This window comes from Ostrea edulis, chromosome 2 (assembly GCF_947568905.1).
Source record: "Ostrea edulis chromosome 2, xbOstEdul1.1, whole genome shotgun sequence".
Lineage (NCBI taxonomy): Eukaryota > Metazoa > Mollusca > Bivalvia > Ostreida > Ostreidae > Ostrea > Ostrea edulis.
Window position 1 is genome coordinate 29435777 of NC_079165.1, and position 69205 is coordinate 29504981.

The 69205-nt window shown below is 35.5% G+C and overlaps 5 protein-coding genes across 12 annotated transcripts in view; 1 reads left to right on the top strand and 4 right to left on the bottom strand.

Annotated features, from left to right (window-relative positions):
* Positions 1 to 10985: 10985 nt before the first annotated feature.
* Positions 10986 to 16713, bottom strand: LOC125682400 (barH-like 1 homeobox protein). The gene is made up of 3 exons (XM_048922939.2): positions 15418 to 16713; positions 13154 to 13376; positions 10986 to 11523 (listed from the first exon to the last, which is right to left on the bottom strand). The coding sequence occupies exons 1-3, from the start codon at positions 15866 to 15868 to the stop codon at positions 11244 to 11246; spliced, it is 954 nt and encodes a 317-aa protein (XP_048778896.1). The 5' UTR covers positions 15869 to 16713; the 3' UTR covers positions 10986 to 11243.
* A 10992-nt stretch (positions 16714 to 27705) lies between these two features.
* Positions 27706 to 33059, bottom strand: LOC125681123 (uncharacterized). 2 transcript variants are annotated; one of them, XR_008799870.1, is made up of 3 exons: positions 32616 to 33059; positions 28912 to 29263; positions 27706 to 28715 (listed from the first exon to the last, which is right to left on the bottom strand). XR_008799870.1 is itself a non-coding variant. In XM_048921056.2 (2 exons), the coding sequence occupies exons 1-2, from the start codon at positions 33057 to 33059 to the stop codon at positions 29054 to 29056; spliced, it is 654 nt and encodes a 217-aa protein (XP_048777013.1). In that variant the 3' UTR covers positions 28791 to 29053. The 2 variants fall into 2 exon arrangements, 1 of the variants encoding a protein (XP_048777013.1); XM_048921056.2 differs by lacking the exon at positions 27706 to 28715 and having other exon boundaries at positions 28791 to 29263.
* Positions 32618 to 36918, top strand: LOC125681124 (von Hippel-Lindau disease tumor suppressor-like). 4 transcript variants are annotated; one of them, XM_048921058.2, is made up of 3 exons: positions 32618 to 32880; positions 35805 to 36239; positions 36363 to 36918. In XM_048921058.2, the coding sequence occupies exons 2-3, from the start codon at positions 35906 to 35908 to the stop codon at positions 36554 to 36556; spliced, it is 528 nt and encodes a 175-aa protein (XP_048777015.1). In that variant the 5' UTR covers positions 32618 to 32880; positions 35805 to 35905; the 3' UTR covers positions 36557 to 36918. The 4 variants fall into 4 exon arrangements, with proteins under 4 accessions (XP_048777015.1, XP_048777016.1, XP_048777014.1 ...); XM_048921059.2 differs by having other exon boundaries at positions 32623 to 32885; XM_048921057.2 differs by lacking the exon at positions 32618 to 32880 and adding an exon at positions 33202 to 33261.
* Positions 36919 to 39080: 2162 nt separating this feature from the next.
* Positions 39081 to 59919, bottom strand: LOC125680968 (cap-specific mRNA (nucleoside-2'-O-)-methyltransferase 2-like). Of its 3 annotated transcripts, none has more exons than XM_048920827.2 (12): positions 59109 to 59919; positions 56564 to 56772; positions 55730 to 55927; positions 55092 to 55215; positions 48765 to 49021; positions 44369 to 44545; positions 42101 to 42223; positions 40994 to 41152; positions 40586 to 40711; positions 39760 to 39858; positions 39453 to 39615; positions 39081 to 39353 (listed from the first exon to the last, which is right to left on the bottom strand). In XM_048920827.2, the coding sequence occupies exons 1-12, from the start codon at positions 59566 to 59568 to the stop codon at positions 39256 to 39258; spliced, it is 2193 nt and encodes a 730-aa protein (XP_048776784.2). In that variant the 5' UTR covers positions 59569 to 59919; the 3' UTR covers positions 39081 to 39255. The 3 variants fall into 3 exon arrangements, with proteins under 3 accessions (XP_048776784.2, XP_048776788.1, XP_048776785.1); XM_048920831.2 differs by having other exon boundaries at positions 59802 to 59900; XM_048920828.2 differs by having other exon boundaries at positions 58530 to 59891.
* Positions 59920 to 64983: 5064 nt separating this feature from the next.
* The window catches only part of LOC125680983 (pre-mRNA-splicing factor SYF1-like), a 22715-nt gene continuing 18493 nt past the window's right edge, over positions 64984 to 69205 (bottom strand). The window contains exons 19-23 of one of the 2 annotated variants that reach the window (XM_048920852.2): positions 68893 to 68992; positions 68533 to 68707; positions 67459 to 67570; positions 66161 to 66267; positions 64984 to 65406 (exon numbers count right to left, since the gene is read on the bottom strand). In XM_048920852.2, the coding sequence (XP_048776809.1) occupies positions 65339 to 65406; positions 66161 to 66267; positions 67459 to 67570; positions 68533 to 68707; positions 68893 to 68992 (562 nt within the window). In that variant the 3' untranslated portion in view covers positions 64984 to 65338. Of the gene's footprint in view, positions 65407 to 66160; positions 66268 to 67458; positions 67574 to 68532; positions 68708 to 68892; positions 68993 to 69205 lie in introns of both variants that reach the window. The other variant, XM_048920851.2, reaches the window with a different exon arrangement.

A 69205-nucleotide genomic window follows, 5' to 3' on the forward strand; every position in this document is an offset into this window, starting at 1 on the left:
CTGGATACGCCAGAGGTGGGACCAGGCGCCCAAGAGGAGTAAGCATCCCCGTCGACCGGCCACACCTGCTGTGAGTCCCGCATCCTGATCAGGCAAACGGAGCCATCCGCAGCCAAAGCAAGCACGCCAAGAACGGTCCAACAAATATAGAAACAAAATACATAGCTAAACGTAGATAGTCTTACCTTGGAAAATCTTAATTGTACACGTGACTGTCACGTGATTCGTGCAGTAGAAATGGTTGAGTGACAGTTATTTGTTTATAAACACTGATTTAAAATCAAATAATTCTGGGTAAAACAGTTGAGATAATGTATGACATGCTGTACGTTCTCATCAATGTCATCGTCTGAAGCCACGGTCCGAAGTTCGCATTTACCCTCCTAGGGAGGATCGTACATATTGACCGTGGTTTGCAACGATGCATCAATACGTACATGTACGTGCAATGATTTAACAGCATTTTTACAAGGTGGAAAAAATTGTCGAAATTCGGAACATACAACTTTAATGAACTTCAAAAGCATTTTGTTTTTCTTCTGTCTGTTTGTCTGATTTTCCGCACAACTTTTATTTTGGTCATAATTTGTGAACTGTACACGATAGTAACCTCACACTTGGTGAACTGAAATGTCAAGGTTAAAGCTTGCTGAACCATAGAATTCAATGTAGAGTAGCTCCAATTGTTTAAGGATCGAGTAAAAGAATCTTCATTCAAAATTATTTTTGAATGTGAACATTTTAAGGGAGGATATATGATATTGAATAATAAACATTAGATGAAACTGATATGAATAGCAATTCCAGTTGTTAAGTAAACATGTAAGATGTGTAGTAATTTTTGACTTCTTAAGTTTCTCATCTAATAAACTGAACAACTAATCTCACAGTTGCGATTGGCGCATGCGTAAACTTATAGCAAATCTTCAGTCCATCAAATTCATCACTCACTCATGAGGCCGTGTTTGTTTGGCGGCGCTCATAACGAGAAATCTTCAATTACAATTTAATTAAAAGAAATGTTAATATTTAATGCTTACTTGTCGAAAGCCCACACTGAATTTCCAGGCAATCAGGACTAGTTGGCGTGCACATCCAATAGTAAATTGGTCTAAAGGGGAACACTTATGTGTTTGGGAATACATTTCATCTAGATGTTTGGTATTAATTACAATCAAATGACTACCAATAAAGTCAATTACTTAGCTATGGGGAAGGGAATGAGCATCAAATCAAAAGGCTTCGTCTGTTTCATGTAAGATTGGCGTGGAACATGCAATGATTATAATGATACCAATTCTCTGGACGTCTCCATTATTTATACAAGATTAATTATTTCAAGATTTCCTAATGAGCAAATATAGCACAAGCGTATTTGAAGCACCTTTTTCAGCCGTTTGATCATTTAGAGAAATTCTTTCGCAGCACACAAGTAATCTTAAACTTTAATGAAAGAACATGGTGGAAGCGTACCAAATGATTGATGTTTTAATTGTCCCAAAACAGAACTGGTTTTTCATTTGAAACTGTCGGTTCGTGACCTGTGTTTAGCAATAAAGTTAGTTACTAAGTTTTTATTGTATTTTCAGTATTTAGCTTTTTATGTTACTTTCTACCAGGGTCCGAAACACATTTTCGGATAAATCTGCAAAGTCCCAAGTGACAATCAGCGCCCATCATTCCACCATCTGATAGACGATTGAAAATTCCTACGGAAAAATAATTTTCATACAGAAATGTTGTGCTTTACAGGAAAATGAATTTTTATGAGAAAAAAAAATTCTGCGGGAGAAATAAGATTCCATTTAGACTTTAACAAAATAGCATAGGAATTAAGATTTTTCCCAGAGGATTTTTTTCATCTCCAACTTGATTTCTTTTCACCTGTAGCATACAAAATTTCCTATTAATATATGATTTTAATAATTCCCATAACGAATTGTTGAAATCCTATAAGAAAATTTACTTTCCCCAGATTTTTTCCATAGTTGAATTTTTGGCCTATCGGATGAGAATGTGATTTTGAAATCTGTAGATCATCAGATGGCATGCTTGAATTTCCTGAAAAATGATTAAATGGTGGGCGCCCATATACCACTCGGATTTGGCCAGTTTATCCGAGAACGTGTTCCGACTTCATATTGAATTAAACACAAATAGTTATCATGATTATGAGTTTCAGTTTTATAGCTAATTAGATGTAGTATAACAAATAAACAAGATAATATTCAGCCTTTCTTCTCTTCTTTTCCACCGTAATTTGCATTTTTTCCATTGTGTACATTTACCTTGTGAGGTGACGATTGGAATTCAACATTTCCACACTGATTCGAATAGCTATTGAATTAATTTTATTTCTAAAAGAAAAAATTATTATCTTTTTATAAATCTTTTTTGAAAACATTTTATCTTGTTGAAACCTCTTCATCACAAGGCACCTCTGGTGTGTCCAGGGGTCCATGTTTGCCCAACTTTCTAATTTGTATTGCTTATAGGAGTTATGAGATTGATCACTGTTCCTTATCTTCACCTTTCATCGTACATTAGCTTTGCGTCAAAGACAATTTGGAGGAATCCTCATCATGGTATTTACCTCAACTTTGTGTGAAAGCCAAATCATTGAATTCTTCTCTTCTTTTTTCATTGCGTCTACCGTAATAGTGACAATTTTCTCGTAAATTCATTTGTCGAAAAGTCACAAATTATCGTCTTCTTAAGGAGGAATAACATATCGTCACAACTTCAACATGGGCAATTCCTCCTTAAAGTCTTGAAAGATTTCAGAGATGCTACGTTAAAGTCGAAATAAAAGGCATCGTCCAAAATCTACGAGACATACAAACTTGCAACAACAAGAACAAATCAACAAACCCTAAAACCAAAAAAAAAAAATGAATAAATAAATAAAAACAAACAAACATAAAAAAAAGAAAACAATCAAACCAAAAAAATGACATAAGATCATGTTCTGTTCTCAATGATGTCTTCAAAAACTATTTATATAGTCAAGAACCATTATAGTCACGAACCATTTACTCATAAATCCGTATTTTCTGATAGATAGATAGATACATTTTATGTTCAAGAATCCTGCTGATTTTGGGGTCAAAAGGTCAAGGTCACTACAAGACTTCCTAGAAAAAACATTTTCTGATTGTCAACATTGCGAGGGGATGTCCCGCTTTGTGAAACTCTTATCCAGAACTCAAAATAAATATAGGACTTAGTCTGTGCCTTGTAGATGTTCAATTCTATGTTTAAAGTGAAGTACTATGAAATACACTGTGCTTGGTGATGTTTGGTATAGGAAATACAAATTTTTCTTACAAGTGATGCGTATAGAACACATTTTCATTGTAATATTTACAGCTATTTAGAAAACTTCCGTGTGCAATGAGCTTTTAATATCTTATTGATGGAATATCAGAGAGAATTCAGCATAAAGAAATCTAGATCAGTATGGATATCGCTTTTCATAATACATCGAATTCACTTTTTGATAAAATCTGTAACATTTCCCAATAGCAGTTTCAATTTTAAATGATCTGTTTAAGCTGACGGCATCGCATATAAACCTAGTCGATGCATGGATTTTCAGCTTGTTAAATTATATGTACATAATTATGATGGTGAATTTATTTTCAATTAGATGTTTCAATTTTGGCAAGTTAAAACGATTCTACAGCTGTCTCGTTAAATATGGAAGATATTAGGTCGACAACTCTTGTACGGTAATTTTTGTATTGTACAGCAAACCATACACAGGGATTTTATAAATCCCCGTTGGATGCCAAGAACACCTGCATCAATAATACATTGAATACTTTCAGAAGTGGCTTAAACAGCATCTTAATTCAAAGTATATTAAAAAAAACATCATATTCAAATGAATGTGGATTTTATAAAGGTAGGGAAACATGCACTGAAGCATTGTGATTTTTACATATTCCTACGGGAAAATAAACTCATGGGGAGAAATTTTACTCGCCTTGATTGCTAATCAAAAATGTAATTAAATCACATTTTTAGAAAGATTCATTTAATCAAAAATTTTGAAAGAGTAATTTTGGAAAACAAACATTAAACATGTTGTCGATTGGGATCAACAATCTGTTGATATGATCATTGATAACAGTGGAGAAATGACAATGAAATATTATGAGAATCGTCAACTAGCTAATTACATTAATACCCTGCCCCCGACTGTCAAGTTCACAATGGTAATGAGTTAAATATGAATTTGATGTGTCAATTTAATATCTTAATTTAATGGAAATATTCCTGTGGGCAAAAGGTCGATATTTCAGTCGATAAAAAAGTGAATTTATGAATTTATTCTACAGAAATTGATGCGGGTAGCACCCGTCAACAAGCGACAAATACTAAGAGTAAAGCAAGATAAACGGGACTGAGTCATTTCACTGATATTACTTTATTCAATATTTATTGATAAAAAATTCTAAGAAATTGTACATTTTCTATCAGATTGTATCTGTATATATGATATGATATGATAAGAGTACTCAATATATAAAGTAACAACGTTTTATAATAGTTTAATAATAATCAGTAAACATCAAACGTATTTCAGTATTCTTCCGTATTTGTATTGCTTATGTTTCAGAAGACCTTAAAAGCTGTGGTTTTAATTCCAAAGTCTTGGTTCTATAAGAATATTGAAAACTATTTTTTCCATCCGATTTTGCACATTGTTTCAGAGGTTATTGTGTGACAGTTTTCCCATTCACTAGACTCGTCTAAACTGTCTTTAATCTTTGATTTTATAGATTTCAATCAGGGGAACATTGCTCGACTCAATCACCGCAAATATTGCTGAAAGAATCTCAGCTCATCTGAGTTGATTTATACAAAGAAATCAAACAAATATTGATTGATGCAAGTATGTTGGCCATTTTCTTTTGTTTACCTTACATAGTATCCATACAAAAAGAGTTAATCACCAATCAAAATACATTAAAGTTTGGCAATCATTTGCCATGTTTCGTGTATAAATGACAATTCTAGACAAAGCTTCCAAGTAAAATACAACACACCAATTTAGACATGAATACTTTTTTCCAGCATAACATATGCTATCTAAAATACAGGCATGCTAATCTAACTATACTTCATTTCACTTTTTCATTCTATCGGTACAGTCACAAATTATCATGCAATATTTAGAATTTCTTTTAGTCATGTTTACCTGAAGTGCCGTTATCTGTTTAATGGTCATCAATGTTACTGCAGCACGTGTGTTGTGCTTGATTATCCTAGACTCTCGGTTATAAGTAAGGCTTAGAAGTTTCATTACAAATATAAAGTTACCCAGGTCATACTTAGAGAACTTGTCATGATTTACTGTACTTTTTGAAAATAAATGTTTCATTCATTGTTTATAAAAAGATACATAAATAAAGAATAGATAGTAGGCTTACAACCTATTTCAGAAAATCCTAACAAAATATAGTTAACTGTAGTAGTGCATATACTATTAATAATATACTATATCATAGTAAGTTTTCATTATAGCTAAATATAGTACCTAAGAAATTACTATGGTAATAAAAGTATGAAAGTTTTAAAACAGAAATTGTAATGTTTTAACGTTATTTTGATTAAATATCTATTGAAATAAATTATGAAAATATATTAGCAAAATTATTGAGATTGTCAGAAATTGTTTACTTATCTCGGGTTAGTTTTTATTATCATTATTATCATTTATTTATTTTGGGTATTTGTTTTTGTTTCTCTTTTTTTCAAAGTGATATTCAAAGTATCAAAGGTTTTACTATAGTTTGAACTCAAGATTCAAAATTCATACTGTCGCAAATTCTAGTTGACTATTGTAACCTATAATATATGATTAATCTTAACACATATAACTTCACTTAAGTATACTGTAACTCAACATTGTAAATATGATGAATTTATAAATCAGTGGAATACATGGTTTTTTTTCTCTTGGACAGACTCTGATTGGCAAATACACCTATCATTATCTATATTTTACTTTATATTTTGATCTTGTTCTTTTATATCAACACAACCTAGTTATGATTGATTTTACCATACTTGTATCAAATGATATTATATTACTTATTATATTACTCTCTCTCTCTCTCTCTCTCTCTCTCTCTCTCCACCCTCTCTGTCTCTCTCCACCAGTCTTTCTCTCTCCCCACTCCTCTTTTTTATATATCTCTCTTGCTTTGTTGTATGTATATGTATGTGTATACATTTGTACACTTATTTGAGACATAGATCTCTATAAATTTGTCATCTTTCAAAAAAAAAAATAAAAAAAATATTAAAATATGGTTTTATAGTAGTTTTAAGTTGAAGGGGGTACATAGTCTTTCGATAAATGCTAGTAAGTACAAATGTCGATGATTTATTGAGGATTTATTTGTTTCCGGGGGGGGGGGGGCTTTCAGAAATATATTGGCGTAGAAAGTTTCCTCAAATATTATAACATTTTCACAGCCATACATTTTGTATTTAAGGTATATTCTGGTTTGGAAACACTTAACCGATGAGCTGTATAGCTTAAGGAAATAAAGAATCTTAATCTGAACTTATATTCTATCTTGATCACACATGAAAAATTGCTCAGGCACATTACTTGAGGCTGAAAATCATGTATAGTAAATGATTACGTTACATAGACATTTCCTATATATCAAGTGAAAACCAATATAATTCATTCTTATGATATATATTTCTTACAAATATGTAATAAAATAGGGAACAATTGTAAATAGTAGTGATATCTAATTTCTGTGTGGTGTAATTCTAACATTGATTAGTTTTCAGTCGCAAATATATCACATAACATGTATTTCTAAACGCAATAGAAAACAATAAAACCAAGAAAATGTTTGTGTTTATCTATCGAGAGAAAATTGAAGAGCGCCTAATCTTTTATGTTTACAACCGACTTCGAGAATAATTCCAAATTGTTTTTTGAACTTCAAATTTACTATTGCTTTTAAGCGAGGAAATACTTAATTTCACTGGTCACTGGAGATTTTTTAAAAGTGGTTTTGTTAAGTTACGACTACAAACAATGAAAACAAAAATGAATAGATTATACAGTAAAATCCATTTAGGACACGGATGCTCTGTGAGCAAGATTGTATTAACAAACACATCCTATTTTCACTCGGATTACAGGATCTAAATAAAGGCACTTTGAAATGATCATATTGTAAATGATGTTATGATTATTATATTTGAGGCAAGATAACAATGCTAGTAATTGTGTTTACACGCTTGCAGGGGAAAAAAAAGAAATACGGAAAATGATTTGAATTAATAAGAGCTAAACAAAGATTGAAACAGGAGCTAAAACACAAAACAAATCATAAAACATTTTTCTTTACAGATATCCTGACAGTACTGTGAGATTTATAATACGTTCCCCGGTTTCCACCCAAGCTGTCATTCTATACCTAAATTGGTCCAAGGCGTCTTTTTATCGCTTCATCTGCTCAGTGTTTAATATCTTAAATACCCTATTTAAGTTAAATGGCTCTAAATAGCTCACAAGCATTCGCACCCATTTGTAATATATGTAAGGTTGTTATTATCAAAACGATTACACTAAATCATTTAAACAACGTATGATGTATTGATAGCTATCAGATTCTTTAGTGTCACACAGCAAGAAGAATACACCATTTTGGTCCAAAGGCCTTAAATATCAAGTTTTTAAGTGATACGTCTTCTCGGTAAAAAGTGTCGTAAATGTTTAATGGAGGGTTGACTTGATGAATTGAAAAAGATAGGTATCAAAGCTGCCAACGCTGATAATCAATGTATTAATTCGCTTCATCCTTCACCAAGTAAATCTTATCGATCTCACAAAAGAGGTGTTTATTTTTTGACACTTTCACCTATATTGCAGTGATTCATAAAGTGATAATAAATATTCTGTTACTGGGAAAATGCCAGAATTTTTCGTTTCATTGTTACCTGTAGATTAATAGTTGATTAATATGAAGTATTAATGATATGTATAAATGTGTGTTCTCTTCCATGATTGAAACACACACTGCATTGAACGTGTAAATCAGTAGATCCGCTTGAATAAAGACTGCAAACAGTACTCCGACATGTGACTTCTACTTTGTCATATCGAACAGCAAAATGAATGAAAAATAAAGCTATTAATCTAGTTTTTGAATAGCAAAACTGATGTAAGTCTGAGGAAAGAAGGTAGTGATTGCTCCTTTGCCAAGCAGTCGGCATTCAGAAGTCTTTCGGATATGACATTAAAAACCGCCCCGTGTCATGACAGGCGTTGGCACGTTAAAGAAACATATCTTCTACGGTTCTGAACACTATGTGGTACTTCACCAATAGTTAGTGACGTTTAAATATCGGTGAAATATTCTCGAAGAGACGTAAAACAAAATAAATTTTCCAACGGTATGCCAAGTACATACATGAAAGGTGAAGATAATGAACAGTGATCAATCTCATAACTCCTATATGTAATACAAAATAGAGAGTTGGGTAAACACGGACCCCTGGATACACCAGAGGTGGGATCAGGTGCTTAGGAGGAGTAAGCATCCCTGTCGACCGGTCACACCCGCCGTTAGCCCTATATCTTGATCAGGTAAACGGAGTTCTCCATAGTTAAAATCAGTGTGCCAAGAACGGCCTACCAATCGATATGAAACACGTCAGACAGCATTTGACCCAATGATAGGTTGTATTGGCAAACTAGATTGTTATAACGACTATAGAATTTGCGAAATCCAATATTTTTCTTTAACTTCAAATTTCTTGGCTCTACTGTATGTAACTGTAATTTTGATCTTTGAAAATCCACTGTAGAGTCTTACAACTGAAAACATTTACAATCCAAAATTTAAAAACAATGGTGAATTTAACGATGTTTATCTAACAATATTGCCCCCAGACGAAGTGGAAATGTGATTTCGTCCATTTCTAAAATTTAAACCCGCCCGAATCCGCTTATTGCAACTTAGGAGTAATGCAATTTCGCCCTTTAAGGATAAGTACCAAAGGGACGAATATTAATTGGCGAAATTTTCCATGTTTACACAATTACTACCTTATTGCGGGCCGCTCGCGGTTGCCCAATGGTTATAACGTTCGTTTCATGGCTGGGAGGTCGTGAGTTCGAGTTCTGCTGGTAAAGTACCATGACCGCTCCAAACACAAGACGTAAATATAGGTAGAGGCTGCCCCTTCGCCAAATGCGTGGAATACAGACACGGGTCTTTCTGATTAGACCTTGTAGGCGTTGGTACGATAAAGAACCCTTGCTGCTTCGCCCCTGAACGCTATGTATAGGTCAGATTTTGTGGCTCTACGCCTACAATTGGCCATGGTGGCGTTTTGATATGAGTGAAAAATGCTCAAAAGAACATTAACAAAACAAACAAAAATCCAAACAAACATCCACTGCGTCTATAAATGTTATTAGGCACTGTTGTACGATGAAACAAGTTTCTAATATAGTTTCTAACATGTTTTCAATATTTTGTTTTTGGTCAGGATTCTAAACGCGAATGAGAAGACAATAAAGCACAAAAGCACATAGTTTGGTCGGCAATGTCTATTTCTTAATGTTCTTCCTTAATACCAACAAAAGTGCACTTCATGGACAAACAGACAAATATTTGAGGGTTAAAGAAAGGCGACACCAGCTATCAAGTTGCAACTTTGAAAGAAAAAGGGGTCTCATTGTAAAGATGTTGATTTAAGAAGGTTAGCCGACTATATTATTAGTCAGATTCATATAAATCTCGATAAATCATATTATTGGACAAATAATCACCTCTCTCTTATACCTCTCCCAAAGAACTAAATGACTACAAATTCATCTCCCTCGGTAGTTCTGACGGGAGCTTTCCGATAAGAGCCAGTTCACATTTCAGGCAATCATGTCCATGGGAAGTTAAAGAACATATCAATATCTCTATCATTAACCCAGTGACTGAGATTAATTTGATATTTGTATTAAATTAAATGGTATCTATGAAAAATAATTTACAGCTATAGATCTTTATATGAAATTGTAATCAGACCCCATTTCCGATTAGCAATGCCTTTTTTTTTCTTCTTCACAGAATAATAGTTGGGATCGCTTCGGGATATTGATATTATCATAAGATTACATCAATGTCCGTTAAAGTTTTTTCTTCTAGTTGAAAATATTTGCAATGAATTTGCAAAAGATGAAAATCTAAATACAATTACATGGTTGATTTCATGATAAATTGTCCCTTTTCCTTCAAAATGCATTTGATATTTTATATTGACATTGAGGGCTTCTTGTGCAAATTACACAACAATGAATATGATTTATATAAGGCAGAAATGACACGCTTTGCAAAGAGACACAGAACCTTATCCCCGTGACTCTGCATTTTAATGATGATATGAAATATAATACTCTTTTCATATCACTGACAAGTAAAATCTGTGCAAAGACAAAAAACCAAGTATTGCAATAATGTTGTTGAAAATAATTTATGTTCTCGTATCGTTTTAAATGGCCCTCTGCGTAAGCCGTTTCCTTGACTAAAAGCTTCTTTTGGTATTGCAAAATCCTCCTGTATCATATTATGGAAATACGATGCAATCATTAATAAGTTACACATTTTTAGTCCATTTTTTCCATATTCACAAGATGTAGTACAGAGTGTATTCGTTTTTGCAAGTAAGAAAATTACTGATGGGTAATAAATTTCATTAAAAAATCATTAAAAATTTCAAAAGTAAGGAAAAGTTACTGCAGTTTTAAAATATTATTTCAGAGGACAGTTATAAACGTGATTTTTGTGGCTTTAGAGAGGATAGAAATGACATTAGTGGAAAGTTCGAACACCTTTCTTTTCGAATAAAACTCATTTTAGAAAATAAAATTCAGATAAGAAATCCTTAGAGTTTCAACAAACATTTCCAACATCTAAAACTAGAACACACAAGAAATGCAAACGTTTTTCAAAGCCATATAAATATTTATTTTCGCATGAAAAGTAAAACATATTGATTAAATTACAATCACTATGTAAAGGTGATACGAACATATCAGTTGAAACACATAAGCTAAAAATATAGCCTACAAAACTATATGTAGTTTCAGCACAAAGCACAGGTAATGTCAGCAACTCCGGAGTTCGTACTTAACGTGTAGCTCGGGGCGAATATCTGTCAGCCATACTGAATCCAGGGTAAGAAAATCACTTAATCATCACTCAATTTCTGTTCTCTGAAAACAATGAATTAGTGGGTGACATGTGATTAATATGTTGCTGAATACCATGTATGAGCATGCGCGGGAGTGTTGGTCTTTGGGGAAGTGACGTTTCATTATGGCGGTAGTACATGGCGTCTATGTTAGATATGATAGAGGTAGCCTGTGGATGATAAGTAAACCAGTATGGGTTTGTCTGTATAAGGCGATGAACGGCCGCATAATTTCCAGCCTCCGCCAACAGTTCTAGACCTACAGCAGTTTGACGTTTCCATTTCGTTCTGCAAATAAAAATCATTTATCAGTTTTATTGAACATACAGAGTTTTAAAAACTTCAACAATAACCTTGATTTGTTTTAGATTTTAAGATAACAATATTTCTATGATCACATCTATCACACATACAGATGCTGAGACCAGTAATTTTGATGGGGTTTCAATACTTTCTGAAGATTTAATTTCAATTTCTTTTTGTAATATGTATATATTATTCGAATGAACTAGCTCAATCATAATCGATGAATAACATTATTAACGACAATTACAATTACGACAATAGTACGTATTTTATATCGGAGCTATTCTAAGTACACATATGCTTAGGTTATTTGGAGTTATGGCGTTAAATTTTCTGATAAAATAGTGCGCAAGTTCACTTCAGATACAGTGTTTATTATCGAATATTGTATATTCTAGGAAAGAGTAGAATTCAATGATTGCCAATTTTATATATTTGCATCAAAATTCATTCGGGATGGGCGGTCTTAGGAAATAAGCTTGCATACATTCATTTTCAATACTACTCGCAATTAGTATTCAAACAAAGTAAAGTATACATACATGTAACTAGGTTAATCTCAGAAGAAGATCACAATAGAGCTAGTGGTAAAATTAAGTTTTCGTTTCCCGTTTGTAGTGCAAAATGAATAATATCCTGAGCTAATTCTTTCTTATATCAGTAGGTTTAAACAACTTTCATAATTTTTTTAAACATAAAATGATATAAAGGGGGCAAATATATCTTGAGATATTTTACTTTCATTTACAAAGAGAATAGAACGGTGTTATTTTTCAAATTATGCTTTCGTCTATAGTTTCAAAATTAATATAATATACAGAATAACGCTCCCAGAAACCCGCAATTTTTCTAATCTTTATTATAACAATAGTCCAATATTGAATATTTTTCTTCAATGATTAAATCTTTGTGAGAATGAATTTATTCGTGCTCATTTAATTACCTATTCAATAAAAGCCATGTAAAGCTTGTGAGCGCCGGACCACTGGATCGTTATCGCAAATTTTCTTACGTATGGGAAGAAAATGCAACCAAATTATATTGCTTTATGAAACAGAAAATAACTTAATAAATCAAGCACATGGAATATTGAAGAATTATAGCATTGTACCCTGCGAACTTTCCTTCAATACATGTCTTAACATACCATAAGCGAGTTTATGAATACGATTAAGAGAATATTGATAATACAACTTTCTTGCCCAATAAATGCAAAAATTGGTTAAAAAATATCGGATGATACACAATGAAAAATATCTTTATTTAATTAAAGACGCCACAGATAAAGAAGGAAATATAAAATGTCTCAGGAAGCAGTGTTATTGTTCGTGTTTCCACCTTCTTCTAATGGTATTATCCTTTTCTGCTGACAATGTAACTTCATCTTTGTAAAACAACCAACCCTGACTATTTTTATTTATTCTAGTACTTCAGGACTAAAGATTTATTTCAATAAAAATTTAAGGTATATTTCAGTGATGCTGTCAGTAAACTTATGATCGGTTCTAGTCCTATATAGCTCGGATAATAATACCCCCACAATGTCGATTGTGTTGGTTGATTACGTGATAGCATTCTAAATTTCATTTACTACACCAACATTTGTACTCACCTTCTATTTTGATACCAGGTTTTGACCTGAGTGTCGGTCAGATTCAGTTTCGAGGCCAGTTCCATTCTATCCTGAACACTGAGGTACTTCTGCCGTTCGAAGCTTTTCTCCAGACTGTTCAGCTGATGGTCCGTAAACGCAGTCCTGGCTTTTCTGGGTTTCTTTAGTTTCAGGCTCCCTCCTGAGGGGTCATCAGATGATCCACTGGACCCCCGGTTTGTTTCTGTGAGTAAAGAAAACAAAGTATGCTATTGATGAACTAGTAGGAGTTTTAAGTTAAGAAAAAAATTGAAAAGTTATCTGTTACTAGTAAATTTTAATACTTGCTTCCGAGTCCAAACTTTCTCGGTTTTGTTTTTGGGTATTTAGCAATCTAATTAAAATTAGATGTTAGATCTGCTCGCGTATTCGCATACGCGAGCGGATCTAACATCTAATTTTAATTAGATTGGGGTATTTTGTTGACTTTTTTCTGGGTTTTTTGTTGTTGTTGTTTTTTGTTGTTGTTTTTTTGTTGTTGTTTTTTTTTTTTTTTTTTTTTTCCTGTTTTTTGGTTGTTGTTTTTGCGCGTGTATACTGGTTGCTAAATCTAAACCTCGATAGCTTTGGCGCTGATTAGTTGTTGTCTAAGACAGGGTCTGATTTTTTACCCATTCAGATTTTTCATCCGATGACTGTTATGACTACATAAAAAAACCCACTGAATATCAACAACTAAGCGTGATTGTATTCCATAAAAGAGGTATGATATAATCATTAAATACTGTTCTGTAGTAATTTGTGAATGTTATATATATGAAATTTTATATATAAAGAACTAATATAATGTGTAGCTGGTCATTTTAGTGATATATATATATATATAACAGGATAATGTCGCTCTCAATACTAGCAATTCCTTATTTTTTGTTCAACAGCAAAATATTGCTAATATATATCGACTGCATACTCAATATCAATTATCTAAATATATCAAGGATGACTTCGACTGGGGTTTTTTTTTTCAGTTACGGAATTATCTTTCACTATCGGTTCACTTTTATTTTTACAAATTCAACACCTTATAAAAATGAGACATGCATCAGAACAATTTAATGTTCATGTATGTATACACGTAAGCAGCTCTATGAAACAAGTGACTTATAAGGAAGCATGAGATTTTATAAGCATAAGCCGATTCGTTCCAATCAATTTTGCATTTATGTTACAAGAACAAGATCCCCGCTACTGGTCACTGCGGCAAATGTTCCCAACATGCATAGCATACATTTTTGCCTCTTTGGTGTTCTCATATACAAGGTGTTGTTACCTGAGCTGAAAATTGAGGCATTAGTTTATTTGATTAAAGCTAAACATGTGCATTAGTAGTTGTTCATATTAACACGGAAGCAAACCCAAAATGGCCACACACATAGGGCATGTTTTAATCAAGAAATTTAGCTGCCGTTGATTTTCAGACCATTCGTTCACATTTTACGTCACTACTAGAACTACTTTTGTATTTAAAATTACATATGATGAAATAAACATGCTAATTATGAATAACGTAAATTCAACAAATTTCAAAGTAATATTAGATTTATTCTTTGTGATAATTGCTTGCTATGGAACCATGGTAATTTTGTAACATAGTCGAGTGTAAAGTATTAAATTTTGAATAATTATTTGTTTTGTCCTTTGAAGAAATCAGTCCGAGAGAATGTTACATTTAGTGAATTTTTGTATTCACGATTCAAAACAAACGTTTTAGACACAGAAAAATGGGGTGGTTTTTTTTTTTACAGAACAAAATTACTAAGATTCTTAAAAACTGTTTTTAATCGAAATCCTCAATAAAATTTCCTCCATCATTTTAATCCTCCGGTAACGTACAGCCGTACATATTCTTTGCTTAGTCCCCAGTTTTCCATTGTTGAGAATTCTTAATTTCAGGAACATGCTAACGTACCGCCGTTGTTGACTATTCATAATGCTGATCTTATTTCCGACAAAAAAGTTTTAAGTGAATGTTTTTCAACTGTTGATCTTGACAGAAAACGCACTTTCAGTGTTTTGACAGCTAAAATTACTTTCTCTACATAATGGATACAAAACAAAAAGTTTTGAAGGAAAAAAAAGTTCAATCACGGACAGGAACATGGCATTCTTAGACTACAAATGTTGATTATTTATCTTGCAATCAAATAAGGATCTAATAAAATTATCTATGAATCTTAAAGAATGAATTAAATTCTGCAATTTGTTTTACAAATAATTCCACTGACCGCTACTTTTATCATCGTCATCTTCATCATCTTCTTCGTCAATATCGTCGTCGTCATCATCATCATATGTTTTATGTTCACCCGCCTTCTCGTTTTCTGAATGACTTTTTAAAGAGGAAAAGTTCAAACAATGTTGAGCAGCACTGATACTACTGAATCTGTCAGTACTCATTAACGAGGGGGGTATCCGCAGTGGTCTAAAGGCTGAACACGGTTCTACGGACGACTTGTCTTCTGAGAGAATGTCTGTAATCAGGAATGAACGTTTTGGGGTGGTGGGGATAGATCTTTGCACAATGGGAAATGTTGGCTGGAAGCGGTTTGTTTCTTCTTCAGCTCCGTCACTGTTTTCTTCGTCTAATTTTTCCTCTGGTTCTTCCTCTGAATCATATTTATCAACAACAATGTTGTCGGAGTCTTTGGGTTTGTCTGGAGAACTAGGCGATGACATAATTTCAGTTTTCTTACTATCAATTTTTTAGCCTTATTTCTTCCATAGCTAATTTAAATTCCAGTTTATCTGAGCCTCAAAAGTTCACAAAGTAAACAATTTAGAGAGTTTTACTCGCGGAGGCAATAATTCACAAACAGGGGTGAATCATCGTCGTCCTTAACGTTAAAGTCCTCAAATAGCCTACTGTCTTCTTCCTGTCCAATATAGGTATGATAGCTAATCAATGAGGCAGGAAAATGGGGTGTAACTGGGCATCAAATATACACGATGATTAGCACGTCCAGACCACGAAGCCCTTCTCATGCATAACGATGATTCAAAACTAATTCGGATTGATGGTGCGGGTACGATTAGTATTTTTCTTCAAATTGTCGGAAAGTTTGACTGGCGTGTATTTTATCTTTTACCTTTTCTTCGCAATTCTTGAATTTTAATATTGCCTAAAACGTATCACAAAAATGGAAGGTGCCCAATGAAATATATAACGACAGAATGGGCGGGGTTACGGTCGATTCTCGTGCCACCATGATAGGAATATCAACTTCATTAGAAATGAAATCATGTGATTAAGATGGCGACTGAAGTCGCACAACAACGATAAAACGAACATTATTTTCAGTAGCAGCTAACGGGTTTGTGTCGACATTTAATGTTTTATATTGGCAGATTCAATTTCATTCAATCATGCAATTTTGTAATTACGTTTTATTGAACTACGTAGTTTTAACAAAATCTAAGTAACTGGTCATCTTTTCACGTTGTAATGAACGTTTGATTTTAAAAAGAAAAAGAGCATAAGCTTTACACTGAATAATCTAAAAAAAAAAAAAAAAAAAAAAAAAAAAAAAAAAAAAACGTGTGGTTTTACACATACATACATATATAGTTTGTAATAGATAATTTTATTCGGCATGAAAATACTTCAAATTACCAGTTCAAAAGTAATTTTTATCATTGTTACATTATTCCTGTTATGGTTATTCAAATGTTTATCATATTAAATATTTCCAGTATCAAACCAACCGCAGTATTGAAGGTTAAAAAGTCCTATTTATTTCTTTATAATTACAATTTAAATCTTTCAACAGTTTCTAGAGAAAATGAAATTTTACAACTATAATCACTCCCCAAAATTAAAGCTCCTCTTGGCAATAAGATGTTTGAATAAACATATTCAAGAAAACAACACCAGTGCTATGTCCTCTTGGAAAAGAAATCTCGTTTGACCACCAAAGAGGCTGGAATTAATTTTAGGAGGTCAACAATTACGACCTAGGTTCGCGTTCATTCGTGACTCTCATTGTCACTGAATGCCTCTCTGACACAAACATGTGCTCGGTGGCGAATGCTCCTCCCCGAAGAAACATCGAAATCCCACACTTTTCGCATTTCAAATTGCTTTGCCATATGTTTAGTTTAAATACATTAATTTCAAAGGTACAAGGGTGATATTCAAATCGGATTTATTTTTATTAAGTCCGTGGATGTGCAGGCTTTGTCCGATTTCTCGCTGCAATTATCGTATTATGAACGACACTACTTCACATAGGGGAGAGATGAATATATGATCCGTTCAAGATTAAAACCCGTTTTGTTGGGGGTGAAGCTCGTAAAAGAGATATTTTAAAATGATGGAGATTTTATTAAGTCCCACGGGGAAAACATGTTGTTGTCAACAGTGAATTTTACCTACCCGAAAGATAGCTTTTTTTATCAGCGTTCCGCGCTGAACAGTATGAATGTAACAGATTTCGAATTTGACTTTTAAATTTTTGTAATCCTTGACGCTTTCATGCTACACTTACGATAAATTTTTTGTTAAATATGAAATTTCATTTTTTCCAATCTTATGGGGATTTTCAGATTTTCAATACGATTCAAAAGTATCAAAATATTCATAACATATGCATTTTATGACTTCATAGAGGAGAGTAATCCGGTATGTGTAAATATATTTGCAATGGATGAAATGAGACAATCTAAATATCTTCATTAAATTCGACGTAGTTATAACATCTTTTTGTATTATTACTGATGCAATCGAGATAGTTCAATAAGAATTCCCCTCAGAAGGAAGTAATTCTGGGGAAAATATATATATATATAATCAATTTATTATTTTCATTCTATTTTATGTTTTAACCATTTGAATCACTTTTTATTTTCATATACAGCTCATGTTGTACTAACAAGAGCTAATGCTCCTCAGTCCCTTTTACCTAAGATATTAATTACATGTACGTAATATGATAAAAATAATCGCATGTCAACATTATTTCAACATTCATCCAGTTTAAATTGCTATGTTGATTATTTACTTTTTAGTCAGTATTGGTTACTTTACCATTCATCATAATGAACTTTCAATAACACCTTCAATTTCTTGACTAATCGGGAGATATCCATGCACCTCTGGATCACTTACTATAACATCGTACATGTATGAGGGATGTTCATTTTCGTTAAATTAAAGATATAAAATGGGGCATTAAGGTAGGGACAATTTTATAAGGAAAGGCAGAGAATACTTCATGTATTATTTCCCTGTATTCAGAGTGCAATATGTTCATGGAAAAAAACTATAAAATGATTTTAAAAGTTTGCTAACACGTTATATTAGTATATAAAATTGTTGGTGCATTTTTTGTTTCGTCCGTTAATTTCTTGTTTCTAGTTTATATGGATGACAATGTTTAGTACAACTTTTCAGACTAAATAGTTGAGTAGTTGGAAGAATATAAGTGCAGTTTGGTGTCCTAGGGAAAAAAAATATTATGATTGATCTCTCTCTTTAGAACATTCTGGTCGTCCAAAAATGAGTAGAAAGTCTTTGAAGGTATTTATTTTAATTAGATTAGATCAAAATTAGAATGCATGATGTAAATTTTCGGGAGGTACAGTACTAAGTATCAGTCAATATTTACCAATCATATTCGCTCAACACTCGAGTGTTTCCATTAAAATATGCATATATTTGGAAAACATGTCAAAGGAACTCATAGTATGTGTGTGTTTTTTCTTTAGGCACGTTGGTTTCCTTATCCACGTGGGTTTTAAGATGAAGATAATCTTCATGAAAATCCCGGAACTGTTGTGAAGATGATATTTTGATTATTGAGCTGTAGTGATAATAAATTCGATGAGCGACGAACAACGACGCCTTAAACCACAAAGGATCATTGTCATTATTGAATGAATTTTTGAATAAAATTTTCAGGAATAACAAATGAAATTACTTTAATGTGATTAAAATTCGTCAGAACCGAATTACAATGTCCCAGAGCATAGAGACAAGCATGACGTTTCCCTAAAAACATGCCAAGCTTCGGCAGATGGGCGTGTGGGTTTACGGTAATCTAGATTTATCGAATTCTTGTTTATTTGAACCTTGTTTTAGTTGGTAGACCTTTCGGCGAGAAAGTGCTGGAAATGGGATTAATTATTGTTTAAGTGCTGAAAATGAACATGAAAAACGATGCAAATGTTTTCACATAACGATATTGCACGCACATGATAATATACGACTTGGCGAGTGACGCTTTATGGAAGAGAACTGTTTTCTCCCAGTGGAGATCCGAGCTCACTTTGTGCTCCGTGGCACTCTACCTTTGAATGATGATACCAATTTGGTAAATTTCCCCGAGTAACTATCTTAATTGTAATTAACTTCTGTGGAAACTCTACATTCCAGTTTTAATATACCGTTGAGACATACTGACTGTCGCGATCTTTTCACAAATACCATCTAATGCGCGCTTCGTTATTGAACCTTTATTTCATTTGACTAAAGTAGCGAGTTAACCATTCCATTAGCTGTCGCCGTAATGGCAAATGGAGATAAATTTCATAAAACATATCCATTTTACTGTCTTTTGCTTGGTTTAAATGTATATGGTAATTTTAAAATAAAAAGAGGACAATATACTTAATTACGTTGATTTAATGTTAATTACTGCGATACTAAATATGTATGCTCTGTTCAATAGTCTGAGTTCGCCAGTCTCATTAGGTTCAAAATGGAAAAAAGAAAAATATTTCAAGGTATAAAGAATTGAATTTGTTTATTTCAAATATGAGATTGATCACTGTTCGTTATCTTCACCTTTCATATAGCTGGCGTGGTCACAACCGTGAAGAACACAATATTGTCTTTTGAAAATAAACTACAATTTTAAACATTCTGAGGATAACTAGAGTAAAAGCTGATCGACAAATGAAGGAGAAAGTGTAAACTTCATGAGGAGTACTTGGGAGTAATTCAACAAATCGCATTGCTTCAACTGAAATATGTACCTCAATCTTATTATTTAAAAGAAAAGAATACGGTAACTCAAAACATCATGGATACAGGACAATGGTTCTCCAGAAGTAGAGATTTATTCATGTTTCGTTAATCTATATTACGGATGTGCAATGACAAAAAATCAGCCGACTCATAATAACAACCCTTTTGTGAAGTTGTGTATGAATTTACTAACAAAATAAAATAAATATATTTTTGTAAAAAAAAAAATTATCACTTTTCTACGATGGATTTTAAAATATGGATATTGTTGGGTAACAAAGATAAAATCTAGAAATTTCGTAATCAATTTCAATCTAAACAAGCATTCTGGGAGTATTAAATAGCAATACATAGTCCTCTACCGGTCGCAAAATTACTGGACCGCAACAATATTTGAAGTTCCTTATGTAGGTTATGGTAAAGGGAAAAATTGGGGAACTGTGATAGGAATGGTTGGAAATCAACTACTATTCAGATACAAAGACTAGACCGGAAAAAAAGACAAATTTATAATTAGTTTGAGGTCTTTAACCAAGTCAATGAACTGTGAAATGTAGCTGATCATGCATAATTTATCTACACAGTTGTATTACTATGCTAGAAGTTTTGATGAGTGTACTACTCTTATCTACAGAAATAAGAAACTTGGATGTAAACTTTAAGCTGGTGTGAATGTGACTCCACCAGTTCTTATAAACTTGGTAGGTGCGAACTAAAATGTACCAATTATCAAATAAATATCTGCAAGCACAACAAAACAAAAAGTCCGAAAAACTGATAATTCACCCCATTTTTCTAAGTCCAAGGGCCATAACTCAGCGAAAAATCACAAAATTCAAATTTCATCTCTATTATGTTATGGCAAAGCAATGTACCAAATATCAAATGAATATCTGGAAAAACAGAAAATAAGTGCGAAAAACTGATAATGTATACAATTTTCTAAGTCCGAGGCCCATAACTTAGTGAACAATCTACGGACCGAAACCAAATTCAAACTTGATTTGTAATTTGTGATGACAAAGCAATGTACTAAATATTAAATGAATATCTCGCAACAACAAAAAAGTACGGAAAACTGATAATTTTTCTAAGTCCAAGGGTCATGACTTAGTGAAAAACGAACGGACCGAAACCAAAAATTCGAACTTGATCTGTAACAATGTACCAAATATGAAATAAATATCTGCAAGAACAGGGTGGGAAAATCTGGAAAACTGATATGCAAGACTGACGGACAGACAGACGGACGGAGCGAAAACCTAAAGCCCCCTTCGACTTCGTCGGTAGGGGACTAATAACTATCTGGTCTGAATAAATCTAAAAAGATTTGCACACAAGGTCGGACAACTTAGATGGTTCTCATCTGAGAAATACGTTAATCAGACATTTCATTTAATGACAACATGGATTCAAGAAGGGATATTCATTATAATGAAAGTTGAAGATAACCAACAGTGATCTAACTCCTATAAGGAACACAAAAAGAGAAACACGGACCCTGGTTATATCAGAGGTGGGATCAGACAAACACGGACCCCTGGTTATATCAGAGGTGGGATCAGACAAACACGGACCCCTGGTTATATCAGAGGTGGGATCAGACAAACACGGACCCCTGGTTATATCAGAGGTGGGATCAGACAAACACGGACCCTGGTTATATCAGAGGTGGGATCAGACAAACACGGACCCCTGGTTATATCAGAGGTGGGATCAGACAAACACGGACCCCTGGTTATATCAGAGGTGGGATCAGACAAACACGGACCCTGGTTATATCAGAGGTGGGATCAGACAAACACGGACCCTGGTTATATCAGAGGTGGGATCAGACAAACACGGACCCCTGGCTATATCAGAGGTGGGATCAGACAAACACGGACCCTGGTTATATCAGAGGTGGGATCAGACAAACACGGACCCTGGTTATATCAGAGGTGGGATCAGACAAACACGGACCCCTGGTTATATCAGAGGTGGGACCAGGTGCCTAGGAGGAGGAAACACTCCCTGTTGACCAGTCACATGCAGTGAGCCCTAATTCTTGATAAGGTAAACGGATTAATCCGTAGTTAAAATCAGTGTGCCAAGAACGGCCTAACAATACGAACATTAACTTAGGCCATAATTTCACAAGATGTGGGGGGTATTTGTTTGTTTTATGTCTCATTCGAAAAGTTGGTCACTCGTGTAGAGACGTCATGAGCTGAGTGAAGCGCCACCTAAGCATAGGGCTCAGGTCCTTAGCATTGCTCAAGGTGCTTTTTTTTTTACCGTGCCAACGCCTACCGTGACATGACACAGGTGATTTTCAAGGTCATATTCTAAAGACCCGTGCTTGGTGAAGGAACAATCACTACCTTATGTTTAACGACTTGGATATGACGCGGCACCGAGATCGAACCAGGACCTTCCTGTTGCGGATAAGCACTACATTGTTACTTGATTGTTACATTCAATCACGTAGGCTATGGACATTAAGGTATTCCATGTATAATGAAAGGATAATGAACAGTTTTGAAGGATTTAGATCAACATAAATGTTTATTGTTAAATGATGATGAAAGTGAAGCAGATGAAATTCACATGACTGGTAAATGATTAGAAGCTGACCTTTTTGCACTTAAGACTTTTTGGAAGAGTTGTCTGCCCTTTGTAAAATCAAGAAAAATCTAATTTTCTAAAAATGTGTGTGGTCAATGATTAATTTTATTTCATATTTTCACTAAGAGAAAGTGTTTGTAACTTTCTACCAAGAGATTTGTGTGAAAATATAATTTCTTTTTAAAATATTGTAATAAAACATGCTTTTCCCATATACTTCAATGTTAAATCCTAGGTGAAATAAATCAAGCAGTAAACAAAATTTTGAAAATTCCTACGGTGGATTATTTTTATTTGATGAACCCTTCAAAATGATACCATGATTATAAAAATTCCACCATCCATTTATTAGATATGAAATATGGTCATTACACATTGAATACCTTAAGGTGTATTCTCCCGCATAATTACTCATGGACAGTGTATCAGCCGAATGTCGTCGAAAAAATAAGGCACCGCTAAATCGGTACTGTATAATACGCCCGCATACATTATTGACCCTGGAATTTGAACAAATAAGGATTGTCCACAAAAGGATTTCGTCGGAGTTGCAATAACAATGTATTTTGCATTAAACAAATCCAAGTCAAAGGGCTATAACTCCTTCAAAAACAGTGGAACAGCATTTCCCTTGTAATATGCACATCTACACATTGTAATCTTTAATCTTCCTTTGCACTAAGTTTCATTGAAATCCCCAAAGGGTTTAAGAGGAGTTGCGAAGACAAGGTACTTGCATAAAATAAATCTAAGTCCAAGGGCCCTAACTCCTTAAAAAAAATAGAGGTGTAGCATTCCCCTTGTAATATGCACATCTCCATATTGTGATCTTTCTTTGTACCAAGTTTCATAAAAATCCCCCAAGGGGTTTAGGAGAAGTTGCGAGGACAAAGTATTTTGAATTGGAAAAAAAACAAGTCCAAGAGCCGTAAGTCCATAAAAAAAACATTGGACAGCATTCCCCTTGCAGTATGTACACCTCCATATTGTGATCTTTCTTTGTACCAAGTTTCATCAAAATCCCCCAAAGGGTATAGGAGGAGTTGCGAAGACAAAGTTAAAGGGACAGACGGACGACAGCGGTATATAGCATAATACGCCCGCACTTTTATGCGGGCGGATTAAAAGTGCAACTGGGTCCAGGTTTGACGCAGCGCAGGGATATAAAGTCCAGTCGGGACTTTCCCGCTTGCAAACCAAATGCCCAAACTACTGAGCTAGTACTGTGACAATAGTACTGAAATAGACTAAAAGGTTCAAAAGAGATCGTAGTGCCGTGCCGTCACTATCATAGAAAGTAACATGCACCATACCACAAAATGTAAATACAGGGTTAGGCCTATATAAAAGATTGGATTTTAAAATTTTATCTTACAAAATCAACAAACCAAAAAGCTTCTCAACCTAGAAATGTTTAAAACATAAAGCACTTTAAAAATGCATGGAGTTTGCTGTGACATGCAATGTGTCCCGCATCCTCTATGTACAGGAAACTAATCACACCACTAATTACATCCACGACATTTACCGGAGGCCTAAAGGCTATGGTGTTTGTTTCGTATCTGGGAGGTTCCGAGCTGGATTCTTGATTCTGGTGTCGCATCCGGTGCCGCATTCATTCTAAGACCTTTAAAATAGAGAGTAATGGTTCCTTCGCCAAGCACCCGGCATTACTATGAAAGTCACAGGTCTTTCAGATATGACTTTAAAGCCGGCCTGTCCCATTTCAAAGTAGGCGTTGGCACAATAAAGAACCATCACTGAGCGCAATGCGTAGGTCAATATATGTGGCACATTACTTAAAGGTGGTAAAACATTTTTGAATGGTGCGTTAACAACCACTAAAACTGCAATTTTATTCCCGTGGGGATCCAGGTTAGAATAGGTCCCCAGTACCCTTTGCTGGTCGTAAGAGGCGACTAAATGGGGCGTTCCTTCGGATGTGACCGCAAAAACCGATGTCCCGTGTCACAGCAGGTGTGGCACGATAAAGATCCCTCCCTGCTCAGAGGCCGTAAGAGCCGAGCATAGCCCTAAATTTTGCAGCCCTTCACCGGCAATGGTGACGTCTCCATATGAGTGTAAAATTCTTAAGAGGGACGTTCAAAAATATACACATTACTGTGACCTCGAAATAAAAGACACCAAGAGTCCTCCACATCTGCTTCGTACTTCGATATTTTATTAAAGGTGGATGTTGACGGCAAACAAACAACTCAACTTTATGACAAACGGGATGATTTCAGCTTCTCTATCGTCAACTTCCTTATTCATGTAGCAATATTCCATTATCACTTGTATATGGTGCTTATATCTCTCAACTGATTCGGAACGCAAGAGCTTGTTCTATGTATGACGATTTTTTTAAAATCTATGGTCATTATAATGATCTAGTTTGCCAATACAACCTATCATTAGGTCAAATGCTGTCTAACTTGCTTCATACCGATTGTTAGGCCGTTCTTGACACACTGATTTTGACTACGGATTATTCCATTTACCTGATGTGCAAGATGTAGGGGTCACGGCGGGTTTGATCAGTTGACAGGGGATGCTCATTTCTCCTTTATACATGTATTTAAAGCCATCATGATTTGATTATTTTATTTAATTGAATTACGGTGGTACATACATCCAAGCGCGATTTTAACAAATAACGCGAGTTTCTTTTTCTGTGAATCTTCAGAAGGAAAAAAAGAAAATTTAACATCTCATGTTTTGCCTTCAAAGGTCATATCCGAAAGACCGAGCGTTTGACGAAGGAGCAATCACTACCTAAGTTTATGTTTTGGGTTTGACCCGGCCATGGCACAAGCAGGGCTCGAATTCACGACCTCCCGGTCAGAAAAAAAAAATGGAATAGCTTCATACTTTGCATGACAACCCATATTTTGCATTGGATATTTTGATAGCTCGTGGTAATAGAAACATTTACAGGTTTTTCGTTTTTTGTTTTGTTTTTGAATTTATGTTCTAACTAATTCTATGAGTCAGAAATAAGTTTTTCTCATGGGTTTTAATATAATTCCATATAAAAAAATCTTTTAGTAGAATTACTTTGTATGATAAGTCTTTCAATTCATACCAAGTTTTGGAGTGCAAAATTTTCAACTCTTGAAAAATAATTTTGGGTTATAGTGAGTTGTATACCCGGAACAAATATAAATTGTAGTTTTAAGTCATCAGACCATAGTTATTTACAATTTTAGTTCCAGTTTGCTTAGTTGAAAAAAATCGTAGAATTATAAAATTTTGACTCGAGACTTCCAAATCTGTTTGAGAAACCAGAAAATTGAGCTAACTTAAACTACGTGTACATGTATATCATATCTATGAACATCGGAATCATCAGGAATGTAGCAGATAAAGCACTTTACAATACTTAGAGGTTACTTTATATGAGGAACACTCACTCAGCCGATTACATCTAAATGTGGGGTAGGGTAGGGTAATCGGCCGAGGTTAGCCGAATGGAGGAGCTACCACTGTCCAGACTCTTCGTATAGATCTAGAAAATTCGTAATAATAACGCAGCATGTTGTCCACAGTTTGAGAGTTTCAGTCAAGTTCCTCCCCTCCCCTAACACGGATAACAAACTTTAATTCGACAACTTGGAAAAACGTGTGGTCTTCTCTGTTACAATGCAGCTGTAAATGACTTTGGCATCGCCAGTTACATTTCATATGACCTTTCTCATAAAATGCACCTTTTACCGACGTGAAACTTTCAGAATACTTCATACAATTTGAACCATTAAGAGCTTGTAGTATATTATTTACAGGGTATTAATTACCATCATATTTTGCAGTCGATTGCCTCTTTCAGACATGGGCATGAACACAAATCACATCAAGTATTTACAGAAAAGGTAAAAACCTTTCCTTGCACCACAAAACATATTTAGTTCAACTGCTGGGTTCCTAAAAATATAAATATCTATTTATCATTACTCAAGTGAAAAATTACAAATTGTTTTGGAAAGCGATTGCAAAACATAGATTTGGATTAACGCCTTTTAAAACGTCTACCAATCACCTTCATCGATAAAGAACACAAAGATTGCCAATAAATATAAAACGAGGTCTTTACTGTTCAATTTCACGGCATTTGAGTAGCAATATGAAATATTAAAGTGATGAGGGCCCCTGATGAGAATGGAAATTGTAAAATTAAGGTATTAATTGCATAGGTAATGTTCGCACCTGGGGTACGGGCGATATAAATCGAACGCCATAGGACTCAAATAAGCGAGACCGGAACACAAAATTCGGACGGCGTAGGACACCTTTCTGTGGGGTCGTCAGCGCATGAAACTGATGTGATAGCGCAATTAATGAATTATGACTCTGAATAATAATACGACAACAGGAAAGGTTTTAGTTAGGCTGTTAACACCCCAACACATACATTCAATAAAGAATTTACATTTCATTTCACAAACTACAAGCGATGATCGAAATGACCCCAGCCAGACATTTATATGGAAAAGTCCACAGTGCATTGATAAGGCACTAAAGCATAAATATGTCAGATTTGTGAGAAGATCGCTAGGGCTTGCAATTTTCCGGAAGTGTGTACATTTATGGTAATATCGATCCTAATCATTCTTCCTAGATTTTAATCATCTTTTAAATGACTTTCGTGGACCCATGCTTTTATTTGGAATATTCAAATTCTCCCACAAATCCGACCATAATGGACCCGCACCTGGTTGCAATGTGAACTAGCTTGCCTCTTTCTCGAAATAGTTTTGAACAATTAAATTGAAAGGCTTTACAAATTTCAATCCTTATAAAGTTAACATTGACTTGAATAACATTTACCGTTACCGGAAAAAAAATGCTAATAGTGTTCGACTGCAATAAAAACTCATTTAAAATTGAAATAACGATGTTGAATGTCAACAACTACATGTATCTGATACTCATGAAAAAGCATCGCTTCCAACAATAAGTTTAATAACATCTGAAATTATAAATTCTTTTGGACATGCAGTCAAGAAGCAATTGGTTCCTCACATTGCAGCAAATTATTACAGAAATGTATTATTGTACAAGTATTTAACATTACAGATATTATTTACTTTTTTTAAATTTTAAAGAATTTAAGAAAACATTGTAATCTGGAATCACGTTCAGATTACTGATATATTCGCAACTTAAAAAAAAAAAACTCTTGTTTTTGATGTCGTAACTGTCAAACTAATGCACATTAGGGGGGTAGAAGGTAAATTTGCAACAATACGTTGAAAAGAATCGCCCGCATGATGGCAGTAGATGAACATTTGACCTCAGGCTAGCATACGTCATCGCATCCTGCGGGTCCAAATCCACTGTCTGGCATTAGATGGGCTGGTTGGAATCATACAAAGTTGTAGACGCCGGGATTTAAGAACCTTGTGTTGTTGACAATGGATGTAATACTGGCAATGGTGTCGTTTATTATATGATTTAGGTCTCATTGAGCTTTCGATAACTTGATGAAGCTTTCAATACATTTTTATCAGTTTAAGCATATTAATGCATTTACACGAAAGAAGTAGTTTTGTGCCATTGGGAGGATTGCAATCCTCCTTTGGGATAGAAAAGTACATCTAAGGCAACAGATTTCCTCCTTATCATAGAAATATCCGGGTCCTCCTCTGCTGGACTTTTAGTCTTCAATCAATCCATTTTTTTTTCTAGCTTAAGGTCACACGCGGCGTTTCTGCCATTTCTTCTAAACCTCTTTAATTCCCCCTATCTTCTAGATATGAAAAGTTCTTGTATGATTTCCGAAATAGCTTATACTGTTATGATATTACTACACTTCATATATCGGCCAGCTTAGCTCAGTAGTTAGATAACCGTACTAGTAATGCAAGAATCCCCAGTTTGATCTCCGATTGGTCCATGTATTTTTTCTCCCCTTCTTTGCTCCAATAACTTAGCAATGTCTCTATGCAGAACCTTCTGTAATACATAACAGTTGACATAACAATCTTACTAGCTACTACCACGAACTATCAAAATGTGCGAAATCAGACCTGGTAATATACTGCAAGTTTATTTTTACTAGATGTAATATACCTCAATTTGTACGTAAGAACAAAATAGGATGCAATGAGTTCTACCTGAAAATATCACAAAAATTAAACCTTGTACGTACGTATTGTTGAGAAACCTCGTATATGACCTTAAACACTACTTTTGCTGTCATACTCCCTACAACGAACATAAAGCACGTGAATTTTATATACCAGTGACCTTATAGAAATTCACTGAATAAATAATAGCAAAATAAAGAAGTGTTAGAGCAGATCTGGCGTAGAGCTTCCCAAATACGTCCGTAGATCACTGATGGTAGATCTGAACAATTTACAAGGAATCGTCTGTCTGTTCAGCCGTTTGTATGCCTCATATCGGTGACAGCCCCCAAAGGAGTAAAAATAGTCCCCTCCTTCACGCCCTTTGACCCAGAGTACATCGACTGGAGGAACATCGTGTGCGTGATCTTCATCCTTAAAATATACGACACTAAAATGTTATCATTATATACCGGTACATTAAATGCAGGGAATTTGTAAGTAACACTTCAAGATGATTTTACAAATACGAGAATACACATGCCAGGGCCATGAATGTCCCACCGTGTGCGGGATGCATACAGACGCATCCTTTATGGTGTTCTGGAAAACGAATCAAATCAAGGAAGTGGGGTCAATGTCAAACGCAAAAGGACGTGCATCTTCAAGTATTTTGCATGGTTACAGAATCCGTACCAACATGCATCTGTACATAATAAAGATATCTCAATCTGTCTTTCGTGGAGTTCAGGAGAATGAATTAAATTACAAAAGGAAAACGTATTTTCGTCAATCAGTCCTGGTCCCAAGACCATAAACTGAGAAAAGACTTAAGTCAAAATTTTGATTACTTATATCTTAAGATTTATCTAGCACAGATGATTTTTCAAAAATACAGGTTATTTAAAAAATCGAATGCAAACATATACCAAAAATTTTATTATTTCAAAAGTTAGCAGGATTTGAAATTTAGACTTAAGAATATTCTCAGTTTATGGTGTTGAGGTCTGGTAATATCAAAGAGTTTGTGCCATGATGCTGATATTAAGTTTGTTGGGGGAATGTTCAAGGCTCTCAACATCGTCGGAAACCCACGGTCTGTATTGTTTTCGTCTTGTTATCGCTTACAAAGCGGTAGCAAGATGGACGCGAGACATCGTAAGCGATCACAAGACGGACGCGAGACATCGTAAACGGTAGCAAAACGGACGCGAGACATCGTAAGCGGTAGGAAAACGGAAGCGAGACCTCGTAGGCGGTAGCAAGACGTACGCGAGATATCGTAAGCGGTAGGAAGACGGACGCGAGACATCGTAAGCGGTAGAAAGACAGACGGGAGATATCGTAAGCGGTAGCAAGACGGACGCGAGACATCGTAAACGGTAGCAAAACGGACGCGAGACATCGTAAGCGGTAGGAAAACGGAAACGAGACCTCGTAGGCGGTAGCAAGACGTACGCGAGATATCGTAAGCGGTAGCAAGACGGACGCGAGACATCGTAAGCGGTAGGAAGACAGACGGGAGATATCGTAAGCGGTAGCAAGACGGACGTGAGACATCGTAAGCGATCGCAAGACGGACGAGAGACACCGTAAGCGTAGCAAAACGGACGCCAGACATCGTAAGCGGTAGCAAAACGGACGCGAGACATCGTAAGCGGTAGCAAGACGGACGCGAGACATCGTAAGCAGTAGCAAGATAGATGCGGGACATCGTAAGCGGTAGCAAGACGGATGCGAGACATCGTGAGTGGTAGCAAGACGGACGCGAGATATCGTAAGCGGTAGCAAGACGGACGCGAGACATCGTAAGCGGTAGCAAGACGGACGCGAGACATCGTAAGCGGTAGGGATATAGACGTGGGACATCGTAAGCGGTAGGAAAACGGACGCGAGACATTGTAAGCGGTAGCAAGACGGACGCAAGATATCGTAAGCGGTAGCAAGACGGACGCGAGACATCGTAAGCGGTAGCAAGACGGACGCGAGACATCGTAAGCGGTAGCGAGATAGACGCAGGACATCGTAAGCGGTAGGAAAACGGACGCGAGACATCGTAAGCGGTAGCAAGACGGACGCGAGACATTATAAGCGGTAGCAAGACGGACGCGAGATATCGTAAGCGGTAGCAAGACGGACACGAAATATCGTAAGCGGTCGCAAGACGGACGCGATATATCGTCAGCGGTAGCAAGACGGACGCGAGACGTAAGCAGAAGCAAGACAGACACGAGACGTCGTAAGCGGTAGCGAGACATCGTAAGAAGTAGCAAGACGGACGCGAGACATTGTAAGCGGTATCGAGATGGACGCGAGACATCGTAAGCGGTAACGAGATGGACGCGAGACATTGTAAGCGGTAGCGAGATGGACACGAGACATGCAGACCGTGGGATTCCGACGATGGGTTTTCGAGATAATATGCTAAATATAATAGAATGAAGGTCATTAAAGTTTGAGAGGTTCATAAAAATATCATTTATGATGTTCTTGAAAACACGCTAAATGAAAACAAGAATGAATTTTGTATCTGAGGTCTTGATCATACAAAAGGCCAAGGTCACCATTACTGCACCGCTGAAATGACGTGCTGAGATACCATGTTCATGAATATTTCATGGGGGGAAAAAAAACTAGAATAAAAGGGAGGGTTAAGGTCAAACCAATCATGTAAATAGACATGCATATATACATATCATATGACCCACATCAGTCAATATGACCAAAGTACGCCTCCATACGGCTTAATCAATGTCAAGAGTGTGGTGTTCTAAAATACTGTACACACCTTGTTTAATAATATTGTACTCATGTATGTGATTCCAAAATAATATTTATTAGGTGGAATACTATGCATTGTGTTCTGTGAAAACAGACGATATGTAGTCAGTAATCCTGTACAACTTTACTTGGTGAGTTCTGGAAGAGCAAGAATACTAAGTATTTTGCACTTTACACAGGGTTACCACGATCACCTTCCCTTAAATTGTTAATTAGTGAAGGAACATGGTTTTTATTTTTTTGGTTTTTTTTTTTCCCCTTCTGTCTCTACATGTATGTTCAGAGTCCAAAATTTAGAATTCTTCAATCAGAAGCTCTCCGGGCAAACATTTAATAGCATTCTTTGGAATTAGAAGATCACCCCCCCCCCCCCCCCCCATCTATACCAATCAATTTGGACACCACATTTGACAATTTTACTTTTGCATCACCGTGCCTACAGACTATATATAGATATGCTACATCACCGTGCCTACAGACTATATATAGATATGCTACATCACCGTGCCTACAGACTATATATAGATATGCTACATCACCGTGCCTACAGACTATATATAGATATGCCACATCACCGTGCCTACAGACTATATATAGATATGCTACGTCACCGTGCATACAGACTATATATAGATATGCTACATCACCGTGCCTACAGACTATATATAGATATGCTACATCACAGTGCCTACAGACTATATATAGATATGCTACATCACCGTGCCTACAGACTATATATAGATATGCTACGTCACCGTGCCTACAGACTATATATAGATATGCTACGTCACCGTGCCTACAGACTATATATAGATATGCTACATCACAGTGCCTACAGACTATATATAGATATGCTACATCACAGTGCCTACAGACTATATATAGATATGCTACATCACAGTGCCTACAGACTATATATAGATATGCTACATCACCGTGCCTACAGACTATATATAGATATGCTACGTCACCGTGCCTACAGACTATATATAGATATGCTACTCACTTGCAGCGTCTCCATCAGAGATCTCACTTTAGCTTCGTCTAGAACTGACACAAACGGTCTAATCAACACCGATACTGGCACATCATGGACTTCAGCAATATGCTTACTGTGGATAGATGTCAGCTGGTCATCTGTCATTGAGATCCGTCTTTGACATTCCAGGAACCAATTTTTCGGAAAATATAAAGTAGGACAACTAGCACCTAACGACAGTGAGCTAAGTGTGTCGCCCTTGAATATTGCAATTGCCAAAATCAATATAGAGGTGAAGTATGTCACATTAAAAATAGTAAATCTACATTTTGAGTTTAGTATTGACATATCAATATGGGTTGACGTGAGGAATGCTACTTTCGTTTTTTCAACAGGAAGTAAATAATGCCAACGAAGGAGGGTTTTGCTAAATTCCACACGACGTACACATTTATTTATTATTATTGTCATTCAAGTTGAAATGGTCATAAAAATATTTGATATGAAATAAGATTTGTTTCTGCTGATGAACTTATCTACCTAGTATTATTTCCAGACAAACCGTTTGCTTCCTTCAAAAAATAAATAATATTGTTCGACGGAAATACTAACATTTCCTGAAATTAGCCAAACCCAAACGTTGCCGATAGTAAGCCCCATCTTCGATGATTTTGTAAGTTTTCTTGCTTCAGAGTATCTGTGCAAGGTTTACTTTAATGACGCGAAAATCTGTAAAGTGAGTCTATATTAAATAGGAGCTTCATTTTTATCTTGAGTCTATGACGGTCAGGCCGTGAACAGTTTGGCGTTTTACAAACGACGCTTTTGCGTTTGGAGTCTGGGACAAAAGTGAAAGCTGTGTTCAAACTGTCGCTATGTATAGATATAGTGTATAGTAATCATAATCATTGTAATTCTTCACTGTAAAATGTCAGGTTCCCTTATGTCAGATTGTATAAATATAGGGGGAAAACTGAGAAATTTTTGTACTGGGAGTTATTATGAGTTATACATGGCTACAGTGTCATTATTGGTGAAGTGCAAAGTGCGATTATATATGCAATGTGCATATATGATATTAGATGATGTAATCAAGTTGAGTTTGATCAAATTTTTTGCGTTAATTTCTCTGTTCTACTAGAATAGAGAAATTAACTACTACTTATAGGTTAGATGCTGAGTCTATAAGTCGTTACACCCTCTAACAGGTTGGGAACACTTCCCCTACAACGAGATCTTCTCGCTAAAACACGGCTATCCCTCTTTAGTGAGAAGTAAACATTACCACAAACAGGTGTTTTCGGTGTTATTTTTGGAAATGATGGCAAACTCTGTGCATTGCTGAATAAGTGCGACACACATTCAACATGATTCAAATTGTCTCTATGAAATTGACAACACAGTCAAGAAATTTCAAATCAATGTTGCTGTGTAAGAGGGTAGGAGTCTGAAATCCAATGCACATCATGAGTGTTTTTATTTTGATTAATATATTTGCAGAAGTATCAGACATTTTAGCACTTTTTCTTCTTTTCATGTGAAACACAAAGAGATGTACTCCATGGGTGTTTTACTCGGTTGTACGGGATATATTTACTCTCGCTAGAGAGGGGGAATCGCGTTTTCACGAGAATATCTTGCTGTAGGAGAAGTGTTCCCAACCTGTTTAAAAATAAATTCCTCATTCTCTAAAATTTTTCATTTAGCAGTCACAGCACTTACAGGATGAGAAGATGATTAAATATATACAGAGCGTAATTTTCAATATACGTGGTATTTCTTATGGGTTAAAGAGGAGTTTTAAAACAGTGTTAATAAAGTGTTCATGTATCCAGTTTTGGGGATTTATAGGAATAATAGACACAAATTGGAACACATGACAATTCTTTTGTAAATAGTTGTGTAGATTACTGCTCTGTGAATTACATGAATCACATGCTCCAATGTCTCAGTCGCCTCATACGCCCTCAAAATTAGAACAGTTATAATCTGAGAATTATTTGGTACTGCCATGTACAACTCGAGTCAGGGGTATATTGTTTTTGTCCTGTTTGTCTGTCAAAACTTGCTCATAACTTATAAATGGTGTTAGAGCTTTCATATTTCATACATGCATGTACATTCCTTATACTTTTCTTTTGGTACCAAAGTTTTTGACCTTTGAGTTTGACCTACTTCTATGAAAAGTTAATGTACTATCTAAATTTCATATTTTGTATGTAGATTCCTTATAACAAGACCTTTCATTTGATACCATGATTTGACTGTGACCATGGAGTTTGACCCCATGAAATTTCAAAACTTTAAGCAAATCTCTAACCTTGCTCATAACTTTTGGGTGGTCAGTGACAGGGCTCTCATATTTCATATATGCCTTCCTTGTGAAAATACCTGTCTTTTGGTACTGTAATATAGGAAAGGAGAAAATTTCAGCCTGGATTGGAAATGAGACCCCGGCATTACTAGTCAGGTGCTCTAACCACTGAGCTATCCGGACCGATATCCAGTCCATATAGCCCTAACTACTACATATTCCTTCCTCCTTAAATTGTCTTTCAGCCCACAAAGACACTTGATCCAGATTTTATTTGCCTCTAGGAGAACATTTACCTGAAGTCAAGGGGTGGTCAACAGTACAAAATGTAATATAGGAAAAGAGAAATATATGGCTGGAGTCGCTGGACTAGGAGTTAAACCTAGGACCCTAGCAAGTTTTACTAGTCATGTGCTCAAATAACGGAGTTCCTTCTGTATATAGTATATACAATATGTTCAAATCAACAATTTACTAGTCATGTGCTCTAATAACGGAGTTCCTTCTGTATATATTATATACAATATGTTCAAATCAACAACTGAGTTATCATCAGTTATCCAGTTTGATATTCATGGTCCATATAAGCTGCAGAACTGTAGCCCTGAAAAAATATTGGGACGTCAGAGAGCTACAGTTCTGCAGCTAGGTCCATATAGCCCTAACTAATACAGGTACCAAAGCTCTTGACCTAATTGTTTATTGTTTCTTTGTTGCCACCAGGGGCATAGTGTTTCACAAACACATCTTGTGTATGTATTGACAGATGAGATCATATTATTCAAGATTTTCATTTCTATTGTGTATGTTGTGTTTATTCAGAACTGATTTATTAAATTTCAAAGTTTTCTACAATTGTGTGAACTTATTTGCATATTCAAAGAATTGCTCATTTTCTTTAGGTACAAGTTTGCAGGTGTAGAGAAAGCAAAATGTGTATGACATTGTGAAATCTTCAGGAAATAAAAAAAATGACTTAACTTGTGCGGGAAACATCTTGAAGATGGCAGAGGCTTCAGAACCCATACAACGAGGAGTGGAAGTGAGGAAGTCTAAAAAATCTGTCATCTGTTCATTTGTTCGATTTATGAACAGGACACAGCGAGGTGTGGACATTGTATGGTTGAATTATGAAGGAGCAAGGGTTAAATTCAAGACTCTCTCTGCCTATGAATTTGTGGACGTGAACACTTATGTGGGGCATCCATGGATATTTTTAGATATGGAAACTGGTGAGAGACTTGTTGTAAACTTGAAATCTGTATATGAGCCTACAACAGGATGGGTACCAGGCCATTGGCCACCAGTCCGAAAAGTCGTTAACATAACCATACCCAGTATGTATATGTTCTGTGTCTCTGGATTAAAATATAATATTTTTAATATTATGATAATTTTATACTATTTTTAAAGAGATTATCAGTGGTAATAATTATGATGCATTTTTACTTATTTTACAGTTTACTCTCTAAAGGACTCCTGCATAAGGTTTTTTAGGAGGCACCTCCCCAAAAAAAATATTAACAAACTAGATATGCCAAGTTCTTTGTTGCAAGAAATGTATGAGAGATATGACACACCAGCTATAACAAGTGGACTTAGATCATCTGCAAGAGTGATGGCCCCTTCCAACCCAGAAGAAAGGGACCCATAATAGAACAAAGGGACCATAAATGCTGAAAACTGTGTGAAAATTTTTGTATATTCTAAACACATGTAAAGTTCAGTAGCGCTACAGATAATACTTGCATGCAGAATATGTGTTGAAGAATAACCATTTTCTCTCAGATCGATTAATTAATATTTAACTCCATTGGTTTTCAACATTTGCAACCATTTCCATCATTACACTGCCATTAATCATGGCAGTTAATATAAATCTCTACAGGTACAGTGGAACACTGGGGTTAGAATAGACATGTTGGATTATGTATTAACTGGGTATTACTATAACCCTCTTCATTGTTGATTGTGAAAGTATTGTTAACTGATAATAAAAAGTATTTAAAATAGACACACTCGAAGTACAGTACTTTTTGTTTACCCAAGTATTTAATATAGACACACTCGAAGTACAGTACTTTTTGTTTACCTTTACTGTGGAGAACTGATTGAATTTAATTTCGTCAGGAGAGATTTGCTGTGCGTGAAGTTCAGGAGGTAGGGACATTGAACACACCATTTCTGAGTTGCCCAATCGTTGTTTCACTTTGTGGTATTAACTGATGCAAAAATATATTTTTGTACAAACGCAGTGAAATGATTACCATTGCTATGCAACCACCCGAACTTTGGGGAAACACAAATTTTTTAAATTTACAAGTATTTGAGGATAAAGAAGTTAAAACTATTATAAATCAAAGTTTACCATCTTTCTTTGTTAAAAGTATCAATCCTGTAGAAGAGGAAATAAAAAACTAACAAGGAAGAAATGTTACAGTACACTAAAATTGATGTCTCCTTTTCCATAGTTTTTAAAACCATTTTTAGGGATGATCTTTAAATACCTACATACCAAATATCAAAAGCCTATGTCAAAAGACAAAAAAAAGTTATGATCCAGACAAACTTTGTATGAAAGCGGAAGAAAAATTCACATCAAAACATGTCCCCCTTCTGGGAAGGGGAGAAATATTTACATATTTGATTAAAAAAAAATTTTTCTTGATATGGTCAGTTTTATGTATATCACCTGCTGATATTCACTTTCATAACTTTTATTGTCATTATAACCATAATCAGTTTATAATATATGGCGGGTGTGACCAGTCGACAGGGGGATGCTTCAACTCCTCCTAGGCACCTGATCCCACCTCTGGTATATTCAGGGGTCCGTGTTTGCCCAACTCTCCATTTTGTATTGCTTATAGGAGTTACGAGATTGATCACTTCGTTATCTTCACCTTTCATACATATATACCCCGTAACCACTTTTAAGCTTTTAGAATACTGAAAGTACCTCCATCACAGAAGAGTTGATATTGATTTTCAAAGTAATCAGATTTCTGAGCAATTACATTTGTTATACCCTTGTTAATAACTCCCTATATAATTGCATACAAAAAAAGTCCAGCAAATCCACTGTCCATGCTGCCAAATTCAGAGAACTCGGTCCAGTTCAACATGCTGCCCAATCCAGGGAAATCATAGTCCGGTTCAACATCCTGCTCAATTCAGGGAAATCATAGTCCAGTTCAACATCCTGCCCAATCCAGGGAAACATGGTCCAGTTCAACATCCTGCCCAATCCAGGGAAATCATAGTCCAGAACAACATCCTGCCCAATCCAGGGAAATCATAGTCCAGTTCAACATCCTGCCCAATCCAGGGAAACATGGTCCAGTTCAACATGCTGCCCAATCCAGGGAAATCATAGTCCAGAACAACATCCTGCCCAATCCAGGGAAATCATAGTCCAGTTCAACATGCTGCCCAATCCAGGGAAACATGGTCCAGTTCAACATCCTGCCCAATCCAGGGAAATCATAGTCCAGAACAACATCCTGCCCAATCCAGGGAAATCATAGTCCAGTTCAACATCCTGCCCAATCCAGGGAAACATGGTCCAGTTCAACATGCTGCCCAATCCAGGGAAATCATAGTCCAGAACAACATCCTGCCCAATCCAGGGAAATCATAGTCCAGTTCAACATCCTGCCAAATCCAGGGAAATCATAGTCCAGTTCAACATGCTGCCCAATCCAGGGAAACATGGTCCAGTTCAACATGGAGTTTACCAATGGACCTTTTGACATTGCAGTATTTTGCTTAACTCATAATCATCTCTGACAAGTTTGTTCATCCAAAACCCAGCTGGTTAATTTCCATTAATATTCCGAGACCTAGCCATTAATTATTCTATCCCATCTAATGTACTGTTTATGTCTCAGTCAAAAATGGCATCTCATACAAGTAGGTTTGTTGATTATAAGGATTGTGAAGTTACAACATTCATTAACTGGGTTGAGGGCAATATGTTTTGTTGGACACTCTAACCAAAATGTTGCCTATGGGCTCGGGCAACGTTTTGGTCCAAAGGTCCAACAAAGCACATGTTGCCCTTGATCTCATCAATAAATGTGTATGCTTACGTATTTTCCTGTGTTGCTTTACTGCTAACTAAACCTCTAAATTATACTTGTGTTAATTGCAAATGGATAACTCCTGTTAAGAGAGAATTTTTATAAACATTTTATTTGGCTTCATTTTGTATATTGAAAGAAATTGAAGTCATAGAAAACGTAGTTTGTCTGCCTTTGGGATATATCGCAATATTAATACACTTTTGAAGGAACAGAGCTGCCTTTGAAAAAAGCCCACATCTAATAGCTTTTGGTCACAACATGAATTCACTCATTTTCTTTCTCTCTGAATTCTCTGCAGGGATTCATTAATGAAGCATTTGATCAGATATTCATTGCTGTTTCTTAAAAAGTAAGTAAATTCCTCATCTGGAAAGACAAAGCACATTAATAAAATATTTTTAGAATATTTTTAAAAATTTTAATGCATCTCTGCATTCCAATAAAAGGAATATACAATATAATTACCGTTAAGTAATATTTGAATGGGGACGATCTCCAGTAGCGTGTCTTGTTTTGATCTTTCGACAACCTTCTCCATGTGGGATAAAATAGAAGATGTGTCTTCTTTGTAGCGCGCACACACTAGAGCCTGATTTAGCGATGAAGAAGGGGAGGGAACCAGTAGCACCTAAATTTTCAAATTGGGTAATTTTGTAAATGAAATGAGTGTACACTTCCCTTTTTCATGCACATGGTAACATTGTTGCAATCTATACATTGGTAAATTTAATTCAGTAACTGCAGTGCCAGCTAATGGCCTCGAATGACTAACCTTTTGAAAACAGACTGATAGAAGAAAGACAACTCCAGCTGTCCATCTCAGGAGGCAGGCAGGAAATATCCAAACAGATGAACTTCCTGCTTTAATATTCTGGAAAAAATAATCCCCTAATCTACTTTATTATGCACAAATGTACTTATATTTAGCTCAACTGCATCGTGAGACTTAACAAAAAACAACCAATTTTATTGTGCATGGGTCATTCTTGTGTACATTTTCTGCTAGGATTTTTACAAACCCCTACATTCCAACCTAACCATTGGATATGGGATATTTTATATGTATGAAAATTAAATATAACAAAATCACATAGAAAGGCATTATGTTGACTGAGGCTGTCAATTCTACATACAGGAGCATGACATATTGCACAAAATTTTTATATATTTTGAAACTACATTGTTGGTACTCGATTTTCAGGATATGTGAATAATTTGTATTAATGCCAAGCATGTGTGTGTCGATACATCTACAAAGACCTTGTAGAGCTGATTCCTTTACATGTGTAATAGAGGGGAAAATGGCTGGACTGGGAATCAAACCCAGGACCCTTGCATTATTAATCGGGTGCTCTAACCCCTGAGCTATTCAGGGCGATATCAATAGTCCTAACAACTGTGGGTGTACTTTCTACACGGTCATTTTGGCCCTGTGTTATAGTTATGTGCACATTGAAAAATTATTTCATTCTAGCCCTGTCAAATTTTGCTAATTTAAAGAAATTAATGGATCCATGTTCAACCATCTCTGATAAGAGTGAAAAACATGTACCAGTATTGCAGGTCAAATTGGGATTATTTTCAAAAAAATTACTTACCTGAAGCAGAAAAATAACTTCTTCCAGTAAGAAAATTTGAGACCCCAATTCATTTGGTGAGCAAACCCCCATCACATGGCAGACATTTTCATCATGTCCAACGTCTAAGGAATGCACACTAATACACTAAAAAGAGAATTTAAAAAAAATTACCAAAAAAAAAAAAATAAATGAAAAACTCAAGCTCAAAAACTCTAGTCCAGTTTCATATTGTCTAATAAACAATATGCACTCATTGAAGTACATTATTATTAATTGCTGATCAGTTGATACATTACTGCTTACCTTATTCAAAAAGACCACATCCTGGATTTACTGCTTACCTTGTTCACAAAGACCACATCCTGGATGTTCTGTAGAGTAATATGCACCTGAACTTTCTTACTTATAGTGTCATTTACTGCTTACCTTGTTCACAAAGACCACATCCTGGATGTTCTGTAGAGTAACATGCTTCTGAACTGTGTCGCTGATAGCAAGTGTCAGTGGAACGTGAATCTCTGAATACAATACAGACAAAGCTTCTACAACCAGGTCCATGATCTCCACATCAGATCTGTGATATCTCTGAAAAGTGTTTAATTTCAATCATTTGTACATGTATATCCTTTTTCTCTGGTACATCCAAGAAAGGGGTAGTGTTAAGTAGGTGTAATTTACATGTGCAAAGTTCCTTTTTAAATATCTAACTTTCATATTGATACATTATTCTATCTATGTACCAATCTAATTAAAATCAGATAATAGCTTCTGCTTGCATACTCGTTACACTTACATCCAACAACATTGCATTCTGATAATAACCCAAGATAAAGAATAATCATTGTATACTGATTTAGCCAATCACAAAACTGTTAACTTCGAAAGTTGAGACTTTAAAGACTGTATTTACGTTTGGTTGCACATGTATACATATGGGACTTTTAAAATAAAATGTTACAGACTGTAATACAAATTAAACTCGACACATTTAAGCACCATTCTGCATGGCGTTGGTGCAGGGAAATTGTCGTTTACATGTTTAGTGTGTTTCATGTTAGCTTATGCAGAAGCATATGTGTCATCTCATGTGGTAGCCATTAAAGGTTATTTTTTGCTAATCAACTACATGTATATGTGTAGCATATAATAACAGATCAACATGAAATGTTTGATGGGAAATCCCCGTCTTCATTATCGCACTGTCACTCTAATGTCTGCCACAATGGGATGTTATTAGATCCCCGTGTAGTGAACTTTGTAAGCCAATAAAAGGATCTACAGTCTACTCCACTTATATTGAAGTCACTTATATTGAACTATCTGTTATATTAAAGTAAAAGTAAATCCCCAGTTAACATTGTCTATATAGTTTAACAATGGTTATATTGAACTTTGGATACAATGAACAATTCAGGTAGGTCCCCTGATTTCAATATATCCGGTGTAGACTACACACAGAGTAGACTGTAATTAGATTGATTACAGCATAAAAACCTTGAACATAGAAAACTTTAAAAGTATCTTGTATAGTACCTGCAAAAGATTGATTTGTTGCACGAGCTTTCCAGCACAAAAGCAGGAACTTTGTACTTCCATGACAGGCCTTCCATGTGATAAAGTCCAGCTTTCTATCTCTGTAACAGGTTCCAGCCCTGACTAGTACAGGAATAGGTAGGAAAAAGAATGTTTTATTCTTCTACATAACCTTTTTCTAAGAATCAAAGAATATCAGTTTGATAAATTCATTCTTGATAGATTATGTTGATCTCAAGGATGTTCCATTAGAATCTACTTGGAAGAGGATATTTATGTCAGACAAGCATTTTCATTTTTCTTATGATGTCATAAAGGCAAGATTGTAGAGGAGGTACATATGTTTTAATCTAATTTTGGTACATGTATTAGATTTTTTCTTTGATCTAATAAGAGGCCCATGGGCCATATCGCTTACCTTCATTCAGCTTTTGTGATTTTTAAAAGATTTTTTTATCAGTCTTTATTCCAATGAAAAATTTTGACCCCATATTGCAGCCCCAACAACCTAACCCCAAAGGATCACAACATAACTGTAAATGAATTCACATAACGCAGCGATGCCTCAACACCAATATGACTAACATGATCTTGCAGTTCTGGAAAAGAACAAGGTCACAAGGTCATATATTATGGTACAATATGAAGACTGTGCCTTAAGAATCTACATACTGTACATACATGTAATATGAAAGCTCTTTCTTAAATAGTTCAAGAGATATTGAATAGGTAAGATTTCTATCAAGAGTAGGTCAAAACTGAAGTATATCAAGGTCTTTCCATAAGAAACTTGTAAACAAAATATAAAAACTTTACCTCAAATAGCTCAGGAGATATTGATTAGGTCAGGTTTTAAAAGAATGTAGGTCAAAGTCACAAGATCAAATATGATTGTATCACAAGGTCTCGTCATAAAACAAGAGGCCCATGGACCACATCGCTCACCTGAGTCACCTTGGCCCATATTTAAAGATTTTCCCTATAAATTCACATATAAAACTTTGATCCCTATATTGTGCCCCCAACCTACATCCGGGGGAACATGATACTAACAAACTTGAATCTGCACTATGTCAGGAAGCTTTCATGTAAATCTCAGCTCTTCTGGCCCAGTGGTTCTTGAGAAGAAGATTTTTAAAGATTTTCCCTATTTATTCCCATGTGAAACTTTGATCACCTAAGTTTGGTTGGAATTGGCCCAATGGTTCTGGAGAAGTCGAAAATGTGAAAAGTTTACAGACAGACGACGGACAACAGGCAATCAGAAAAGCTCACTTGAGCTTTCAGCTAAGGTGAGCTAAAAACTAAAACTACAAACAAAATATAAAACCTCCACCTACAATAGTTCTGAAGATATTTAAAGGGACTGATTCACGATTTCCCCCAAAATTTTGTTTTTCACTTTTGATGATCAGAATCTACTGTCTATTGTGTTTAAAAGATTTCACACAAAAATTAAGGTTATACACAGAAGCTCATATTAGAGAGTTCATTTTTTGTTTTGTAAACAATGATTGCGGTATGTTTTTGTTTACGAAATTTTCAAAAGAAATGGTTATTGATCTAAGTTTATTATATCTTTCACATTTCAAGCTTTCTTCAGGTAAATTGTGTCATCTAAAAGTTAAAATTTGTGACTATGCAAAATTTAGATGCTTTATATTACAAAATTAACATTTCCCTGGTGTGTTTGTATACATGAAAAGACTCGAGTCTTTGTTTACATAACACAGATTTAAGACTAAAATATTGCTTTTATTTTTGCATTCGGATGGTCAAAATGTTGGCTGTCAACATTAAATGAGGTATATTCTTAATGTTTCACATAAAAAATAAAAAATATTTTGTTAAAAAATCGTGAACTAGTCCCTTTAAGAGATTACATTTTCTTTAAAGTAGGTCAAATTTCAAGGTCAAAGTTCATTGTATGAAATAAAAGGTCTTGCCATAAGAAATCTATACACAAAATATGAAAGATCAACCCTGAATAGTTTATGAGATATTGAATAGGTCAGATATTCAATAACTTCATTTGAACAAACTTGAATCCCCTTCAGCCAAAGATGCTTTTTGCCAAGTTTGTTTGAAATTGGCCCCTTGGTTCTGGAGAAGAAGTCGAAAATGTGAAAAGTTTACAGACAGACGGACAACGGGTGATCAGAATAGTTCATTTGAGCTTTCAGCTCAGGTGAGCTAAAAAAAAAAATGTTGTGTCCCCCTCCCTTAAGTTAATTGAAATGGAACAGCCCTTGCTCATTCATAGCTTACCTGAAAACAAAACGCCTTTGGTTTTTCTACTTTGTATGGATCAATCAATTTTATTTGTTCCTGTAGAGATGCTCCCACTAACTTCTGTCTGTCATTGAAAGTTCCTTTCCTGTACTTTTCTACTACCACAGCAGGAAATAATTTGTCTTGAGACCAACCCTTACCAGTTTTCTTTTTCTGAAAGTAAGATTAACATGTACTTAAAATTAAGTGTGCTGAACACCTTTTGCTGCAAAGAGAAGTAATGAAAGGAAGATTACTCTTCTCAAATCTATCTGTGCAATGACCTACAAAACCAAGAAAATTGTTTACTTGTAAGTTTAGTCAGTATATCAATATTTGTAGGACAGGGTTCCATCCCCCTTATGGGCAGGATTTTGTACAATACTGATACACTGAAAAAATTGGAAAGAAATGTGACCATGTTTTATACTTCATAAGAAGATATTTTATACAGCTCACCCAATTTTTTTTTTGTGTGCTAGTGGTAGTGGTAGACATGTAATACATATATACAAGGATACTGCAAATGCCACAGGGGCTGGATATGCGTCTAGTACAGGGGGAGTCGAAGACTCTGCTTCTGCCGCTGGCTAACCTACTTGTAGGTGAAAGGAAAGCCGAGTGCGTCAGTCTTTCTTGCCAGTACAAAGCCTCTACCAGTCCAAGACTTTTACAGTGCCTCCAAGCGGCAGCACACGGTACACTAGGGTCTAGCATCCTAGGCTAAATTGTAAAGGATCTCGGAGTAGCAAGGACCCTAGAGGTGCAGTGTGTAGGCCCACCGGCGTGTGGATATACCCTAGCACTCACCAACCTTGCCCCAGCTATGGGTAAAATAGCCCAACTGCCTTGTGGGTGGCTTGGGAAAGTCAAAGGCTATGGAAGTAAATCCAGACAGAAAATCCGGGTAGATAGAGCTCGAAAGTAGTGGGAACTGCAATCGTCTATGGGAAGGACAACCCTTAAAGTAAACCCGGTCCAACAGTGCGGAGGTTTGGCGTGGTGTTAACTGCTCCACCCTGTAAAAACGTTCTTGTTACGGAAACTGAAAACCAGAACCAAAACCAAACTCAACATCAGGACAATAATGGTGATCTCCCATCTGGAAACCAGACTGGACAAATGAATGCTCACAGCACGACTAGACCATCATTATTGCATCCAAAGCAATCTTGTTACATTGGGGCATGGAACGTGCGGACAATGTACGAGACGGGCAAAGCTGCACAGATAGAAAGAGAGATGAATAAATATAACATTCAAATTCTGGGAGTTAGTGAAAGCAGATGGACAGGAAACAGAATAATAACAACTAACTCTCGTAATACCATCATATACTCAGGAAGAGATGATAACAACCACAGAGAAGGGGTAGCCATCATCATGACACCAACAGCAAAGAAAAGCATGATAGAATGGGAACCAATTAATGAACGGTTAATGACAGCAAGATTTAATGGTAATTACGTCAAAACATCAATTATAGTCTGCTATGTTCCAACAAATGATGCAGAGGAAGAACAGAAAGACACCTTCTACCAACAACTACAGAAGGCAATAGATAAAGTACCAACACATGACGTACTCCTGATAATCGGAGACCTGAATGCCAAAGTTGGAAGTTCAAATGAAGGACGTGAGAAATCAATGGGAAAACATGGATGTGGGACTATAAACGACAATGGTGAAAGATTGGTTGACATCTGTGAGTTGAACAACTGTGTGATAGGTGGCACTATATTCCCACACAAAGAAATACATAAGAAAACATGGATATTTCCAAATGGTAGGGACAGTAACCAAATTGACCACATCATAATAAACGGAAAATGGAGGCACTCGTTAGAAAATGCCATCGTTCGACGGGGTGCAGATGTAGGCAGTGACCATCACTTATTGTTAGCAAAAATCAGAATCCACCTGAGAAAAACCGTGAAAAGATCAGAGACAACAAGAATAAAGTACCATACAACAAGACTGAGAGATCCAGGTATACAGAAAAAGTTCTCTTTGACACTGAGAAATAGATTTCAGGCACTTGGAGATACAGGAGAGGGTTTGGAAAACAACTGGAATGCGTTTCGAGACAGTATCATACAGACCAGTGCAGATGTGCTTGGCACTAAGACAAGATCAGACAAAGACTGGATACAACTGGATACATGGAAGCTGATTGACAAGAGAAGACTTCTTAAACAGAAAAAGCAGAATGCAAGATCAGAACGAGTAACAGCTAAATACAGTAAAGAATACTCTGAATGCAATAAAGAGACCAAAAGAAAGTTAAGGAAAGATAAAAGGGAATATTTTGAAGCAAAAGCAAGCGAGGCAGAAGAGGCAGCAAAAAAAGGTCAACAAGGAGAAATTTTCAAAATCACAAGAGAATTGTCTGGGAAATATAACAGCGGAAGCTCCATCATAAAAGATAAAAATGGAAATAAGATAACCTTAGATGAAAAACAACTAGAGAGATGGGCAGAACACTTTAGCGAGGTTCTCAATAGACCAATGCCCTCAGCCTTCCCAGACATAGACGAAGCTATTGGTGATACATTAGAAATATTCGAAACATTCGAAACATTCGAAGCAAATCTTGAACCACCAACCAAAGATGAAATATTAAAAGCAATAAAAAGTCTGAAGAACAACAAGGCATCAGGTATCGACAACATCAGCGCAGAAATGCTAAAAGCAGATCCGAAACCAATAGCTGATAAACTTTACGAACTTTTTAATAAGATATGGGCCAACGAAGTACTACCTGCGGACTGGTTAAGGGGTCTTATTGTAAAGCTTCCAAAGAAAGGGGATAAAACGGAATGTACAAACTGGCGTGGTGTTACCCTGTTGTCTGTGCCAAGCAAAATATTCTGCAAAATCATCTATATGAGACTCAGTGATGCCATAAATGATATCATCAGGAAAGAACAGGCTGGATTTCGACCAGGTGTAGGCTGTATCGACCATATATTTACATTAAGAAATATCATAGAACAGTGTATTGAGTGGAACAGCAAAGTACACATAAATTTCATTGACTTTGAAAAGGCTTTTGACAGCATACACAGAGAGAGCCTTTGGAAGATACTCAAAACGTATGGATGCCCAGAAAAATTCATTAACATCATCAAAAGTTTTTACAACAACTTTTCATGCAGTGTCATACATAACAACACACTGACAAACTGGTTTAACATAACAAGTGGAGTATGCCAGGGATGCATTATGTCACCTATGCTTTTCTTAATTGCAATCGATTGGGTTATGAGAAGAACTGTTGGGAACAAACGCAGAGGAATTAGATGGACACTGACATCTATGCTAGAAGACATAGATTTTGCTGACGACATCGCATTAATATCATCTACTGCTAACCATCTTCAAAAGAAAACAAACGAATTGAATATAAATGCTAACAAGATCGGCCTTAAAATAAACAAGAAGAAAACAAAGACCATGCAGTTTGTTCCTGCACCACCACAAATAAAATTAGAAAATGAGAACTTGGAAGAAGTAAATGAGTTTACATACCTTGGAAGCACAATTAGCAAAAACAACGCAACAGAAAAAGACATCACCAGCAGATTACAGAAGGCAAAAGCTTCCTTTCACCAACTTAATAAAATATGGAGGACTAGTAACATCAGCGAAAAGACAAAGATCAGACTATACCAGAGCAATGTCCTATCAGTCTTGCTGTATGGTGCAGAATGTTGGAGACTAACGCAAAAAGATAATAAAAGGCTGTCCGGATTCCACACAAAATGTCTAAGGAAAATATGCAAGATCTACTGGCCCAGGAAAATATCAAACAAAGATCTATATAAAAGAACAGGGCAGAAAGATCTAATCACAATGATTAAACAAAGACAGTTTAGATGGATTGGCCATGTCATCAGAAAAGGAAACGAATCCATCACAAAAACAGCACTTAAATGGACTCCAGCAGAAGGAAAGAGAAGCAGAGGAAGACCTAGAGAGACATGGAGAAGGACTATAGAAAGTGATATAAAGAAGATGGGAAAAACCTGGAAGGAAGTAGAAAAGATGGCTATGGATAGAAACAAATGGAGGGATCTGGTATCAGCCTTATGTGCCACCGGGCACGAAGAGGATAGGTAGGTACCCAATTTTTACTTATCTCCCTTTGAAAAAGAGCAGCTCCCTCATTGAACAAACATTAACCTTTTATACCTAAGGACACTATGCAAAGTTTGGTTGAATGAGGCAAAGCAGTTCTGGAGAAGTAAAAATGTTAAAAGTTTGTGATGACAACAAAGAACAAAATGAACCTTTGACTCAGGTGAGCTAAAAACAACAGATTCCTGCTCCAGCTCTCTGAGTGTCTACCACTAAGTTCAAGTGATGTGAATTGTCAACATGAATTAGATACCTTTTTGTATGGCAGCATCTTCCTCTGTCCTGGGATAGATTGAAGATTGTACGTGTTTAAGAAAAAATCAGCACAGGCATCTTTAACACTTTCCATCCACTGAATGTAATGTTCAGACACACAAGGATAGTGGTTCAAGTTACAGTCAATTGTCTCCATCTGTAGATCTGTGAACTGTGTACAAATCCTGATGTGTTCAGACATGAACTCGGGAGGGAGACAGTTCTCAGGGAATCTGAAGTCAGGCCTCCCATCCTCTGTAAAAATAAACACTTGAAGAATAATGAGCGACTGCATTTGATGGGATGACCTCTAAGGTCAAGGAATAATGAGTGACTGCATTTGGTGGGATGACCTCTAAGGTCAAGGAATAATGTTTGACTTCCTAAATTTCCAAACAAAATTTCTCCATAGACAATACTGAGATTATTTTCTGTTATTAAATTATGCTGATGCTCAATTTATATCGTGAAATAACTGATTGTGGCATTCTTTGGTTTTGATAACATTAGTGGACTTTGGCATAGTGTTATGTTCAACAGGGCTGTTTGTTTATTTTGTCAGCATAGGTTATGTCCTGTGTGTATATATCTTACCTGTTATGATGACTGTCACTGCGTATGCTATTATTTAGATATATTACATTGGCAATACAGTTGTACTCTTTTTAAAAAATAAAGGCCATTTTTTAAACAAGAGGCCCAGGGGCCTTATAGGTCACCTGAGTATCATGTAACAACCTTCCAATGTTTGAATTAGGTTTGTGTTTAAATATAAGAATTTTACTTTTGGATGGAAGAAACATTGAATAGCTATGTGGTCAGCCCTGCCTTTGCACCAGAACCCCTGACCTAGGGGCCATAAATTTCAGTTTTGAAAGAAGCATCCTTGATCATCATTATCATACTATTAGTTTGTCTACTTAATACCCAGCAGCAGAGGAGAAGATTTTCAAAGAAATAAAATGCATTTTCACTATATGATCAATAGGGCCCCACCCTAATACCAGAACCCCTGACCCAGGGGCCATAAATTTCACAATTTTGAAAGAGGCATCCTTGCTCATCATAATCATGCTATTGGTTTGTCTACTTAATACCCAAGGACAGAGAAGAAGATTTTCAATGAATTAATGCACTTTCATTATATGACTTATAGAGCCCCACCCTAGCACCAGAACCCCTGATCCAGGGGCCATGAATTTCACAATTTTTAACAAGAGGTACTGTGAGCAATGCTCACTAAGAATACCCCCCGCTTACCCCAATCTCCCAAAGGGTGTTGGTAATAGGTATAAACTACATCTTTTCTGAGTGTTGCTACTTCGATGTCCAGTGCGCATGACCTTTGACCTTTTGACCCCAAAGTCGATAGGGAACATCTTCATCCCATGGGTAGTCCATATGTATGATATGGTGACTGTAGGTGGAAAGGATAACGCTTTAGAGCCCGGAAACCATATTGCTACTTCAATGTCCAGTGCATTTGACCTTTTGACCCCAAAATCGATAGGGATCATCTTCATCCCATTAGTAGTCCATATATATGATATGGTGACTGTAGGTGGAAAGGATAACGCTTTAGAGCCCGGAAACCATATTGCTACTTCAATGTCCAGTGCGCTTGACCTTTGACCTTTTGATCCCAAAATCGATAGGGATCATCTTCATCCCATTAGTAGTCCATATATATGATATGGTGACTGTAGGTGGAAAGGATAACGCTTTAGAGCCCGGAAACCATATTACTACTTCAATGTCCAGTGCGCTTGACCTTTGACCTTTTGACCCTAAAATCGATAGGGAACATCTTCATCCTATGGGTAGTCCATATGTATGATATGGTGACTGTAGGTGGAAAGGATAACACTTTAGAGCCCGGAAACCATATTGCTACTTCGATGTCCAGTGTGCTTGACCTTTGACCTTTTGACCCCAAAATCGATAGGGAACATCTTCATCCCATGGGTAGTCCATATATATGATATGGTGACGGTAGGTGGAAAGGATAATGCTTTAGAGCCCAGAAACCATTGCATCTACAGACGGACGGACGGACGGACAACTCGATTCCAGTATACCCCCCCACAACTTGTTGCGGGGGGTATAAAGAGGCATCCTTGCTCATCATTACCATGCTATTAGTTTGTCTACTTAATACCCAGAGACAGGGAAGATTTTCAAAGAATTTCTACATCTTCACTATATGACCAATAGAGCCCCACCCTAACACAAGAACCCCTGCCCCAGGGGCCATGAATTTCACAATTTTGGTAGAGGGCTCAATGCTCATTATAATTATGCCCACAGTTTGGCTTCTTGATGTCCAGGAGTAAAGAAGAAGATTTTTTAAAATTACACTCATTTTGATGGTTTTTGCCCCACCCCTCAGGCCCCAGGGGGGCAGGGACCACGAATTTCACAATTTTTGTTCCCCTTCACCCACAGATGCTATATGCCAAAATTGGTTGAAATTGGTTCAGGGGTTTCAGAGAAGAAGCTGAAAATGTTCAAATGTTAACGCACGACGCACGACGAACAACGACGGACAAAAACAGATAGCAATAGGTCACCTGAATGAATTCAGGTGACCTAAAAATATATATGTATACATGAGGGCATGAACTGAGACTCTAACACACTTCATGATAAGTATATATATGTATACATGAACTGAGACACTAACACACTTCATGATAAGTATATATATGTATACATGAACTGAGACACTAACACACTTCATGATAAGTATATATATGTATACATGAACTGAGACATTAACACACTTCATGATAAGTATATATATGTATACATGAACTGAGACACTAACACACTTCATGATAAGTATATATATGTATACATGAACTGAGATACTAACACACTTCATGATAAGTATATATATGTATACATGAACTGAGACATTAACACACTTCATGATAAGTATATATATGTATACATGAACTGAGATACTAACACACTTCATGATAAGTATATATATGTATACATGAACTGAGATACTAACACACTTCATGATAAGTATATATATATGTATACATGAACTGAGATACTAACACACTTCATGATAAGTATATATATGTATACATGAACTGAGACATTAACACACTTCATGATAAGTATATATATGTATACATGAACTGAGACATTAACACACTTCATGATAAGTATATATATGTATACATGAACTGAGACATTAACACACTTCATGATAAGTATATATATGTATACATGAACTGAGACATTAACACACTTCATGATAAGTATATATATGTATACATGAACTGAGACATTAACACACTTCATGATAAGTATATATATGTATACATGAACTGAGATACTAACACACTTCATGATAAGTATATATATGTATACATGAACTGAGACTCTAACACACTTCATGATAAGTATATATATGTATACATGAACTGAGATACTAACACACTTCATGATAAGTATATATATGTATACATGAACTGAGACTCTAACACACTTCATGATAAGTATATATATGTATACATGAACTGAGACTCTAGCACACTTCATGATAAGTATATATGTGTATACATGAACTGAGACACTAACACACTTCATGATAAGTATATATGTGTATACATGAACTGAGACATTAACACACTTCATGATAAGTATATATATGTATACATGAACTGAGACTCTAACACACTTCATGATAAGTATATATATGTATACATGAACTGAGATACTAACACACTTCATGATAAGTATATATATGTATACATGAACTGAGACATTAACATGCTTCATGATAAGTATATATATGTATACATGAACTGAGACATTAACATGCTTCATGATAAGTATATATATGTATACATGAACTGAGATACTAACACACTTCATGATAAGTATATATATGTATACATGAACTGAGATACTAACACACTTCATGATAAGTATATATATGTATACAAGAACTGAGATATTAACACACTTCATGATAAGTATATATATGTATACATGAACTGAGACATTAACATGCTTCATGATAAGTATATATATGTATACATGAACTGAGACTCTAACACACTTCATGATAAGTATATATATGTATACATGAACTGAGACATTAACATGCTTCATGATAAGTATATATATGTATACATGAACTGAGACTCTAACACACTTCATGATAAGTATATATATGTATACATGAACTGAGATACTAACACACTTCATGATAAGTATATATATGTATACATGAACTGAGACATTAACACACTTCATGATAAGTATATATATGTATACATGAACTGAGATAATAACACACTTCATGATAAGTATATATATGTATACATGAACTGAGACTCTAACACACTTCATGATAAGTATATATATGTATACATGAGGGCATGAACTGAGACACTAACATGCTTCATGATAAGTATATACAGTGGAGCCTCGGTAATCCGGACGCCATTAATCCGGACGCTTCACCTTCCGGACGATTTTTCTAGGGAACAGAATTTTTATACATTATTTTGCATCATTAATCCGGAAATTCGCGTTCCGGATCCGGACGGTCACTTTTTACTACAAAACGTTATAATGCATTGAAAATTGTACCGTTAATCCGGACGGTAATTTTATTTAGGGAAAGTCTGTGTCGGACAATTTTAGCAAGGCGTAAATTATAAAGAAAACAAGCCAAACTGTCTAATTGAAGCGATTACCTGTACCCTGTCAACACCTCCCTCCAATTAGGTGGTGTGTGATGATAAGTCCGTTAGATAGCACGTGCCGATCGAGACATTGTATTGCCAATTTTCGCACATAAGATCTTTATTGCGTGTAGTGTTGAATTTTGTAAATAAATCTGTAGCATATTATTTTATAGTCTTGATCAATACCCTAATAGTATTAATAAATTAAACATCATGCCGTAATGATATTTTTTTAACTGCTACACATATCAGTTGTACTGATTCGTAAATTGATATCGGCTTATTCAAATCTAAAGAGTGTAGATTATATTTCTAGATTCTGGATTTTATACTGGTGATTGGCGTGAAATATACATGTATGTTCATGCACATGTATATGTAGTAAGTTTCTAATGTTTAGAATACCACGCATGTAGAATGTACCTGTGTACGATTGATTCTTGTTACGATGTTGTAGAGCTTTATTGGTTTCGAATTTTTAAACTCTGGGTAGAAGTGAGAAAATTACCATTTTAAGGAAAATGACAATTAAATTCTGTATGTACCTGTAATGTTAGTTTCACCCGAGTTTTGTTTCGTTATTATCGCATCATGAAAATAATAGGTGCACGTGACTAGATCAAAGCAGTAGTAGGTCTTGATACTACGAGCTTAAATGATTTTGTTCTCCCGATATTGTCTTGGATAATTATAGAATAAGAAATATAAACTCTGGCAGATTGAATTTTGGTTAAAGAATGTTGTCAACTGACATGATAATCACGAAATTCTTATATCAACTTTGGACGATGAAGATTGTTTTAACAGACCGTCGAACCCGTGAATCGTGACAGATGGAAATTACCGACCTCTTTAAGAAGTAAAAGTGTGATGAAATGTTTGAAGTGTGAATGATTATGTTAGTTACTAATGATTTATTTACTTATAGTTACATAAAGTGCTTCATTATTTGTTTTAGTGCATACGGTACACAGTTTTGTATATCTATTTGTTGGGATCATATGTATGTACAATGTAGGCACAGGCAAATACACTGAACACTTACAATTTTAGTGCTTTGAAATACATGTAAATGTTAATATTATCATAATTTATTTACTAATGCAAATGGTTAAATCCAATGATAGAATGTGTTTAATTCACTATGCATCAATAAAGTAGGCATATATTGGTTACTTATGGAAAGCTAGAAAATATGCGATTCAATTATCCGGACGCTTCATTTATCCGGACGATTTTGCTGGGAACCAAAGTGTCCGGATTAACGATGCTCCACTGTATATGCTGGCGCAAAGCATTGCTGTTCATACCCCCACATATTTTTAAAATTGAAATTTATTTTTTATGTTTACATTTTACATAATGTACTTTCATTTCTGTTGGAATATTCCCAGCCATTAAAATAATTGTACTATATCTATCAAGATTCATACGGACATCGTTCACATTCATGAAGAAATGGCTATCATTTCACTTGGTAAAGAGATGGAAGGTAATAAAAACATTGGGAATGTAGATATTTAACATACAAGCTTGAACTTCCACATTTAGATTTCTGATATGTGTACATACACTGTATATCAGATTGACATTAAAACAATGATACTCACCAAAAAATGGTTTGCAGAATTGTCTAAATTCATTCATTCTTTCTCCAAGTCCATGAAAGTTTAAACATATTACATACACTTCAGAATTTCCACTTTTGCTCGTTGCAGGTTTGAAAACATTTACCTACAAAACAGAAAAATATTCATGACTTAATAAAAAATATTTTGTTTTGTTTTGTGAGAGTGTAATGTCTAAATGGGATTGTACCATAATGTTCACCTACATTATACAGTCAAATCTCCAACTCTATGGGGTCAAGAAAAAAGTTTCCGATATCCGAGGGTTTGAGATGAAAAGATTAAAATACATAAAGAAAATGTAGCTTGGACTTCCAACTCACTTCGACATAACCATGGTATACGAGATATCAGTGTTTGAGATAGCAAAGTTCAACTGTAGAGTTAATTTTGTTCAAAACTCTATCTGACTTGTGCTAATGCCATAAGGAATTTTTTTATCTGAAAAAATGTGGTTGTCTCCAACAATAATAGGACATCACAATTTTCATATGATTTTAGTGATATTACTGAAATCAGTTTAATAATAGATTTCAAGAAGGGGAAAAAAAACCAGGAGCTGTTCATAGTATATAATATAACCTTACATGTAATTTTCTTGTAGTTATAAAAAGAAATACCTCTTCAAATAAGCAGCACAGTATATACATCAAACTGACAGTCTCGCTGTCAAACATAGTGAACTTTTTCAAAACCAAGTTGCCTCCAGGGGAGAGAATAAGTATCCCTGCCAGGGCCTCACAGTAATGGAGAAGGGACACGATCTGCTCCTGTTCTCCTGGGTCATCCTGGCAGTCAATGGAACCATCACCTGTAACCTGGATCAGACAACAGCTTCAAAAGATTATCATCTTCCACTGGTTTTAAACAGACATCTGTTAATCATCGAAGACATAGCCTCATGACAATATTAAATGCTATTATGACTTTGACCTAGTGACTTCAAAATCCACATTTGTCATATTTCAACATAACAAACCTTTGAACCAAATACTGTACACTAACTTTGAAACCACTATTTGTGAATCACAGACTCAGAAAATTGTTTGTGACGGGTATTATTCATATCTTCTACATGAGCATCTTCACAGGCCAAGTGTCCGAATCACCATGAAAATGAATGAAATGGACACTTGCCTTACAAAGACTGCATGAGCAATATGTTTTTGTGCCAACAAATATTTGGAATAAAGGGGTATTTATGAATCCTGCTGATATTCTCACAAATGATGAAAAGATGGTGAAAAGTGTTGATGGACAGATGGACAAAGTGATTACTGTCGGGCTTCTCATTAATATGTGGCTCAAATCATACCTAAGAACCTTCAATAATTCTACAATTCAAATGTGTCTATACAATTATGTACATGAGTGCAAAAATAATATCCCACATGAAGAATCAATCAGTCCGAAAAGGTGATAAATGCATTTGTCACAATGAATCCAGAACATACCAGCTGAATGTTTCCCATTGTAGATGCGACAGTAAGGAGGCCCTCGTAGTTACTGATGTCCATGAGATTTCCTGTGTTGTCCTCCCCAAAGTACCAGTAATCCACGCTCCCCTTGATGAAGCGGTCATCATCAATCATCTTACCCAGGGGGTTTCCCTCATAGTAGGGATTCAAGGTGCTTCCTAACCATGTCCATGTTCCTTGATATTCTAGAATTCATTTTCATAATAAGTCAATGTGCTAACCTACTGAGCTGCTTAATTGAATCTAAAAGAAATATACAAATATTGCTGATATTTATATTTTCATTTATGTTTTAAAAGGAAGTCAGCCATTATGACAATGTAGAGTACCTCCTCTATGCGTTTTTTCTCAATATGAAATAATTTTATCAGAGATATGAACATTAAGAGTGCTGAACTGCGTGTAGATCGCAGGTTCGAGTCCAGCAGGGGTTTTAAATTTTTTTTAAAAACCGTTTTCCACTAAAACTGCATTTGTTGACTAAATAAAGTGAATTTGAAAGTTTTAATTTCAAAATATTATTTTACATATCCTCCTATTCCTCCACTTTTCATCTAGTAATAGTATATCAAATTTCTCTGGTGTAGCATTCGATCCTCCTTAAATTCAATCATTTGACATTGATAGAGTGACATCACATAAAAGTGATCTTCAATTGCAATCCAAAGTATTTCCCAAAACCCTATACTAAAAACCACTCACATAACTTTATACTGGCCCCAGGCTTCTATATTTTTCCATATTCTTGAGGACTCTACATTGCACATTGAAAATACAGAAAAATTCTTAGCAGTTTGAGTGACCTGACCCAGAATGTTTTATAATGATTGTTTTTGAAGTGCCTTGTGGGTATATGTGTTAGTAGACAACCAGAAATCTATGATGACAGAGAATTTTAACTTGTTAGAGTGGGTCCAAATCCCAATGGAATGTTTTGAATTTTCAGAATTGCTAACCAGCATAGGTACCCTATCTAATTTGGTTGTATCATTCCATCATTAGTAAAGTGATATGATAGACATATGAGTTTACTGCCAAAAAAAACCCAAACAAACCACCATACTTTTAGTTACTTAGTGTATCAAGCCTCAATCCATCATAAATCTTACCATTCTCAATAATAAAACATAAATTAAATACAGCATATCTTAAAAGTCTTTACATTTTATCAACATATGATTCTGAAGTTCTATTTCACTAATAGTCAGTATTGTTTTCGCTTTGTTGACAGTTAGTGTGAACACTCTGGACCATACCACTGAAACAGGAAGAAAGAAAATGCAACGAACCAGGCCGGGATTCAAACCCGGGCCTCCTGAATCTCTAGTCAGGTGCTCTACCAACTGAGCTATCTGGCCAACGGCGATCGAACCTGGCTGACCGCTACATTCCTCCCTCCATAAATGTCTTCACACCTGAAGACATCAACCCAGGATCTTAATCCCCTGGCAGGAATTTTCACCTGTAAGTTCCTGGGGCTGGTCACAGCACCAAATATAACAGGAAGGGAGAAAATGCAACGGACCAGGCTGGGATTCGAACCCAGGCTCCCTGAATCTCTAGTCAGGTGCTCTACCAACTGAGCTATCTGGCCAACTGTGTTAACAATATAAGCCTATATACTCTGTTAACTAATTTAACATTTAATACTTACCATTAGTAACAAGATAATGATTCAGACTGATTAACTTTCAATACTTACCATTAGTAACAAGATAGTGATTCAGACTGATTAACTTTCAATACTTACCATTAGTAACAAGATAATGATTCAGACTGATTAACTTTCAATACTTACCATTAGTAACAAGATAGTGATTCAGACTGATTAACTTTCAATACTTACCATTAGTAACAAGATAGTGATTCAGACTGATTAACTTTCAATACTTACCATTAGTAACAAGATAGTGATTCAGACTGATTAACTTTCAATACTTACCATTAGTAACAAGATTGATTGATTGAATATTGTTTAACGTCCCTCTTGAGAATATTTCACTCATATGGAGACGTCACCACTGCCAGTGAAGCCAAGGGCTGCAAAATTTTGGCCTATGCTCGGCACTTATGGCCTGTGATCAGGGAAGGATCTTTATTGTGCCACACCTGCTTTGACACGGGGCCTCGGTTTTTGCGGTCTCATCCGAAGGACCTCCCCATTTAGTCGCCTTCTACGACAAGAAAGAGGTACTGAGAACCTATTCTAACCCGGATCCCCACGGGATTCATTAGTAACAAGATAGTGATTCAGACTGATTAACTTTCAATACTTACCATTAGTAACAAGATAATGATTCAGACTGATTAACTTTCAATATACTTACCATTAGTAACAAGATAGTGGTTCAGACTGATTAACTTTCAATACTCAGTATTAGTAACAAGATAGTGATTCAGACTGATTAACTTTCAATACTTACCATTAGTAACAAGATAATGATTCAGACTGATTAACTTTCAATACTTACCATTAGTAACAAGATAATGATTCAGACTGATTAACTTTCAATATACTTACCATTAGTAACAAGATAATGATTCAAACTTGTCACAAAAGCCCCAGGTGCTTCACAGAGATGAACCGTGTTTAACGTCTCAAGCTCATAATTAATCAGGGGATACACAGACAAAATTTCATAAAATTTGCACCACGCTTGTGTACAAAGTTCTGGGTGAATCACTTGTTTCACAGTAGATATAACATTGCCTGCAATGTTCATGAATTTTGTGTGTTCATGCCATGAATAAATTTCCTTATCACTCAACTTGTCTTTCACACTGTTCAGTTTTTCCTTCATTCTCTGAAGAAGTGGATGTGCCCACTGTTTGCATCCTTTGTGTATTAGTGATGGCAACTGCCAGTTGTCAGACTTTTCATATTTAAACTTTTTATCAAACAAGACTTTTATTTTTTGTTTGGAACTTGGATCCAACTGATTTTCTGTTCCAGACAGTTTTCTTTTTCTCACAAAATCCATTTCATATCATCAGCAAGTGCCCTCTGTTCAAAATACTATACTTCAGTATGAACTAATGTGATATAATCAAATAAATCGTATCATAACCTAGACCTTAGGATAGAACCGTACGTATGTATAACGATTTAAGCTGAAATGTTCACCATTCAGTATTCATTGCAATTGTTGAATTGGTCTGTTTTCAATTACACATTCAAGTTAATTCAGTGATCCCCCTTATATAAGTATTGAACTTTGAGATTGTGATACCCTGAGAGGCTGATACCCTCGATGCTGATCCATAGACATAGTAAATCGAAACAACAACTTGAACAAGCCATCTACTTTCGTTTATGCCGGAAGTTGTAATGCAACCGTACAATAAATAGTCTAGAATCGTAACTATTCATTGATTTTGGGAGGGAAATGTTTGTTTTGCAATCGTGTTTTTCGGTTCAGCAGGTCAGTAGGTCGGTATGGAAAAATTACCATTTCATAATTAAACTTTCTCTTAGAAATAACTTGTTTAGATATCTAAATATTTCATAATTAATATAAGTTTATTTCAATTTTAGGCCCAGAGGGCATTTATAAAAACAATTTATAAAGAAAGAAATTTTAGAAAAGATTAGAATATTAACTACAGACTACATGTAGACGTAGCTTATGGGAAAATAAGTACATTATATATGCTTTGCAACTCGGGTGTATACAAAAGTAATGCCAACATATGAATGAATATGAATATATAAACTATCTAGAAGGATTTCTGCAGTTTTATAACATCACCCCTTTTCCTGAAAGTTATATCCACAGGGACTCGCCACGAATCAACCCTAGTCTTTTTTATATATATTTACACATGTATATAGAATTGATGGTGTCAAATTTAACTAAGACAACAATTTCGTGACACGTCAGACAATTCGACTTGACGATAAGTTTCATTTATATAAGATCATTATAACGACCATAGAATTTACGAAATGCTGACTTCAAATGAGACTATTAAAATCCCTGTAACATCAACTTATTTGTCAATAGCTTGCCTCAATTTAAAAACTGATCATACGCAGAACAAGCTCTTGCGTATCGATCGAATCAGTTGAGAGATAAACATTATACATGCAGGTGATAGTAGAATATTTCTACATTAATCTGGGAATGTCCAAGTTGACGATGAGTTTCCAAAATACCGTTAACATATGTGTTCAATAAAAATTCCAATACATATGAAACAGATATGGAAGACTCTTGGAAACGATTTAAGCCAAGAGACTTTTAGCAGGCGTGAGGCGAATATTAGTATCATATTACAGGCAATAAAAACAATGGTACCTTCTGCTGTGACAAACGTATTATAACCGCGCGTAGCAAAGGGCTTACTACTAACATTTTTTTATTATAATGTTCATTTTCCGTTCTTACTACATCTGATTGGCTGATTTGCCCCCACCCCCACCCCCCCAGTTCTTGGTAGAATGTTAGTTTGTATGAAGCGCCAAATTAGCATAAACTTAAAGCGCGCAACAATTATGATATTTTCAAATCTGAATTATTGCGCGCATCAATTGAATATTGTTAATAGCACTAAAATTATTCTGGCTGCTGAATTGATGCACAATATGATTTAATTGTTCCTCTATTCAATCAACGAATTGATGCGCACTACAATTCAATGGAAGACAGCAAAAATTCAATTAATGCGCGCAGCAATTCAATTAATCCCCGAATAATGGTTCTCTTCAATAGCGCGCATCAGTTCAATTAATACGTGCAATAATTGAGTTATATTATTCTTTTCAATTTAATTTAACGACATCAGTAATTCAATATATGTATGCACGCGGTGTTTCTTTTAGTGAGAGCACCTATCTCATTAGAGATATCTTCAATTGAATTAAAGAGATCATCAAATCAATTATACCGAGCTTCAAATTAAATTTTGCGAGCAATAATTCCGCCACATTGATGCGCCCATCAAATCAATCATCACTCTCATCAATTGAATTAATGTGTGCATCAGTTCAGTTATTGCGGGCAATAATTGAATTGATGATAACTTTAGATAATTAGAGATATCTTCAGTTATGTGAGTTTGTTAATTTGGCGCTCCATATAGAGCTTGAGTCTTTACGATATTGACCTGGGCGTTCCTTACTGTATCCTCGTGCACCTGGACAGACGAGATGTTGGCTGATTTAAGGTATTCCATGTATAATGAAAGGATAATGAACAAGTTTGAAGGATATATATCAACATAAAAGTTTATTGTTAAATAATGATGAAAGTGAAGCAGATGAAATTCACATGACTGGTAAATGATTAGAAGCTGACCTTTTTGCACTTAAGACTTTTTGGAAGAGTTGTCTGCCCTTTGTAAAAATAAGAAAAATCAAATTTTCTAAAAATGTGTATGGTCAATGATTTATTTTATTTCATATTTTCATAAAAAGAAAGTGTATGTAACTTTCTACCAAGAGATAATTATGAAAATATAATTTGTTTTTAAAATATTGTAATAAAATATGCTTTCCCATATACTTCAATGTTAAATTCTAGGTGAAATAAATCAGGCAGTAAACAAAATTTTGAAAATTCCTATGGTGGATTATTTTCATTTGATGGACCCTTCAAAATGATACCATGATTACAAATATTCCACCATCCATTTATTAGATCTGAAATATGGTCATTATACATGTACATTGAATACCTTAAAACGATGTAAAGATGGTTTGTTTTGATTTGGTGATGGCAGTGTGTTCCAGGGACACATTGTACTTGGAAAGAGAGAACTGTATAGCTGTAGTTTGAATTTCGTGAATCTTTTGGTGAGTTTTGTATAGTGCTATAATGGTGACTAATCCTGTCCTGTTTCACAGATACGTTACAACACGAGAACAGGTTCATTTATGTCACAACACGGCAGTTTCATAAATACCTCCCAACACGAGCACGGTTTCATTTATGTCACATCACGAGCATGGAGATGTTATTGTTTTTTATTCTGTGAAGATAAAAATACTATGGAATAACATTTTGAATAAAAAAAACCTACAAAATCTGCATTCAACCCGATTTAATGTAAACTCTACCTGCCCCCCCCCCCCCCCCCCCCCCCCCCATCTTCCCTTAAAGGGAGGTGGGGGCTCTTAATCGCGTTGTTGTTTTGGGGGGAGTAGCCGCTTACGGACATGCAAAACTATTACATAAAATAACCATCCAGCTCATTAGTTTCACCTCAACAAATGTGTGTGTGTGTGTGTGTGTCGGTTAGAACAAACATTCCACATTATGGGAATGTCTATGCTTTAATCAAATAATGACCAAGTAACCTGACATTTGATTGTAAATGCTGGCGAATAACCGGTTACTATTATTTACCAATTGATATATTAGATGACCATAGAATTAATAAGAGTAGCGAGGAGGTGCATTAATTAAAAGACATTTGTTTCAAAAAGGCTCTCCCTCGCCATAATTAATCATTACTTTCACAGAAACACCCCATTCGTTCATTCATACAATATTACAAGTTTAAATTAATTTTAAAAATCAAACATTTTATGTGACCGAAAACGATGTATTTAGTTGTTGGTTTTTTTTATTATATATACACGTCATCGATCATCCATTAGTGAAATTTTAGAAATTCTTGTTTTATTTGACAAATGCGAGATATACAAGCGAGTAAAAACAATATTCATTTCATAATAATTAACATTTGATAAGAAAGTCGATTTTTTTTTTTAATATCTGTTCGAGAGATCAAACGAGTTCTATTCTCAGGATTCAAATGTTCTTGTTCGGAAAAGACATCGTATTTGAAAATCTCATCAACAAAAATTACTAACTATCTTAACGAACTGGACGAATTTTCCTATACCCTATAGATTACCAAGATAAATATAAGATTATAAGACAAACTGACGAAGGCCTTTGTGCTTTCTCCGTACGTAATACTTTTATCAAATTGTTTATGTACGCCAACCTGTCTGGTTTTATCAGTGGAAATAGGACGTTCCAGATTTCACTGTGTAGAGAGTCTTATTTCAAACTGACCAGTGATACCAACAACACTTAATATTTGTTTGAGGAAAAATTGACAATGTCTGGTAAAGAAGGAAGCTTGCCTACCGCTACGGACGGACACAGCACGTTTGATTTTGACGGGATATTCCGTGACGTCAACAACCCCGAAACACGTAAGAGACTCTACGCTGCGCAAAAATTAATTACTGATGGCAAATGGAAAGAATCAAAGACCCAGTTTCGGGAATTAATTAACGACACCTCGGACAAGCACGACAAACGGAATCTGCAGTTAATATTTAGAGAAATTGAAATGTACCAGGAACGTCATATAAGTGATGACGTCGCACCTTCTGATGGCATTGATTGGGAGGCAATCAGTCAGAGAACGCCAAAAATCTATTTTGAGAAATGGGATAATCTTCCTCAGAGCGTCTTCCTTCTAAAGAGCTGGCAACAACACAATGGAATGCTACGCGCTCTGGTTGGACGGCGGATTTTATCACATCAGTGGATTGCCAGTAAAATTCGCGAACTACACTGTAGCCATATCCGAGCCAGCATGATTCTCGGTCTGATGGTGGACCAGCGCGTTCAGGACGATGGATTCGTGGTTTACTACAGAGAGCTAACTCCTGGTGAGAAGAAGTTCATTATGCACGACATAGTTCAAAATCGCACCAAACATATGGAGATCATTTTCCCATATCCCGTCTTGCAGTCAACTTATAAAGAGGAGATTCACTGTCCAGATGAAGGATGGGAAATCGACGAAACTCTTGCCCTACAGTTAGGTGAGGGGGAGGTTTTCCTTCGCGAATACTCTGTTCAATTCCTTAAATCTTTGGCTAAGGAGGATCTTACTTTATTTGACCCCGCATGCTCAACCGGTCAGTTTCTATGGACCATGAAACAGGCGCTACCCAAGAGCCACGCAGTGGGTCAAGACATCAGTCAACACATGGTCAACTTTGCAACGAAACGTGTGGATGAAATTCATTGTGGAAATGCCAATGAACCGAAAATAGCTGACGGAACCGCTGACGTCGTGTTTGTAAGGTTCATAAATTCCGAGGTCCTGAAAGCTGCGGATGCGAGGAAAATGATACACCCTCTGTTGAGAAGTTTGAAGAAGGGTGGTTACATCGTTATTTTTGGACATACTCCCGTGTTAGTATCTGCTGCTGATTTGTTAATGGATATTGGACTCAAAATTGATCGCTGCATTGGAGGCGATCCAAAATGGGATGGCGTATTCCAGTACTATGTGTGTCATAAAGTTTAAATATAATATCACACATTAAATTTTCTGTCTTGACTTCACAATCTAGTTGGGCGTTATCAAGAGCAGCTGTTAAGTGTCTTTTTTTAAGGAAGAATTTTTTGTAAAGAAACTACCGGTAGTATTTCAAATAGTTATAATATTGTATAACCATGGATCTTTTATTGTAGAATCTGTATTAAAACAATGTTCATTTATTTTATCCTACATTAAAACAATGTAGACTTATATACATGTGTCCTTTCATTTGATATATGCATTACAAAGTGATGGTAAAATCATGGTGTAGTTCATTGCCTCAGAGACTGGTTGCCACCTTTTTGACCGTCTGTTCAATAAATTGAAGTTAAAACCATTCTATTTTCTCCAGAACTCTTCAAATATATCTGACAAATGTAATGGAAACTACAATTCCACAGAATTTCCTATTGCAGTTGAGGTACGGTCTGTCAGTGTTCTTGTAGCTGTTACAATTTAGTCCTCTTCCTCCTCATTTTTCAATGATCCAAATACCTCAGTAGGAACAGATTTAACCTCCATCTCTGAAACAGGAAATGTGTAACCAATTAGGTAATAACCGAATAATTCATAATTTTACATTAATTACCGTGTAGTTTGTAGCTATGATGGACACTGCAGTTCCAGAAAATATATACATATAATATGTTCTGCAATACATAGAGGCAATCTCACAGAGATGAATTTTTACTATTTGTATCTACATATATTTACCAGAATCCTGTAGAGATGTACTAAAGCATAGTTATATGGTGGCATATTTCTGCCATCACTTGTCAGATAATTATGTCGACTTGTCAGATGATTATGTTCTCTTGTCAAATAAAAGTCAGTTTAAAAGGTAACTGTAAAAATGCTTTCATGTCCAAAATGTGCCATTCACTGAACAACACAATGATCCAACAAGACAACATTTGACAAGTTGATATAGTGTTCTGACAAGTCAACATGATGATCTTGTTGACTTGTTGGATGATTATGTTGACTAGTCAGATAATCATGGCAACTTGTCAGATTGTGATGTTGACTTGTCAGACTTGAGAAGTAGATGTCAGCAAATGACATTAGCATATCAGAATTAAAACATAGTGAGAAAATATGAACTACAATTTTTTCCCAACAAGTCGACATAAACATTTGACAAGTCAACATGATTATCTGAAAAAGTCAACATAATATTCTGACAAGCAGCGATGGCAGAAATATGCCATCATACTATCAGGAATATTAGTTCTCCCGTCTGGCTGAATGTTGCTATAGCGATCCCTGAAGACTTACCTTCCACTTGTGCCTCCTCGTCACTGGAGAAATCATCATCAATATCGATAGCATCCGGGTTAGCAGTTTTAGTCAATTCTCCCAGCTCCTCTTGTGTATTGTCACTCCTACAAGTCAAAATACCCAGAATTAAACTTCTAATCCCTCACTAGATATCCAAAATTGCTTTTAATGGCAGGTAGGAGTCTACAAACATCAGTCGCATGATCTTTCCTTTTATACACCCTCTCACGTTTACGTCCATACAGGCATGTGATGGTGGGTGGACAAGTTAAGTGTGTGAGTTAGTGTGTCATTGTCATGCGTTGCACTAATATTGAATTTTATTATCATAAAAACCAGTTACATTGAAGAAAGCATCCATGGCTATTCTAACATGTTGACCGACAAGCATGGAGAATTCTAGGAAATGGGATATTGCAGATAGCACCACTGTGATTACTTCAAAGTTCACATCAAAACATGGCCGAGCTGAAATCCCCACATTTCTCCTGCAGATTCAAGCACAGGGACATCTTACCCGCTCTGTTCTCTATCACACATATAATGTATTTATCATATGTGTGATAGAGAACAGAACGGAGAAGATGCCCCTGTGATTCAAGCTTTTCTGTTTAAGACAGGGGCTGATATCTTAACTGTGTACTGTCAGTTTTCTGATGTTTGAAAATTAGATAAATGTTGAAAATTCTTGACACATTGTATTCACAGAGGGTGTGGTTAAGCCAGAATCTGAATTTCAAGCTTGTGTTTGAAGTAATCAAACAGCCGTGCTTTGCTGGACGGAGCTAAGAGTCTTTCGCTTGTTAAATATTGAAGTATTGTTTTACAATTTGTAAATAGGAATTTTTCCAGAAGTCTGTTTTGAAAGAGTAGTATGTTCTTAAAGTTGCGCAATTCCGTACTACTAAAGTGCAACTGGAAGGAAATATTGATTTTTGAATGAATCAGTTTTTCAGGTGATAATTTCATAATGAATCTGACAATGTCGCATCTAAAGTATGTGTAAAGTGTTAATTTCTTTTTTATGTCTGCTGAGCTGATAACTTCATATGGTACAAATCTTAATTTTGATTTGCATTATACATATATTATTGGGAGGTGAGGACTATGGACTGATGAGTGAAAGGGGGTGTGTCCTGTCCTCAAGAACCTACTCCTATTTTCTTTCAAAGTAACACAACCATCACCTTGCACAAAGACAATTCAACCAGCAATAATTCAATATGCTGTTATTGAGGGTGTAGAAGACAATCTAACAACTTTCTGAATTAGACTTTATCATCACTACTACCAACCTGACAAACAAGATGCCTTTATCGGTCTTGGCCTGGTCTTTCACCGATTCCTCGGCTAGCTGCCTGGCTCTCTCCTCTAGTCTTTGCATGTTGTCCTTATCAACTGCCTCACCTGCTTATCAACAATACAATAACAAGTATTAAAACGTTTTGATGATCTGGAGATAATTCACATTAACTATTTGATATACTGTATGTACAGTATCAAATAAAATACTGTAATTTGGGGTGTGTGTGTGTGTTAATTTTCATGGATAAAAGATTTTTCTTGATTATGAGGGAACATAAATTTATGAAACAAGGGAAGTTTCGTATGGCATTATAATGACTAAAATATAATACTTGGGCAGGTTCTAGGAATATTACAATACTAGATAATAATACCAGGGATGTTTTTTTTTTAAAGCATTACTGTTATTATATAATAAAGCATAGGACAATTTGTACCCATGATATCCAAAATAACAAAACTGCCATAAACAATTAGGATTTCAATATACAGCTATGTGTACATGAAATTGCAAATGCATTCTTATACATGTGAGAAATTATGAAGGTAAAACTAGAAAATTCAAGTCAGATAGGGCACCACAGCGAATGTTTAAATATAAAATATTCTACTCCCATAATGACAAAATAATAACTCTGAAAATCAAAATGGGAATTTCTCTTCCTAATCTGAGCATTACCTTCAAATTATATGAAAGACTTCCCAATTAATCATTAATCTTAATTTATTGCGTGTCATAGAAAGTGCTATTATCTTATCAATTAAAAAAACTCTAAGACCTATAACTCCGTAACGAGAAAACCGATAAATCTGAATATTGAAAGGGGTCTTCCCCTGCCTAATCCAAGTATTACATGTATGTATAAGATTTATGAAAATCTTCCCAAGGAAATTTAAAGTTATCAGATGCCATAAAAAGTGGGGATAGATGTACAGACAGTTTTTACTGTAGGGCCTTAATTATAGCATTAGAGTCTTAATTTAATATTCAGAAAATATGAAAACACTATATACAAGAAACAATAATTCATCAAAATTTTCAAGTCTCTTTAAAAGAATCTCACCAGCATTATCTCCCTTTCCACCAGATACTGCCAACATTTGGGCGGACATGAAGTTGACTTGTGTGTTATATATAGCCTGTACTGAACGTTTGATTCTCAGCATTTCTCTCACAGTGTCCTCATTACCATGTTTAATCTCAAACTCCTTCCAAACTTGCCAGAAATTTGGTGCCACCTATAAATTAGTAAGTTTTTTATTTTCAGAATGACAAAGGCAGTGCTGAATAAATTTCATTAATACACGTATTAGAGTCTTTGAAGAAGGGTATTCAGATTCCACAGCAAGGAAAATAATAGGTATTAATTTATTTCAAACTGTATAACAAGGTCTGTCAAAATGATTATATTCATTTCACTGACCCTTGGATCGGAGATCTGGGAGGCATGAGCATAAACTGCCCGGGCTCGGTCAATTTCTCCAAGTTTTCTCTCCAAATCAGCAAACCGCAAGCAAATGTTTCTGCAAACAAAAGAAAAAAATAAGGTAACCTCTCATGCTGGCTTAAGTACTGGTAGTGTATTTTACACAACTTTTCTCTATACCCTATGCATTTAAAATACATAACATGTACTATTAAAAGCAGTAAGAAAGACATTATAGTATAAAGTGGTTTGCAACGCTTGAATGTAGTAACGAGGCAGTACCAGTTTTTAAAATTCATCAATATCTATG

Coding starts and splice junctions, on each gene's coding strand:
- LOC125682400 (XM_048922939.2), bottom strand. CDS start 15,868: ATGTCATCGCCTAGTTCTCCAGACAAACCCAAAGACTCCGACAACATT. Junction 13,377..15,417: donor TGACGATGATAAAAGTAGCG/GTCAGTGGAATT, acceptor CTTTACTCACAG/AAACAAACCGGGGGTCCAGT. Junction 11,524..13,153: donor ACCTGGTATCAAAATAGAAG/GTGAGTACAAAT, acceptor TTTTATTTGCAG/AACGAAATGGAAACGTCAAA.
- LOC125681123 (XM_048921056.2), bottom strand. CDS start 33,059: ATGACAATAATAATAAATAAATGTGTACGTCGTGTGGAATTTAGCAAA. Junction 29,264..32,615: donor CTCTGATGGAGACGCTGCAA/GTGAGTAGCATA, acceptor GTATATTTTAAG/GATGAAGATCACGCACACGA.
- LOC125681124 (XM_048921058.2), top strand. CDS start 35,906: ATGGCAGAGGCTTCAGAACCCATACAACGAGGAGTGGAAGTGAGGAAG. Junction 36,240..36,362: donor CGTTAACATAACCATACCCA/GTATGTATATGT, acceptor CTTATTTTACAG/TTTACTCTCTAAAGGACTCC.
- LOC125680968 (XM_048920827.2), bottom strand. CDS start 59,568: ATGGATTTTGTGAGAAAAAGAAAACTGTCTGGAACAGAAAATCAGTTG. Junction 49,022..55,091: donor ATTCTGCAAACCATTTTTTG/GTGAGTATCATT, acceptor TTATTTTTACAG/AGGATGGGAGGCCTGACTTC. Junction 41,153..42,100: donor AACAAATCAATCTTTTGCAG/GTACTATACAAG, acceptor AACACTTTTCAG/AGATATCACAGATCTGATGT.